This window comes from Ruditapes philippinarum, unplaced genomic scaffold (genome assembly GCF_026571515.1).
Source record: "Ruditapes philippinarum isolate M1 unplaced genomic scaffold, ASM2657151v2 ctg2724_1_1_1_1, whole genome shotgun sequence".
In the NCBI taxonomy this organism is placed as follows: domain Eukaryota; kingdom Metazoa; phylum Mollusca; class Bivalvia; order Venerida; family Veneridae; genus Ruditapes; species Ruditapes philippinarum.
This window is the reverse complement of record NW_026856906.1, coordinates 119,885-191,973: the sequence shown is the minus strand read 5'-3', so window position 1 is coordinate 191,973 and position 72,089 is coordinate 119,885. Positions and strand designations below refer to the sequence as shown.

The 72,089-nt window shown below is 31.2% G+C and overlaps 1 protein-coding gene across 2 annotated transcripts; it reads right to left on the bottom strand.

Annotated features, from left to right (window-relative positions):
• Positions 1-28,748: 28,748 nt before the first annotated feature.
• Positions 28,749-69,706, bottom strand: LOC132748104 (protein Wnt-5a-like). Of its 2 annotated transcripts, XM_060737655.1 has the most exons (5): positions 69,300-69,706; positions 66,241-66,610; positions 56,172-56,431; positions 48,352-48,644; positions 28,749-31,863 (listed from the first exon to the last, which is right to left on the bottom strand). In XM_060737655.1, exons 2-5 carry the CDS (start codon positions 66,333-66,335, stop codon positions 31,402-31,404), a joined length of 1,110 nt encoding a protein of 369 aa, XP_060593638.1. In that variant the 5' UTR covers positions 66,336-66,610; positions 69,300-69,706; the 3' UTR covers positions 28,749-31,401. The 2 variants fall into 2 exon arrangements, with proteins under 2 accessions (XP_060593638.1, XP_060593637.1); XM_060737654.1 differs by lacking the exon at positions 69,300-69,706 and having other exon boundaries at positions 66,241-66,925.
• Positions 69,707-72,089: the final 2,383 nt, after the last annotated feature.

Below are 72,089 nucleotides of genomic sequence, written 5' to 3'. Positions count from 1 at the left end.
TTCAAAATACTTAACCACTATGACTGAACTTACTCACAAAGAGCAACAGGCGCCAAATGTGATCCATGTGATTGGCCTATGAGTAGCCTTTTGAAAACTAAAACAGGACAAGAAAAGCAAAAAGTTTTCCACAAATAAAAAATAAAAACATTTCTTGGGCATAATGTGCCTTTAAAGGACATAAAATAAACAGACAAGCCACACAAACACCAACATTCAGTTATTAATTATTGCATACGTTTCGGCTATATGCCTTCATCAGTGCAAAACATAATAAAATTACCGGAAGCGACGTCATAACCCAAAAAGGACATAAGAAGATCCTGACTATAATCTGATTGGTTAAAAATATTGATGTTGTAAACAAATAAATGCTGTATTACATATATCTTATAAAAGTGTCTTATAATTGTTTCATTTTGTATATCTCCTCATTATAAGTTTACAGTATTATTTATAATTACATCATACACTGATTTACCCGGCAAATTTATATTACACAATTCTGGTTAGAATGACGGCATCCGATTTATCTTGTCAATATTTTTATATAACTATACTCTGTGTTGCCTCCAAACATTATAAATGCACTAAAGTACAAAAATCAGGCTTTACAAAACAGGCTACAAAAAAGTAAAATATCAAAATTAATCTTAATTTAACTTGTATAATGTTTGATAAGTGTGTATGAACCATACAGGATACGTACACTTACAGTATGCAGGTTATTTAGTCTAAATTTGTGTGTTCCCCTTTTATGTAGAATAGATCGACCTCAAGTAATCTAGCTTGCACAAAAACATGAAATTACCACATAATTTCTGGACAATGAACAACAATCGCCCGTTCACACTGAAAAACACTAAAAAATCAAACTGATTTCTGGGCTCATGTAAACACGAGTCCGACGTTTATTTCTTTGTTGCTGGGCTTACTTAAAAGGGAATATTCTTTTAGGCACAAACAGGGTCTAGCAAGAGATTTTAAAGACTTCTCGCGTACACAATTCAAATAGATAAGAACTACATACATTTAATTACCTTCTGTAATGATCACGTTTCCAGTACGTAACTGTGACGTAATTGGCACACATTCTTCACGAATTATTATCCTCACAGTTATAAATTAGGTTTTAATTACTGACCAGAAGCAATATGTTTCATTTTTATTTTCATTCACTACACGATTCTAGCCAGAAGATTTAAGAGTTTTTTGCCTTCGTTTATATTTATCTAAAGCGTGTTAGAAAATGCATTTTAGTTTGGAATAAGAGAACCAAATTGCATGCTGTAGGCCATAATCTAATAGTACAATGCGGATATTGAAAACTTTCATAGTAAACACACTGTACTGAATTAAGCCTGGAGCGCATTAGGTGTTTGTGTCTTAAAACAATGTTATGTCATTAATTTCTGTAATAAGAACTTTTTTTCTGTCTCAGATCATGAATGTATAAACCCGCTGTCTGTTATTTTTATGTCTGCTCCATCGCCTCGTTTTCTGATTTAAAACTGTAATAGTACCCGGATAGAGCATCTGTTATTGTAATTACCATTACGAAATACAGTTTGTTGTACCATTCTGACTGTTTCTATACTATTGATATTAATAAAATTGACTTAATATCTAACACTTTTTGTAAAATTCCAGCGATAAAAGAGTGAAAGTACTTGTCAAAATATCACATGAAGGTCTATATTGATTCATTACATCATAACATTATAACACTATATATAAATAATGAAATACAAATAATAATGTAAGATGTTTGCTTCATTACTTCCATTTTATTGGCCAATTTAGTTATTGCAAAATACATTTGATGAATTGTTTCCCAAAGAGTGATGACTAACACATGATGCACTTGTCTTACCTCATAAATTATCAAAATTAATAAACTTGTTCAATAGGTTCAAAGGCACATATTGCTTCAGAAAAGAATAAACTGTTCCTTATTTAGAAAGGTGAAACAGGAGTTTTAAAATGTTTAAATAATGGTTTTATAGCATATTAGATTCTTATTACCTGAAAAACGTAGAGCTGCATGTCCAATTAATTATCATAAAAGTAGCAAAATGTAAACAAAGTACAACATGTCGTATTTTGATTGCCATTCAAAATACTAAATCTCTATATAACTGAACTTACTCCCAGAGAGTAACAGGCGCCAAATATAGTCCATGTGATTGGCCAATGAGTAGCCTTTTGAAAACTAGAACAGGACACGAAAAGCAAAAAGCTTTTCAGAAATAAAAACAAAAGCATTTATTGGGCATAATGGGCCTTTAAAGGACATAAGAAGATCTGAATTATAATCTGACTGGTTTAAAATAATGATGTTGTAAACAAATAAATGCTATATAACATATAGCTTATAAAAGTGTCTTATAATTGTTTCATTTTGTATCTCCTCATTATAAGTTTACAGTATTATTTATAATTACATCATACACTGATTTACCCGGCATTTTATATTACAGATTTCTGGTTAGAGTGACGGCATCCGATTTATCTTGTCAATATTGTTATATAACCGTACACTGTGTTGCCTCCAACCATTATAAATACACTAAAGAACACAAATCATGCTTTACAAAACAGGCTTCAAAAAAGTAAAATAACAAAATTAATCTTAATTTAACTTGTATAATGATTGATAAGTGTGTAGGGTTCATACAGGATACGTACACTTACATTATGCAGGTTACTTGGTCTAAATTTGTGTGTTCCCCTTTTATGTAGAATAGGTCGACCTCAAGTAATCTAGCTTGCATAAAAACATGAAATTACCACATAATTTCTGGACAATAAACAACAATTGCCCGTTCACACTGAAAAACAAGTTGTGATTTCAAAAACCTTTAGTAATTTAGTCAGTAACATTGGAAATAAAGTGATCCAATTCTCTATAAACATTGATTTTGTCTTGTTTATCGTCATCTTAATTTTCATTCCTTACTTACAGATGAACACACCGTATAAGGTGACCATAGCAAACGCAATGGTCTTCTGTTTATAAAGCTAGTAGCTCACACACTTTTAAAGAATTGGTCACTCTCGGTAATCGCACCATCAATGAAAAGAGTGTTCTTTGTATGTGAATGGTAAGTTGTTTGTTAGTGAAGGGCAAATTGTTTGTCAGTTAAGTGCATTTTTTCAGTGAAGGGCAAATTGTTAGACAGTTAAGGGCAAATTGTTAGTAAAGGGCATTTTTTAATTGAGCGGCTTAAATTGTTCGACTCGAAGTCTTTAATGCACTGTTTTTATTTTCATCTAAAGTCAATTTTATTATTGTTACGTGTGCTGAATGTATGATATTTCTTTAATTGTTGTGCTCCATCTTGTTAAACATGTTACAATAATGTTTGGCCTGGATTTTTTTTCTAGATTTGGAGGTGCCAAGCTGTCAAGTGTCCTGATATCAGTAACACCGGTAGAGTTTTTGGCATAGCAACAAGCAAGTTAAGAATTTATATCATAGACTTGAACTTCATGTCCTCGTGCGTAAAACAATTTTACGACATAAACAAACAACAGTTTGCATTATAATCATTTGTCTTTGATGATGATATATAATGTTGTTTATTTTCAGTCATACAATTGTTTTGATGTTTAACAGTGGATTAAAAATATTTTCCTGGTGAACTCGTCATTACAGACAAATTGATAACAAATTCGTAGATAGGAAGATGTTTGGAGATAAATTGAATCAAAGGCAGTATATCTGACTGGTAGACTCGGTTTGAGGAAGCCTTGACAGACAATAAACACGGCATATGTCATCATAGCAATATCTTCAGCTTTATGCTCGTCAGGGTAGGGGTTGAGGCTGGAGGACGGTACAATACATTCACAGTCGATAAACTGAACCATGTCTAACAGGCATGAATATGTCTCATGTCTTACGGTAACAAGCACCTCCCACTTAGGATCACAAATCTATGTGTTATTTATTTAATTAACCCGCACAAATACTTACGGTTCTTCAACGGGACACTGTTTCAATAGCTTTTTATTTTTTCAGATTTTTACTGTAAAAAGTGCTACCTATGTAACAGTACATTTTTTGTCACATGATACACTTGAATTAACAGTAAAAATAACTCCCATTGGCTTGTAGAAAATGAACATTAAAAAAGTAAGAGGTAAAAACAAATTCGAACAGTGTTATAAATATTCAATAAATAGAAAGAATATTTGCAAATTCAAAGCAACTAATTTATTTCAATTACACGAATTATTTCTTCGGTAGAGAAAATGTCATATTGGCCAGTGAGTGCAACTATTTTCTGCGCGCCCAGGAGTATTTCTTCCATGCGAAAATTTGTGAAGTAAACCAAAATACGTGTACCAGTTTTCCTAATTCTGCAAATTTTCATTCAGATGGCTGTATCATTTGATATGGAGGGGATACTAGCTGCGGGTAATTTACTGTCATACGGACTTTGGAATGCATGGCTTAAGTCAATACGTCAAACGCCATTTATCCTGTAACTGACGATAAATGTGTTTTGTTTTGTTGTGTGTAGTTTTTTTTGTGTGAGAAAAAAATGCAGACAAAATCAGGTAAATCATCCCTAACAGTTAAACAATTTTTGTTTGGAAACTCCGTGTTTCGTTAACAACTAAACAATTTTTGTTTGGAAACTCCGTGTTTCTCTAACACCTAAACAATTTTTGTTTGGAATTAACTCCGTGTTTCGCTAACAACTAAACAATTTTTGTTTGGAAACTCCATGTTTCGCATACAGCGAAATAATTTTAGTTTGGAAACTCCGTCTTTCGCTAAACAGATTTTGTTTAGAAACTCCGTGTTGGTATCTTACTAACGTACTGTTACGGAAGAGTACATGAATAATTAAAGTGCTGCAGCACTGAATGCGACGGACATGCAACCGGAGAGACATTAAGGCTTCTTTTAAACAAAAACAAAACACAAAATATATAACAGAGAAAATTTGTTCCATACAAGTTCGAGATTTGTAGAGCAATATATTTTGTGTCCCAAACTAATATAATTCAGATTTTCTTCTTTCAAGGACTTAAATACAGAATGAAATTCATGCCTAAAAACTCTGGTCAAACTTGTAAATCAGTGTCCTTATCGATTTATTCTAAGAAATGATATGTAAATAGAAAAAAAACTGTCAACGAAATATTTCTAAAATAAATCCAGGCAAATAAACTTCAAACATAATACATTATACATTTGAGAATGCTATTTAGAATTGCTTCGTGTTATATCATAGTGGGCATATAGACAATAAAATATACGTCATTTGTATTTTTATTTCTCTTGGATAATGTCTCATTAAAAAAAATGGTTAAAATCATCAGCAATTAATAGTGTATTTTTTAGATTTTTTTTATTTACAAGGTAAAGATGTAGAGGCCAGAGCACATCCTTTTTATTTTAATTTAAATGTCACTTAAGCACTACAGTGTTTAGTTGTCCTTTTCAATTTTCACACTAAATTTCCATTTTCAACTTGTTTGCTTCTTACAATTGTATAGAATTTCTAAAAGTATTGCATGTAATCCGCTGGTTTATTAATTACATGTATAATGTGTACTCCCTAATCGCCTGTCCAAAAATCAGAACAGGTGAAGCAGAATCTATTTTAGAATAGCGAAGGTTAATTCATATCATGACCTAGAAAAAATATGTAAACAAACCACAAGAATCGGAAGTAGAACTGATATTATAAACTTCCTTACCATGAAAGACTACATGGCGGTAAAGTGTTGAAAAAAACTCTCTTCTTACATGCATTTTCAAAAATAGATATTTATACTAACTATTGTACTGAATCTAATATATTAATAACTGCTGAGTATTCAGCTAAACCCGCGGTATGAGTCACGAAAATAGTTCTTCTTTTATTAATGCGCGAGTTATCCTAGAGTCACGAAAAACTTTTGATTTGTTAATAATAATGTTTTGTATATGTAGAAAATATTTATTTCCTACTAATAATGTCTTGGAACTCAGAGGTTACACCTTTATGTAGTATAATTTGCTGTCCTACTTTTTCGACAGCGGTAAATCGTTTCAGCAGTAATTTGCATATGCGCAATAATATACGGGACTACAACGTTTTATCAATAATATACGTTCATATTTTAACTTGATCACTTAATTTGAAATTGAAAAGGCTGAATATGGAAGACATTAAGATATCCAGACAAAGTATGGGAGTTTTGAAGGATCAAATTCATGTACAATTTCTTGGGCTGTTAATCGGTTTAGGACACATTGCGCGAGTGTAGCCAACGAAATCCCATGTGTAGATGACTTAGCTCTGAACGCGCCTGAGGGCGCGTCCGTCGCAAAAATCAAACTGATTTCTGGTCTCATATGTTAACACCAGTCCGACTTTTTATTTCTTTGTTGCTGGGCTAACTTAAAAAGGAATATTCTTTTAGGGGCAAACAGGGTCTAGCAAGAGATTTTAAAGACTTTTCTTGCGTATGTGCGCCATTCAATTAAGTTGTAACTATAAATAGATAAGAACTACACACATTTAATTACCTTCTGTAATAATCACGTTTACAGTACGTGTCTGTGACGTAATTGGCACACATTCTTCACGAGTTATTATCCTCACAGTTATAAATCAGGTTTTAATTACTGACCAGAAGCAATATGTTTCATTTTTATTTCCATTCACTACACGATTCTAGCTAGAAGATTGAAGAGGTTCGTTTGATTTTTACAATTTCTTTTTGCCTACGTTTATATTTATCCAAAACGGTGTTAGAAAATGCATTTTTAGTTTGGAAAATATAAACTGAAAGCATGCAAAAAGAGAACCAAATGGGCATGCTGATAGGCCATGATCTAATAGTACAATGCGGGGATATTGAAAACTTTCATAGTAAACAACTGCACAGAATTAAGCCCGGAGCGCATTTAGGTGTTTGTGTCTTAAAACAATGTTATGTCATTAAATTTCTGTAATAAGAACTTTTTTTGTCTCAGATCAAGAATGTGTAAAACCCGCTGTCTGTTATTTTTATGTCTACTCCAGAGCCTCGTTTTTCTGATTTAAAACTGTAATAGTACCCGGATACAGCATCTGTTATGTGTAATTACCATAACGAAATACAGTTTGTTGTACCATTCTGACTGTTTCTATACTATTGATATTAATAAAAATGCCTTAATAAATAGCACTTTATAAAATTGCAGCGATAAAAGAGTGAATAGTACAAATTACTTGTCAAAATATCACATGTAGGTCTATATTGATTCATAACATTATAACATTATATATAATCAAAGCACAGAAGGCGCTGAATTTGTTTGGGTCTCAGAATGTAAGAAAGGTACAGGTTGTGAGATTATATGTCTAGTGCCACCAATGCTTTTCAGCGTTTTAATTGTAGTATATTGGCTTTAAGACTAATTGCAACACTGATATTCAATCCAATGTTTATTTGACTGAAACAATTTGAAAAAAAATGAGTTGCATTAACTGGGATTTGAACTCCAGACCTCTCGCTTCCTAAAAAGCGAGCGCCGTAAACCCCTCAGCCACGGTGAATTTATATGTGAACGGCCTGAAGAAAACCATAATATTCTAAATTAGGCTTGTAACGACTTAAACTGTTGTTTAACACAAATGTAAATAATCATGGAGCTTACTATAAGCATGTACTATCTATAAAGAATCAAAGGGCTGCAAACTCTGTGGTATTTTCTGATCTTTGCAATCTAAATCGTACTGTATATCTGTATGTATTCTTTCCTTGTATAAGTTTATTTTTATTTGTACATTATTCATCTCTTGCAAGGCACCAGAGTTTGATACATACGGAATTTTGCATAACTAGAGTTGCTTAGAAAAATCATTTATGTTCATTTTTTATGACAGCCACACTTTATCCTTGCATATCATGGCTACTTCCTTAACACAGATACTTAAAAAGAATTTAAAAAAAAAGTTTCCTCGAATGGGATTTGAACTCCAGACTTCTCACACGCTAAGCGAGCGCGTTACCCCTGCACCACGTAGAAGTTATACAATCTATGACTGAATAACATTAAGTCATTCTAAATTAAGAACTTCCATTGCATTTCGGGTTTGTATACCTTATTAATTTCGAGGTATTTTGTTCAGGATAAACCTGTTGTTTAAAACTGAAGTAAATAATTTAGCGAAAATCTTCTCGCCCAAACAGTCCGACGTGTAGAATCTATATATTCCACTACTCGGTTTGTGTAGTATTCGGTAATCGACATCGCTAAAAAATAGTATTTTCATTGATAAAATCATATTCATCCGCATAATTTGTGATTTGTGCATTTATTGACAATTCTATAAGCCAACGCTACCTTTTAAACTTTGAATGCGTTGTAATTTGTTGGATACTTGTAACAAAATAAAAATATTTCCTTCTTTTAAATCGCTAGTTTTAAGCCGTTTTGAGAACACTTGTCTGTTAGGTTTGTCGTGAAACTTCTGTGTCAGAGATTGAATGTCCGCTTTGTATTAACTTATCTTCGATCAGAAAATACAATAAAACAATATTAGAAATCTTCGACCATTCTGGAATTATTTTGCTTGAAAATTAATGCGCCTGTCTTTGACCATCTTTACGCAGTGATCTCCCCTGAATTTTTCGGCGTTAGTGTACATATAAAGGGAAGTAACCGCTTCAAAAAAGCGACTACTTTCGGCATTTGCAATTAACAGCAGTAGACTCTGAAATTTGGGCCAATTTAGTTATTGCAAAATACATTTGATGAATTGTTTCCAAATAGTGATGACTAATACATGTTGCACTTGTCTTACCTCATAAATTATCAAAATTGATAAACTTCAATATATAGGCTTAAAATACTGTCTAATTATTTCAAGTCTTCTCCTAAATAACATAAGACTATCTTCACTATAATCTTATTGGTTTAAAATAATGATGTTGTAAACAAATAAATGCTATATTACATATAGCTTATTAAAGTGTCTTATAAGTGTTTCATTTTGTATCTTCACATTATACGTTTACAGTATTATTTATAATTACATCATACACTGATTTACCCGGCAAATATATATTATAATTTTCTGGTTAGAATGAAGACATCAGCTTTGTTTTGTCAATATTGGTTTATAATCATACACTGGGTTGCCTCCAAACATTATAGATGTACTTCAGTACAACAATCAGACTTTACAAAACAGGCTTCATAAAAGTAAAATAACAAAATTAATCTTAATTTAACTTGTATAATGTTTGATAAGTGTGTAGGGTTCATACATGATGTGCAGAAAAGTTTAGAACGAAATGCTTTCACATTTACATTATGCATGTTATTTGGTCTAAATTTGTGTGTTCCCCTTTTTATGTAGATTGGCTCGACCTCTAGTAATCTTACAATCAAACATGAAAATTACACATAATTTTTAGCAATAAACAAACGCCCGTTCAAACTGAAAAACACAAGTTGTGATTTCGAAAACCTTCCAAAATATGTTCTTGTAATTTTATCAGTAACATTGGAAATAAAGTTATCTAATCATCTTTGAACATTTAATTTTGCCTTGTTAATCGCCAACTTTATTTTCATTTTTTACTTACAGATGAACACATCGCAAAAGGTGTCCAGAGCAAAGCCAATGGTCTCCTGTTTATAAAGCTAGTAGCTTAACCCATCTCAATAATCGGCAAATCCCACCATCAGTGAAGGTAATGTTGTTTTTCTGCGAATGGCAAATTGTTTGTTAGCAAAGGGTAAATATTTAGCCAGTAAAAGACAAACTATTTGTTATTGAATGTCAAATTGTTTGTCAATGAAGTCTAACTTGTTTGTTAGTGAATTGCAACTTGTTTATCAGCGAAGGGGAAATTGTTGTCTGAAAAGGAAAATTTCAGTAAAAGGCATTTTTTAAGTAAGCGGCTTAAATTGCTGGACACGAAGTCCTCAACGCAGTTTTCATTTTCATTCAACTTGGTTTAATTAATGTACGTGTGCTGAATGTACAATATGTACGTGTTATGTTGTGCTTTCAATCTTGTTAAACATGGTAACAATTATGTTTGGCCTGAATTTTTTTCTAGATATGGAGGTGCCAAGCTGTCAAGTGTTCCCTGCTTTATCAGTAACGCCAGCACAATTTTGGCATAGCAAACAAGCAAGTTAAGAATTTATATCATAGACTTTGAACTTCATGTCCTCGTGCGTAAAAAACAATTTTACGAGATAAATAAACTACAGCTTGCATTATTATCATTGTCTTTTGTATGATAATATATAATGTTGTTTATTTTTGTTATACAATTGTTTTGATGTTTAACAGTGGATTAGAAATATTTTCCTGGTGAACTCGTCATTACAGACAAATTGATAAATTCTTAGATCGGGAGATCTTGGAGAGAAATTGAATCAAAGACAGTATATCTGACTGGTAGATCCGGCTTGATGAAGCCTTGACAGACAAAACACCGCATATGTCACCATAGCAACGTCTTAAAACTACATGCTCGTCAGGGTGGGAATTGAGGCTGGTGGATGGTTCATACATTACAGTCAATAACGAACGATCACTGAACCATGTCTAGCAAGGTCTATACAATTTAATGTGTCCCATGTTTTGCGGACAAGCACCTCGCTACTTAGGATCACTGAACCTTTCTTGCGAGACAATGTATTTCGACTCGTACCTTTCTTCGAGAATAAGGAAGTAGACCTTTTTCACATGAACCGGCCAACATAGTCTTTAACATTTTCATTTTAACGTGTTAAGTGTCCATTTCATTTTAGTCTTATAACTTACCATGAAGTATAATTGAAAACAATTCTCCTTGATGGACTGTGCAAGAAAAATATAACAACAAACCAGTATTTTTTTAGCAGCAAGTGAGTTTGCTTCGAGCTAAACAATTTAAACAAATAAATGCAATTTTTTTTCAAACGGATTCCTGTCATTCCTATAGTTTTCTTTTTTTCTCTTTTTTTTTTTTTATAAATTTTGTCCTTTAACTTTGGCCAATATATAATACGTAAATTACGTACATGTATTAAACATTTATTATATACAAATGATTAGTTTAATTTAAATGAGCCATTATGTCTCAGAAATGAATAGATATTTACTTCTTTAAACAGGTAAAACACATGAATTTTATAAGAATTTAAAAAATGGTTTCAGAGCATGTAAGTGTTTTGTTAAATGAAGAAAATAGCGCTTAATGTAAAAAGAATATGTGATAAAAGTTAGCAAAAGCAAAACAAAAGTAGCATTTTTGACTTCCATACAAAATACTAAATCACTATTAATGTATTAATTGCCAAAAACAAAAAAACTAACAGAAGAAATAGAAAGTGAAGATAATTGACCAATTGGTAACTTGTTGGGTACTATTAAAAACGACTTTGAGAAATAAAAACGTAAGCATTTCTGTGACACAATGGACATTGAAGGTTATTTAAGACCTTTAATGAAAAGTTACTGTCCTCTGACAAACTCTGTTAAAATACTTTACCATTAAAACATGCTCCCGTATTATAACATTTATTATAGACAATTTCTTATCATCGTGTTACACATATGCTTCAACTGTAAATTCAAAATTTGATATTTAGGCGGATAAAGTATTAAGTAATTTTCAACAGTTTTGAATATAAAGAATTACATTTCTGATTGTTTGATAGTGTTTTCATGGCATGTACATACGATTCAGTTACAGGTATTTCCTTGAAGCTATTTTATTTTATTTCAATAACCCGTGTATAACGATTGATCAGATTTTTTTTCTTATAATATCTTGTGAAATATAGGAATCCGTAAAGAACGTTCAAAGCGACAAAGTTTAAAATGTTGCAGGCTCGGTTTGATTGAGCGTGTTTATGGGCGGTACAAGAAAGTGCAAGCTACCGCAGAATTCAACATTAGAGTATGAAATGGTGGAATTTGAAAATAACTTCATAATTAATAAAGAATCTTTTTACCTTTTCAAACTCAAAATAGGATGTCCCGCTCTTCACCAATGCTTTTATGTATCTCCGGATTTACCCCCGGGACTACATGCACGTATACATGAATATACCCTTTCCGAGCTGCGCGTGAGTTTACGTCATAGTTGCTTTGAACAGTATAAATCTCTATCCGACTTACAGTCTCCAAGACAGGAAATCATTCTGACATAAGGCTTGTAACAGATTAATTAAAGATTATCTAATTTTACAAATTATTCATACTACAGTACAGTAGTACAGTATTATCAGCTTAACTGTTTAACTATTTTCTCTAATTCTATTGACTTTCACGATTTAATTACAACAATCTTTGTAAATGTTATCATAGGGCAACAAATAAAAAAATAAATAAATGGAAAATGTAAGGGATAAGTAATGCCCATGCCCATTTTTAATCCTTTACCCGAACAAATCTTCATTGGGACACTTTTTCTTTAGTTATTTTTTTCATTACCTCGAAAAAATACTTACGGTACTTCTTTGACCACTGTTTCTATAGCTTTTTATTTTCAATTTTTGCTGTGTCTATGTTAAAGTACATTTTTTCAGTCACATGGTACAATTGAATTCACAGCAAAAATAACTCCCATTGGCCTGTAGGAAATAAACATTAAAAAAGTAAAGGGAAATAAAGAAATTCGAGCAGGGGTATAAATATTAGAAAGAATATATGCAAAGCCAAAGCAACTCATATATAACAATGACACGAATTATCAGGTCATATTGGCCAGTGAGTGCAAATATTCTCTGCGCGCCCAGTATTTCTTCCATGCGAAAATTTGTGAAGTAAAGCCAAATACGTGTTCCAGATTTCCTAACATACAGATGGCTGTATCAATTTGATATGGAGGAGACACTTGCTGCGGATATTTTACTGTTATACGGACTTTGTAATACTTGGCTTAAGTTAATACATCAAACGTCATTTATCCTGTAACTGATGCTAAATGTGCTTTGTTTTTTTTGTGTTTTTTTGTGAGAAAAAATGCAGACAAAATCAGGGAAGTCATCGCTAACAACTAAACAATTTTTCTTTGGAAATTCCATGTTTCGCATACAACCAAACAATTTTTGTTTAGAAACTCCGTGTTGGTACATAACTAACGTACTGTTACGGAAGAGTACATCAATAAAAAAATCAAACTGATTTCTGGTCTCATGTAAACACGAGTCCGACGTTCATTTCTTTGTTGCTGGGCTTACTTTAAAAGGAATATTCTTTTAGGGGCAAACAAGGTCTACAAAGAGATTTTGAAGACTTTTTTCGCGTAAAGTACACAATTCAATTAAGTTGTAACTATAAATAGATAAGAACTACATACATTTAATTATCTTTCTGTAATAATCACGTTACAGTATGTGTCTGTAACGTATTTGGCACACATTATTCACGAATTAATTATCCGGCACAGTTATAAATTAAGTTTTAATTACTGACCAGAAGCAATATGTTTTCATTTTATTTCCATTCACTACAACGATTCTAGCTAGAAGATTAAAGAGTTCGTCTAATATTTACAATTTCTTTTTGCCTTCGTTTATATTTATCCAAAACGTGTTAGAAAATGCATTTTAGTTTGGAATAATATTAACTAAAAGCATGCAAAAAGAGAACCAAATTGCATGCTGTAGGCCATGATCTAATAGTACAATGCGGATATTGAAAACGTTCATAGTAATCAAACTGCACTGAATTAAGCCCGGAGCGCATTAGGTGTTTGTGTCTAAAAACAATGTTATGTCATTAATTTCTGTAATAAGAACTTTTTTCTGTCTCAGATCAAGAATGTATAACCCCGCTGTCTGTTATGTTTATGTCTACTCCATAGCCTCGTTTTCTGATTTAAAACTGTAATAATACCCGGATAGAGCATCTGTTATTGTAATTACCATAACGAAATACAGTTTGTTGTACCATTCTGACTGTTTCTATACTATTGATATTAATAAAAATGCCTTAATATCTAGGACTTTTGCAAAATTGCAGCGACAAAAGAGTGAAAAGTACAAATTACTTGTCAAAATATCACATGAAGGTCTATATTGATTCATAACATAATAACATTATATATAAATAATGAAATACAAATAATAATGTAAGATGTTTGCTTCATTACTTCCATTTTATGGGCCAATTTAGTTATTGCAAAATACATTTGATGAATTGTTTCCCAAAGAGTGATGACTAATACATGATGCACTTGTCTTACCTCATAAATTATCAAAATTGATAAACTTGTTCGATGGGTTCAAAATACAGTCTGATCATTTAAAGTCTGATCCTAAATGACATAAGAAGATCTTTTCTATAATCTGATTGGTTTAAAATAATGATGTTGAAAACAAATAAATGCTATATTACATATAGCTTATTAAAGTGTCTTATAATTGTTTCATTTTGTATCTCCTCATTATAATGTTTACAGTATTATTTATAATTATATCATACACTGATTTACCCGGCAAATTTATATAACAAATTTCTGGTTAGAATGACGGCATCCGATTGATCTTGTCAATATTGTTATATAACCATACACTGGGTTGCCTCCAAACATTATAGATGCACTAAAGTACAAAAATCAAACTTTACAAAACAGGCTTCAAAAAAAGTAAAATAACAAAATTAATCTTAATTTAACTTGTATAATGTTTGATAAGTGTGTAGGGTTCATACAGGATACGTAGACAAGTTCAGGACGAAATATTTTCACACTTACATTATGCAGGTTATTTGGTCTAAATTTGCGTGTTCCCGTGCTTTTATGTAGAATAGATCGACTTCAAGTAATCTAGCTTGCATAAAAACATGAAATTACCTCATAATTTCTGGACAATAAACAATTGCCCGTTCGTACTGAAAAACACAAGTTGTGATTTTGAAAACCGTCCAAAATATGTTCCTTGTAATTTAGTGAGTAACATTAAAAACAAAGTGGTCATGTTATCTATGAACATTGATTTTGCATTGTTTGTAGACATCGTTATTTTCATTCCTTGCTTACAGATGAACACCTTGCATAAGGTGACCGGAGAAAGACCAATGGTCTTATGTTTATAAAGCTAGAAGCTTACACAAAATGTAAGAATTAGCCGCTCTTCAGTGATCACACCCACCATCTCAATAATCAGTATGGTAATTTTGTTTGTTTGTACATGGAAAGCTGTTTGTTAGTGAAGGGCAAAATGTAAGTCAGTATAGGGCAAATTGTTTGTCTGTGAAGGGCAAATGTTTGTCATTGAAGGGCAAATTGTCAGTTAAGGGCATTCTTAACTGAGCGGCTTAAATTATCCCGACACGAAGTTCTTCAATGCACTGCTTTCATTTTTTACTTCAAGATGATTTTGATTATTGTTACGTGTGCTGAATGTATGAATATTTACTCAATTGTTGTGCTTCATCTTAAAAACATGTTACAATTATGTTTGGCCTGGATATTTATTCTAGATTTCGAGGTGCCAAGCTGTCAAGGGACCTGCTATCAGTAACGCCAGAACAGTTTTGGCATAGCAAACAAGCAAGTTAAGAATTTATATCATAGACTTGAACTTCATGTCCTCGTGCGTAAAACAATTTTACGACATACATAAACTACAGCTTGCATTATTATCATTTGTCTTTGATGATTTATAATGTTGTTTATTTTCAGTCATACAATTGTTTTTGATGTTTAACAGTGGATTAGAAACATTTTCCTGGTGAACTCGTCATTACAGACAAATTGATAAATTCTTAGATCGGGAGATCTTTGGAGAGAAACTGTATCAAAGACAGTAATATCTGACTGGTAGATCCGGCCTTGATGAAGCCTTGACAGACAATAAACACGGCATATGTCACCATAGCAATATCTTCAGCTACATGCAACAGCTCATAGATAAATATTTTTGGAAAACAAAACAAATATGAAAATTTTATTGAATTGTTAGCATCTCGAAATGAAAATATTATAAGAAAATTATCAATGTTGATCTTAAAAGTGTTGAATCTAAAATCTATTTCAAGTTATAAATATCTTTCTTGAGAAATCAGGAAGTAACCTCTTTAACATGAACCGGCCTGCAACTTTTTCATTTTAACCGTGTTAAGAGTTCATTTTGTTTAAATCTCACTAATTCAACATGAAGATATAGTGAAACAATTCTCCAGGTGGACTGTGATCAGATTTTTTTCTTTCCTTCTGCAACATTTGGTTGCACATGCTCCCTGCAACTGTTAATACATCCCCGTCGGTTTAAGTTCATTTGGTGCATTGATATTTGATGTTGATGAAGATTGGAGCCTGTTGTCACAGGATGGGAACTGTCTGATACCTATATTGTTTAATCATAATGCTCTGTACACTTAATGTTTTTAAAACAACAACAATGATGATTTGTCTTTATTTTCTTTGGTTCTTTAAGATTTCAGACAAAAGGACCTTTTACAAAGGCGTTCATCCAGTGCTATGCTGTTTAGGCTATTTGGAATGTGTCTGTAAGGGCGTTTTGTGTTTGTATTACGAAAGAAACATTGAATAACAACATGATATTACAAAGCTATTCATGTTGTTTCCTAAAACATCATTTCAAGTTTATATTTTGAAGCTGTTAGTGTTAAAACACTTTGAGCAAACAGCACACAGCAACATTTAAAACATTCTTTTTTGTCTAAGATCCAGTGCTAGATCCCTAGAGAATGTTACCTGAACGCTAGAAATCAGAATATCATGGTTTTAATGCTTATAATATCTTGTACTTAGAAAATATAGGAATCTCTAAAGAACGTTCAAAGCGACAAAGTTTAAAATGTTGCAGGCTCGGTTTGATTGAGCGTGTTTATGGGCGGTGCAAGAATGTGCAAGCTACCGCACACGCCCGCTAGCATCGACTAAAGCAGAGTATGAAATGGTGGAATTTGAATATGAATTCACAACTGATATTTTTTTATCAAACTGAAAGGAATTTTGCCGGAACTGCATGTACACATACATGAAGATACCCTTTCCGAGCTGCGCGTGAGTTTACGACATAGTTGCTTTAAACAGTATACTCTATCCGACGTACAGTCTATCAAGATTGTCTTCAAGACAGGAAATCATTCCGACATAAAGGCTTGTAACAGATTAATTAAAGATTTCTAATTTTACAAATTATTCATACTACAGTACATTATTATCAGCTACGTCTGAACTAATTGTTTCATGTCTTATTAACTATTTTCTCTAATTATATTGACTTCCACCATTCTTAGTTAAATATTATCATAAGGCAACAAAAATAAAATATAATAAATGGGAAAAAGTAAAGTGACTACATGTCCATGAACATAGCCATATTACCCCGAACAAATACTTCATTGGGACACTGCTTCTATAGTTATTTGTTTTATTACATCGAACAAATACTTACTGTACTTCGTTGGCACACTGTTTCTATAACTGTTTTATTTTCAGATTTTTGCTGTGCCAATGTAACAGTAAAAAAAATTCAGTCACATATGGTACACTTGAATTAACAGCAAAAATAACTCTCATTGGCCTGTAGGAAATTAACATTAAAAAGGAAGGAGTAATTAAAAATTCGAACAGTGCGTATAAATATTTAAAAATTAGAAAGAATATATATGCAAAGCCAAAGCATACTCATATATTACAATGACACGAATTATCAGGTCATATTGGCCAGTGAGTGCAACTATTCTCTGCGCACCCAATATTTCTTCCATGCGAAAATTTGTGAAGTAAAGCCAAATACGTGTTCCAGATTTCCTAATTCTGCAAATTTTCATTCAGATGGCTGTATCATTTTGATATGGAGGGGATACTAGCTGCGGGTATTTTACTGTCGTACGGATTTTGGAATACATGGCTTAAGTTAATACATCAAACTCCATTTATCCTGTAAATGATGCTAAATGTGTTTTGTTTTGTTGATGTTTTTTTGTGAGAAAAAATGTAGACAAAATCAGGTAAGTCATCGCTAACAACTAAACAATTTTTGTTTGGAAACTCCGTGTTTCGCTAACAAATAAACAATTTTTGTTTGGAAACTCCGTGTTTCGCTAACAACTAAACAATTTTTGTTTGGAAACTTCGTGTTTCGCTTACAACTAAACAATTTATGTTTGGAAACTTCATGTTTCGCTAACAACCAAACAATTTTGGTTTGGAAACTCCGTGTTTGCTAACAAGTAAATATTTTTAGTTTGGAAACTTCGTGTTTCGCTAACAACTAAATAATTTTAGTTTGGAAACTTCGTGTTCTGCTAACAACTAAACAATTTTGGTTTGGAAACTCCGTCTTTCGCTAACAACTAAACAGTTTTTGTTTAGAAACTCCGTGTTGGTATATAACTAACTTACTGTCGGGAAAAGTACAAAAATAAAAAATCAAACTAATTTCTGGTCTCATGTAAACACGAGCCCGACTTTTCATTTCTTTGTTGCTGGACTAACTTAAAAAAAGAATATTCTTTTTTAGGGGCAAACTGGGTCTAGCAAGAGATTTTTTTTGCGTAAAGTACACAATTCAATTAAAGTTTGCAACTATAAATAGATAAGAACTATATACATTTAATTATCTTCTGTAATAATCACGTTTCCAGTACGTGACTGTGACGTATTTGGCACACATTCTTCATGAGTTATTATCATCACAGTTATATAAATTAGGTTTTTTAATTACTGACCAGAAGCAATATGTTTCATTTTTATTTCCATTCACTACACGATTCTAGGCTAGAAGATTGAAGAGTTCGTTTGATATTTACAATTTCTTTTTACCTATACGTTTATATTTATTCAAAACGTGTTAGAAAATGCATTTTAGTTTGGAATAATATTAACTAAAAGCATGCAAAAAGAGAACCAAATTGCATGCTGTAGGCCATGATCTAATAGTACAATGCGGATATTGAAAACGTTCATAGTAAACAAACTGCACAGAATTAAGCCCGGAGCGCATTAGGTGTTTGTGTCTTAAAACAATGTTATGTCATTAATTTCTGTAATAAGAACTTTTTTCTGTCTCAGATCAAGAATGTATAAACCCGCTGTCTGTTATTTTTATGTCTACTCCAGAGCCTCGTTTTCTGATTTAAAACTGTAATAGTACCCGGATACAGCATCTGTGATTGTAATTAGCATTACGAAATACAGTTTGTTGTACCATTCTGACTGTTTCTATACTATTGATATTAATAAAATTGACTTAATATCTAACACTTTTTGTAAAATTCTAGCGATAAAAGAGTGAAAGTACTTGTCAAAATATCATATGAAGGTCTATATTGATTCATAACATTATAACACTATATACAAATAATGAAATACAAATAATAATAATGTAAGATGCTTGCTTCATTACTTCCATTTTATGGGCCAATTTAGTTATTGCAAAATAACATTTGATGAATTGTTTCCCAAACAGTGATGACTAATACAGGTTGCACTTGTCTTATCTCATAAAATTATCAAAATTTATAAACTTTTTCATAGGTTTAAAATACCAGTCTAATATTTCAAGTCTAGCTCCTAAATAACATAAAAGATCTTTTCTACAATCTGATTGGTTTAAAATAATGATGTTGTAAACAAATAAATGCTATATTACTTACAGCTTATAAAAGTATCTCATAATTGTTTCATTTTGTATCTCCTCATTATAATAATGTTTACAGTATTATTTATAATTATGTCATACACTGATTTACCCGGCATCTTATATTACAAATTTCTGGTTAGAATGACGACACCCGATTTACCTTGTCAATATTGTTATATAACCATACACTGGGTTGCCTCAAAACAGTATAGATGCACTAAAGTACAAAAATTAGACTTTACAAAACAGACTTCAAAAAAGTAAAATAACAAAATTAATCTTAATTTAACTTGTATAATGTTTGATAAGTGTGTAGGGTTCATACAGGATGTGCAGAAATGTTCAGGACGAAATGTTTTCACACTTACATTATGCAGATTATTTGGTCTAAATTTGCATGTTCACCTTTTATGTAGAATAGATCGACTTCAAGTAATCTAGCTTGCATAAAAACATGAAATTACCTAATAATTTCTGGACAATAAACAATTGCCCGTTCATACTGAAAAACATAAGTTGTGATTTCGAAAACCTTCCAAAATATGTTCTTGTAATTTAGTCAGTTACACTGAAAACAAAGTGGTCCAGTTATCTATGCCTTGTTTGTAAACATCGTTATTTTCAATCCCTACTTACAGATTAACACCCTGCAAAAGGTGATCAGAGCAAAACCAACGGTCTTATGTTTATAAAGCTAGAAGCTTACACAAAATGTAAGAATTAACCGCTCACAGTAATCACACCACCATCTCAATAATCAGTTATGGTAATTTTGTTTGTTTATAAATGGAAAGCTGTTTGTTAGTGAAGGGCAAAATGTAAGTCAGTATAAAGCAAATTGTTTGTAAGTGAAGGGCAAATGTTTGTCAGTGAAGGGCAAATTGTTAGTCAGTAAAGGGTAAATTGTTTGTCAGTAAAGGGCAATTTGTTTGTCAGTGAAGGGAAAATTGTTTGTTAGTAAAGGGCAAATTGTTTGTCAGTGAAGGGAAAATTGTTTGTTAGTAAAGGGCAAACTGTTTGTCAGTGAAGGGAAAATTGTTTGTCAGTAAAGGGAAAATTGTTTGTTAGTAAAGGGCAAATTGTTTGTCAGTGAAGGGAAAATTGTTTGTTAGTAAAGGGCAAATTGTTTGTCAGTGAAGGGAAAATTGTTTGTTAGTAAAGGGCAAACTGTTTGTCAGTGAAGGGAAAATTGTTTGTCAGTAAAGGGAAAATTGTTTGTCAGTAAAGGGCATTTTAAACTGAGCGGCTTCAATTATTCGACACGAAGTCTTTAATGCACTGTTTTCATTTTCATTTAAAGTTAATTTTATTATTGTTACGCGTGCTGATTTTACAAAAAATTTTACTAAAACGGGTTTGTTTCATCTTTTTAAAACCCATTTTTAACCAAAGTAATGTTTGGCCCTGGATTTTTATTCTAGATTTGGAGGTGCCACGCTGTCAAAGAGACCTGCTATCAGTAAACGCCAGAACAGTTTTGGCATAGCAACAAGCAAGTTAAGAATTTATATATCATTAGTCTTGAAACTTCATGTTCCTCGTGCGTAAAAACAATTTTTACGACATAAATCAACTACAGCGTGCATTATTATCATTTGTCTTTTGATGATAAATATATATAATGTTTGTTTATTTTCTGTTATACAATTGTGTTGATGTTTAACAGTGGATTAAGAAATATTTTCTTGGTGAAATCGTCATTACAGACAAATTGAATAAATTCTTAGATCGGGAGATCTTTTGGAGAGAAGTTGAATTCAAAAGGCTGTATATCTGAACTGGTAGACTCGGTTTGATGAAGCCTTGACAGACAATAAACACCGCATATGTCATCATAGCAACGTCTTAAACTACATGATCGTCAGGGTGCGGGTTGAGATTGGTGGACGGTACCATACATTCACTATCGATAAACGAAATCACTGAACCATGTCTAACAGGCACGGATATGTCTCATGTCTTGCGGTTACAAGCATCTCCTACTAAGGATCACAAATCTATGTGTCATTTATCTAATTAACCCGAACAAATACTTACGGTTCTTCACCGGGACACTGTTTCAATAGCTTTTTATTTTTTCAGATTTTTATTGTTAAAACATTTTTTGTCACATGATACACTTGAATTAACAGCAAAAATAACTCCCATTGGCCTGTAGGAAATTCACATAAAAAAGTAAGGGTAATAAAAATTAATTTCGAACAGGGGTATAAATATTCAAAAAATTAGATAGAATCTATGCAAAGCCAAAGCAACTCATTTTTAACAATGACTATCAGGTCATATTGGCCAGTAATTGCAACTATTTGTCTGAGCACCCAGAGTATTTTTCTTCCATGCGAAAATTTGTGAAGTAAAGCAAAATGCATTGACCAGTTTTCCTAATTCTGCAAATTTTCATTCAGATGGCTGCAACAATTTGATATGGAGGGGACACTAGCTGCGGGTATTTAACTGTCATACGTTCTTTGAAATACATGTACTTGGCTTATGTCAATACACCAAACAGATGATAAATGTGTTTTGTTTTGTTGTGCTTTTTTGTGAGACAAAATCAGATAAGTCGTCCCTAACAACTTAACAACTTGTGTTTGGAAACTCCGTGTTTCGCTTACAACTACACAATTTTTGTTTGGAAACTCCATGTTTCGCATACAACCAAACAATTTTTGTTTAAAAATTCCGTGTTGGTATATAACTAACGTACTGTTACGGAAAAGTACATGAATAAAAATCAAACTGATTTCTGGTCTCATGTTAACACCAGTCCGACTTTTTATTTCTTTGTTGCTAGGCTAACTTAAAAAGGAATATTCTTTTAGAGGCAAACAGGGTCTAGCAAGAGATTTTAAAGACTTTTCTTGCGTATGTGCGCCATTCAATTAAGTTGCAACTATAAATAGATAAGAACTACACACATTTAATTAACTTCTGTAATAATCACGTTTACAGTACGTAATTGGCACACATTCTTCACGAGTTATTATCCTCACTGTTATAAATTAGGTTTTAATTACTGACCAGAAGCAATATGTTTCATTTTTATTTCCATTAACTACACGATTCTAGCTAGAAGATTGAAGAGTTCGTTTGATATTTACAATTTCTTTTTGCCTACGTTTATATTTATCCAAAACGTATTAGAAAATGCATTTTAGAGAACCAAATTGCATGCTGTAGTTATCTTATAGTACAATGCGGATATTAAAAACTTTCATAGTGAACAAACTGCATGTAATTAAGCTGAATTAAAACAATGTTATGTCATTTATTTCTGTAATAAGAACTTTTTTCCTGTCTCAGATCATGAATGTATAAACCCACTTTCTGTTATTTTTATGTCTACTCCATAGTCTCGTTTTCTGATTTAAAACTGTAATAGTACCCGGATACAGCATCTGTGATTGTAATTACCATTACGAAATACAGTTTGTTGTACCATTCTGACTGTTTCCATACTATTGATATTAATAACAATGCCTTAATATCTATCACTTTGTAAAATTCCAGCGATAAAAAAAGTGAAAAGTACAAATTACTTGTCAAAATATCACATTGATTCATAACGTAATAACATTATATATAAATAATGAAATAGAAATAATAATAATGTAAGATGTTTGCTTCATTACTTCCATTTTATGGGCCAATTTAGTTATTGCAAAATACATTTGATGAATTGTTTACCAAAGAGTGATGACTAATATATGATGCACTTGTCTTATCTCATAAATTATCAAAATTTATAAACTTCTTCAATAGGTTCAAAGTCTTATTATGCTTCAGAAACGAATAAACTGTTCCTTACTTAGGAAGGTGAAACAGTAGTTTTAAAATGTTTAAATAATGGTTTTAAAGCATATTAGATACTTATTACCTCTAGATGTGAAATTAAAAACGTAGAGCTAAATGTCAAATCATTTATCATAAAAGTAGCAAAATGTAAACAAACTACAACATGTAATATTTTGACTACCATTCAAAATACTAAATCACTATATAACTGAACTTACTCCCATTCAGAAAGCAACAGGTGTCAAATTTGATCCATGTGATTGGCCAGTGAGTAGCCTTTTGAAAACTAGAACAGGAAACGAAAAGCAAAAAGCTTTCCAGAAATAAAAATAAAAGCATTTCTTTGGCATAATGGGTCTTTTAAGGACACAAAAAGATCTGAACTATAATCTGATTAGTTTGAAATATTGAAATAAATGCTATATTACATATAGTTTATTTATAAAAGTGTCTTATAATTGTTTCATTTTGTATCTTCACACTGTATGTTTACAGTATTATTTATAATTACATCATACACTGATTTACCCGGCATTTTATATTACAAATTTCTGGTTAGAATGACGGCATCCGATTGATCTTGTCAATATTGTTATATAACCATACACTGGGTTGCCTCAAAACAGTATAGATGCACTAAAGTACAAAAATCAGACTTTACAAAACAGGCTTCAAAAAAAGTAAAATAACAAATTAATCTTAATTTAACTTGAATAATGTTTGATAAGTGTGTAGGGTTCATACAGGATACGTAGACAAGTTCAGGACGAAATGCTTTCACACTTACATTATGCAGGTTATTTGGTCTAAATTTGTGTGTTCCCCTTTTATGTAGAATAGGTCGACCTCAAGTAATCTAGCCTGCATTAAAACATGAAATTACCACATAATTTCTGGACAATAAACAATTGCCCGTTCATACCGAAAAAACACAAGTTGTGATTTCGAAAACCTTCCAAAATATGTTCTTGTAATTTAGTCAGTAACATTGAAAACAAAGTGGTCCAGTTATCTATGCCTTGTTTTGTAAACTCCCTACTTACAGATGAACACCCAGCAAAAGGTGACCAGAGCAAGACCAACGGTCTTATGTTTATAAAGCTAGAAGCTTACACAAAATGTAAGAATTAGCCGCTCTCCAGTAATCACACCACCATCTCAATAATCAGTGATGGTAATTTTGTTTGTTTGTAAATAGAAAATGTTTGTTAGTGAAGGGCAAAATGTAAGTCAGTAAGTCAGTATAGGGCAAAATTTTTGTCTGTGAAGGGCAAATTTTTTGTCAGTGAAGGGCAATTTGTTAGTTAAGAACAAATTATTTGTCGTGTAAGGAAAATTGTCAGTAAAGGGCATTTTTTAATTGAGCGGCTTAAATTATTCGACACGAAGTCTTTAATGCACTGTTTTTATTTTCATCTAAAGTCAATTTTATTATTGTTACGTGTGCTGAATGTGTGATATTTACTCAATTGTTGTGCTACATCTTGTTAAACATGTTACAAGTATGTTTGGTCTGGATTTTTATTCTAGATTTGGAGGTGCCAAGCTGTCAAGTGTCCTGATATCAGTAACACCGGTAGAGTTTTTGGCATAGCAACAAGCAAGTTAAGAATTTATATCATAGACTTGAACTTCATGTCCTCGTGCGTAAAACAATTTTACGACATAAATAAACTACATCTTGCATTATTATCATTTGTCTTTGATGATGATATATAATGTTGTTTATTTTCTGTCATACAATTGTTTTGATGTTTAACAGTGGATTAGAAATATTTTCCTGGTGAACCCGTCATTACAGACAAATTGATAAATTCTTAGATCGGGAGATCTTTTGAGAGAAATTGTATCAAAGGCAGTATATCTGACTTGTAGACTCGGCTTGATGAAGCCTTGACAGACAATAAACACGGCATATGTCATCATAGCAACGTCTTAAACTACATGCTCGTCAGGGTGCGGATTGAAGCCAGTGGACGGTACTATACATCCACAGTCAATAAACCAATTCACTGAACCATGTGTAGCAGGTCTATAGAATGTAATGTGTCCCATGTCTTACGGTTACAAGCACCTCCTAATTAGGATCACTTTACCTTTCTTGGGAGCCTATGTATTTCAACTTGTGCCTTTCTTGAGAAATAAGGAAATAGACTTTTTTCACATGAACATGCCAACAGAGCCTTCACATTTTCATTTTTACCGTGTTAAGTATCCATTTCATTTTAGTCTTACTAACTTACCATGAAGATATAGTTGAAACAATTCTCCTGATGGACTGTGTCAGAAAAATATAGCAACAAAGCAGTATTTTTGGCCGCAAGTGAGTTTGCTTCGAGCTAAACAATTTAAACAATTAAATGCCAATTCTTTCAAACGGATTCCTGTCATTCCTATAGTTTTCTTTTTTTCTCTCTTTTTTTTTTTTTTTTATAAATTTTGTCCTTTAACTTGGCCAATATAATACGTACTTACGTACATGTATTAAACATGTTATTTATATACAAAATGATTTCATAATTTAAAGGCGCATTATGTCTCAGAAATGAATAGATATTTACTTCTTTAAACAGGTAAAACATGAATTTTATAACGTTTAAATAATGGTTTCAGAGCATATAAGATGTTTGTTACCTGAAGAAAATAGCGCTTAATGTAAAGGAATATGTGATAAAAGTAGCAAAATGCAAAACAAAGTAGCATTTTGACTTCCATACAAAATACTAAATCACTATTAATGTATTAATTGCCAAAAACAAAAAAACTAACAGAAGAAATAGATAGTGAAGTTAATTGACCAATTGGTAACTTGTTGGAAACTATTAAAAAACGATTTTAAGAAATAAAAAAGAAATGGAAGCCTTTCTGTGACACAATGGACATTGAAGGTTATTAAAGACCTTTAATGAAAAGTTACTGTCCTCTAACACACTCCGCTAAAATACTATACCATTAAAACATGCTCTTCTATTATAACATTTATTATAGACATTTTCTAATCATCGTGTTACACATTATGCTTCAACTGTAAGTTCAAAATTTGATATTTAGGCGGATAAAGTATTAAGTAATTTTCAACAGTTTTGAATATAAAGATTAACATTTCTGATTGTTTGATAGTGTTTTCCTGGCATGTACGTAAGATTCTGTTAAAGGTATTTCCTCGAAGCTATTTTATTTTATTTCTATAACCCGTCTATAACGATCGAATCCTGATTAAACACCTTGTTCTTTAAGCATTTTGTGGTGAGTCACTGGAATATTTAGTTACTTGTATACACGAACATACTCGTATAGTATTTTCTTTTTTTAATTGTTTGCCTATACACGTTACCACGTACACGTGAACACGTGACATACCTGTCTGTCTGGATATCACGCGACACTTAAAACTATATAAACAGTATGATATGTTTTGACCGCAAGTAAAATTTGTAATAGCAAGAATGACCTTAGGTTGAGCACGCTATAATAGAATCAATGCCACTCATCGGTGTGTGACCAAACCTTTTAAAGAATTTTTTGCATCTTTCATATTCTTCTAAGGTATAGCTTTTGGAAAGTCATGAGTCCATTCCATCGGTGACCGCTTGCTTTGAAGAGGCACTTGTGGTCTTTCTCCACAAGTAAAACTGGAAAGCCGCCATATCTATTTAACATTTCGATGATGTGCCTAAAAAGCCAATTAATAAAGTCCAACTAGACACAAGTGCCAGCGCCACACGTGCGGTACAGTGTGTGTAACAAATATTGCGGCATCTTTTAAAGGTTTATTTAGTACAACAATATAAGATACTATCTACCATAATTATTTCAATTATATATTTTAAATTGTATTACATTTTTATTGTTATTTTATATAACTGTGCACGTTTTATTCCGCCTCATGAGTTGAATTATAATATATTCCGAAATGTAACCAAAGTAATTCCAATCTTTGGTTTTAGTACTGGAACTCGATGTTTCAGATATATGAAAACAAGATCTAAGGATAAGTGTTTTGAAATTGAATTGTTATTACCGTTAAGTACGTCACAAAAACTAGCGAAAACAATAAAAATAATAGTCTATGGTTAACTAGAAGTTATCAACTATATTTTCACATTTAACATTCAATTAATTTAACATGGAAAAAAAACTGTATATTGTATGTACTGAAGTAAGCGCTCTTACGTGCACATTGTACGTTTAACTAAATTGATAGATGTATTATAGTATGAGTCAATGGATAATTAAAACAGAAACTATTAGTGACTACTTAATGTTTTCGGTAATTCAGGTCCATCGATATATTATTATATCTTAACATAACAGTGTTTATTGTTTATAACATAACTATTAATATAACAGATGTCATTAATAAGTTATGTCTTATATGTCATGTCTTAAAACAACGCAATTTGACATAATGTCTTAATTAAAATAGTAGTGCCCATTAATACACTATGTCTTGATATAACATTGATATACCTTTGAATAACAGTGTCTATTGTTATAGCATATATACGTACATTACAGTTTCCATTTATATACCATGTCTTAAAAAATAGTTTGTATTTGCATACCATGTCTTGAAATACCAACGTTCATTGATATATGTTCCTTACTACATCAATAAACCATGACTTATAATAATTTAGAGTCCATTATTGTAACTTATGTCTTATTATAACGGAGTCCATTGATAAACCATGGCTTATAATAACAGTATTAATTGATATACCAGGACTTCAGGTAAGTGTAATAAAATCATTTTCATCTTCAGTATCATTTCTGGGTTTTCTTATTGCCATCATTAGAAACGGTGTTAAGCTACAACATATCATGAATGTGACACATGCGAACTTCCATAAAGTTATGGTCAACCATCTTGGATGGGAACCATCATAGGAAAGAGAAATCGGATAAGGTATTGTGCGGCATTGTACGTCTCAGTCGGAACGGTACGACATGGCACTGTATTTAGTGATGATTTGATGTTTCTTCTGAGTTATATTTGAAATACAGGGCTGAGTTTCATAGAATGTTCTCACTTATGACTCCTATGTTTATGATTCTTTTAATTTATGTATAGCAATGCTGATGGGCATTTACACATTGCGAATAAAAGGGTATGTCATTGTATTTCTTAAATTTTCTTACGATACTGAATTCATTTATAATCTACAGTATTTGATTGAAGATAAAACAGTTTATTGAATCGGTCTTAAGTTAGTCCTAAAGTGGGTTTTATGTCCTAGGACTTAGGATACACCTAGGACTTTCTATTAAACGCAGTCCATGATTATACCATGACTTTAATTAAAGCTGTGATTACACAGATAAAACAAAACCTTCCCGAAACGACAAATAGCTATGTCTGTCTGAAAATATAACAAAAACAATATACATGTTATTTTTTTTATTTTTTATTGAAGTGCAATGTAAGTATTTATGGGCCAATTATTTTTTTTATAAACAAAATTAGAAATAGAAATAAATTTATCACCAAAACAAAAATAACAAACATTTGACGCTGTAACAAATGATAAAAATGATATGTGAATTCTATAAATGTTGAACTTCTTTTTAACAAGTTGATTTTTGTTATCAAAAAAATAAAGGCTTATTTAAATAAGTGAACTTAGAGACCGGGTACGGTTTTACTAAATTTCTTGTTTTCATCTTGAATCATATTTTAAAGCCAAAAAATAGTTATCGTTTATTTCTTAATTCAACCACATCGTTCTACAAAGCAACAGTTTTCGTTTTCAAAAGAAAAAAAATGTAATAAATAACCCATGATTTTTTCTAGTTGATGAAAAGTTGATGAATATTGATGGAGGACGCAATAAATATTAAATACAAAATGTAATTACAAAACTAATAGCTATAACATCGAAAATAAAAGAAAAGAATTCGAAATATGTTTATACACTCACAAATATTTTCATGCTGTTTTCTTTATTAATTTTTACCAAAATCTTGATTGGTCAACAATTTTATCAAGATATTATTTTTCTTATATCTTTTTTTTATTCTCTGTATGTTATTTTTTTCCTTTACAAAACTTTCGTTGTGTGAAATTTTTATATCTATATTTAGAGAACTAATGTGTTGATGTAATTAAGTTTAGTTTTTTTTTCAAATATTCATGAGAAAAAAATGTAATTGAAATTACAAAAATGATATGGCAGATAAAATTACAGAAAAGAAATGTTCGTGGTCTTTTTTTCTAAATGAGATACGAAAGTTTTTGAGACATATAATCAAAAACATGATTACACGTAAGTATTTTCATTTTATTCATTCATATCAAAATCAATTAATATAAATGGTGTTTTAAAAAAAACGTGTTGTTCTTTTTAAGCAAAATTGTTTGTTTCACTAACCTTGTCAAGATAATTTTTTCAGCATGATCTTATGGTGTTTTTTTTTCCGGAAATGATGATAATAGAAGAGATGCATGTACCGCGCATGACGTAATCACGCTAAAGATGACGTCACTATAGCTATATCTACAACAATACTTATCATCTAGTTTGTCAGAATAAGGTGCTTTCACATAGAAAAAAATCTATTGGACAGACCCTGTCTGAATACATTAAATTGTGAGGTATATGCCAAAGTAAGTCGTATAAACAAAAACAAAACAAAACAAAATCGAGATTGATGACGTTTCTCTTCTTTGTTTCCATGGTAACATTGTAAAAATACCATTCACTTCCATATTGGTATACATACATATTTACCAGTTGATGTTTTAGATATACCTAATTTCTGTTATTTTTTTGTTACTTCAAAAATCTATTTATTTTTATCAGCGAAGATTTTTTTGCGAAATTTGGTTTGGAATGAAAAAAAAAATGAATTAATAATAATAAAACAACATTTATTCGTTCAGCGAAATTTGAGAAAATGAAACGATCATATCTGACCCTCACACCTAGATGATCAGTATCATAACACGTTTTCTAAGTATTTGACCCTGTTTTATAATATGATTTTTAGTTTGAACACGAAACATTTTAATATATACTGATATAACAACGATAAAAAATTGTAAAACTCTTCACAGTATATATATATACACTTTTTACATCACTATTTACAATTCTTTTCAGATATAAAAACAAAATTTCTGAGACATAAATATCATAATCTAATATAAAAATTACAGTATAAGAATAAAAGATCTGTTGCTTTTTATAATCACACTTAGTGCAACCAGATCTTTGGTGTTTTAACTGTTTTTGTAAAACACATACAATTTCATATACATATTCAGTTCAGGGGTAGGCAATGTCTACCCGTCATCTTTGTATAAAGGGGACTAACTCTCTTCTGCTGTAACGCGGATAACGTGCCTTTCCTTTTCATGTCGAAATTATAAAAAAGAAGGAACGACTCTCGCCTGTACATATTCCTAAGGGAACAGTTCCGAAACTACGAGATAATGTCAACATTTCTTGGATTGTGTTTCCATAGAAACGTTCTCTGTTTAAAATCTTCATTCCACTCGATGAGAATCCGTGAACAAATGTTCGAGTTCACGTGCACTAACAAACTGTTCCTTATTTCAGAGCGTTGTCTTTAATCAGAGAAAAGGATCTCCTACAGTACAACCGGAACAGTCCTAGGAGCTGGAAGATACACTTCCGCTACACATATCGACATATTGCACAAATGTGAAATAAAAAAAAACTGGCCATACAGTAAGGTCTCATGTTTTATAATGTTTACATGGAAATCACATTACAAACAAATCGCGCTGTCAGACGTTGCATATAATATAATCACATTGCATATAAATATAAAAGACAAATCTCACTCAACCCTCCGTTCCTGAATGATCCAAGATTAGTGCGGGTAAATCAAGACCTGCACACTACACGTCTATTGTCTATGAGGTGTCCATGTGTTTTGGTTATTATCTCATTCTAAAATGGTTTTCTCCATGTCATTTCTAAGGTTTCAAAAGCTTTCTGTTGTTAAATAACATTCATTCTGAACATGATGTGTTTTCAATACGCTCGATAGATCCTGTTTTATTAGATGGATCACTTACACACGTGAATATCTTGAACACTTTCACAAGTTTTACACTTCACATGACAACACCAGACAAATTTACAGTTACACCGTTCAACAAGTGTCTTTTTAAATGTATTATAGCCACGCCCACAACACATTAAATTACAACCGTCCATACCGTCCGACCCTTTGTTACATTCACGTCCTTTAGTTCCTAGTGAACCAGTGTCTTTGTTTGCCTGACAATAGTCGGGCGATTGTTGTAAATATATCAAATCTTCTTTTGATGGTTTATTATATTTCTTATGTTTTCTTTTCAGTTTCGTTCCTCGCTTGTTAAATTTTACCTCTACACCGCCATCATAGCGTTCCTTGAGACGCTCACCGATCTCTCTGAATGTTGGAAGCTGTTGCCAACACGTCTTTAAACTGCATGAGCCTGACACGCCGTGACATTTACAAGCTACCTTTGCATAATTGTAAACAGCCTGAAAGTAGAAAAATGTGCATCAACAATTAGAATATAATCTTTTATTATGTAATATAATTTAACTGTTTCTTTGAAGGATCGTAGTCTTTTCTTAATTGAAACCTCTACAAAACAAATGATACTGTAGCGTTTTCAATCAATGCAAATAAAATGATTGGAGAAGGCGACTAGAATACAGATAAATGTGTCACGTACATGAACATATCAACTAATTTGCAATACCACAAAAATCAATTACGTAACTGTCATAGAGACGTAATGTTACAAAACTGGTTTCTACTGACACCATCCTGTAATGATTGAATTCTTTAACACAAAAGACATAAAATCTGTTGACCATTTAAATGGACTTTTGTCAAAGGGGCATAACTGTTCAGTCACCCTGATTATATGTCGGAGTGTTATACTCTCTCCTTTAGTTGAACTAATACTGTGGTTTGTGGGAATTATATATCACACGAAGCCTCTCTTAATTGCTTAACGGATTACGACGAATGCCCAAAGAAGTTTTGGTAATTCATTCGTTAATTCATTCCTTAAGATAATATACATTAAGCCGATTTACTGATTTGTATAAAAGATATTTACAAGTGAATAGTATTGTATATGAATAAATTAGTTTGATTAAATCCTAAAATGTTTATAAATGTAACCGCAACCGTTCCAACCAGTTTGCCAAAGTGTTACATGCACTAAGAAACCTGATTCAGATTATTTTACCGTGACTTTTATCATGCAAATGACGGGACAGAAGTTTCTTTTGTAATTGATGTGAACGAAAACTTGTAACAGAATATTCTGATTAGGAAAGTGAAAATTCCTTATAATTACTTTGATTCTGTTTGAGATAGATGTCTCCAAAGGCGACAGGCGTGTATACGAACGTTGAAATCAACTTATCAAAAATGATTTCAGTATAATTACCAACAATTGGACACTTTTCAACTGTGAACGTTTAAGATATAGATCTATAAATGTGTTGTAAGCAAACGGATACCAAAAATTGATCAATTTGTAACTTATTTGTCAATCTGAATTACTTAAATACAGCAGTAATAGTATGGGAACATTGTTGTTTTGTTCGTTATCTTGGAGAAGATCTTTTCATAGAAATTAAATTATAAATGGTGCAAAATTTTGAAGTAAATACAAGGCGTAAATTACCCTAACCGCCAGACAATGTACGTCATCGAACTGGCTTATATAATTAAATTATTACAATGAACAACCGGTGTACATTAATTGTCCTCACCTACGATATTTCGTCTATAAATAAAACAATAAACTATCCGCCGGTTATTCTTTGAAAATATTATTAAGTTAGCATTTAACATATTAGAGTAATCAGAAACAGGCATAGCAACATAAAAATTGTTATTAAAACTTCTTCAGATTTTTACAAGGCCTTGCGTCTGCAGGTAGCGCATCATAGCACGCGAATTAATGCGCTAAAACAAAATGCAAGATCTGTTATGGTTATTTAACGAGGAGTTAATTTCTCTGACCCTTTCTATAATGAGAATACGTACCGATTTGGCAAACACTGTGCATATTGCATTTACAATGCATTTTAAAACGTATTTAGGCCATGTGTTTTTAATGATTCTTTCCTGTAATAACGAGAGAGAAAAAAAAACTGTGGCAATTTTAAACAAGTTGACTTTTAGATGTGCAAATCTGCAACTTTTTTTTAATTCAAAATTTCGCCAAAACATATTCTGATTAAGCCGGTGCTAGGTAGCGTGAACGGTACCGAGCACAAAACAATATTTGTCCATGGGCAGGTTCAATCAAACCGAGTTACCAACATTTTTAATTTTGCCGTTTATGGCGTTCTTTTGCAATTTCATTTGCCTCTTTTACATCCACTTTCTTTCAAATGAATTTGCTTGGACAATGTTCTATACTAATTTAAGGTTCGATTGTTTAAATATTAAATGAAAATTGTAAATCTTATCTAAAGAAGATAATCTTTAATGTTAGTCCTTATATAGTTTATCTAGTACCTTACTTTATTAAAGGTAAAGTATATTTATTGAACCTTCTCACGGATACCTTTCATAAAACAGGTGTTTCAATAAACATATAAACTTCAAACGAAAGCTATCAATGTCAACCAGTCATTTAAACAGATTTTTTTAAAAAGCATAATCTTTGATCGAGTCCTTTTATTTCTTAAAACGGCAGTGTTTAGATAAACGATAATTATCTTGAATACATAAAATGATAATAATACTGAAATTATAGGAATAATTCAAACCCATTTAATTCAATACTATCAGAAACACGCGTTCAAATGCTAGTGTCAGTAAAATATATGCTAAAACCGTTAATTTAACGTGAAAAAATATCACAAATACCTTTTGATTTTTATGCTGGATTAATACAACATTTGTGAAACACATTCTTTTGAAGTGTAAAAACTAAGTTATTATTGATATTTTTAAAAGTGCCCATTAAACCAGTTTATAGCATTAATACACTCACATGAACGTTTATATCATTGTTTTATATATTTTCTTCCTTTGAGTTTTAAGTTTATTTTTGTTGTATAAAGTATATGACCGTGAAACAACTGTTAGAAAGAAGAATAGAACATTGTTCTATCGATGCTGATTTTGCTTTTTATAAAATTGAAGTTTGACTCCCACTTAATCAGCGACTGGTTTTATGTCGGAATTTGTTCATAAAATGCCGAATAAAATAGTTTTTTTATGTTAGAAAGGTTAATATTCTTCTCTATTAGAGGTAGATGTACAAGAAAAAGAGTCCAATATTTTTCATAACATGCTAAAGCAGATCACATATGAAATATTTTATTGTGTGGTTTCGAAATGTTTTGTAATAGGTGTCTCAAATGTGTTATATTATAAAAATGTGACGGTACGGGTGAAAGGACCCGAGCTGGTCGTAAAATATTGTCATAGATATTATTCAGATTATTCTGACGTAGTTTTACCATTTCTAATACACAATGTATAACTGTTGACATCTTTAAGAATCGTCGCACTACTGACGTTTTTTACGTTTTGAACGTTTTTACGTTACAGAAAATGACGCCATAAATTTGTCCGGCGCGGTATTGGTACATATATAACTGCACACATACATTGTAATACAAAATATCTGCCGGCTCAAGAGTGCGAATGATTACAGCTAAATATTCATAAATTAGTACATTCCCATACTCAAAACAATCCTAGAAATATTTTAAATTAGGAATCAAGTTGATTTCATATCAAATAATTGCTACATCGCGTGTATAACAAAAACAATACGATGCCATGGGTAAGAAGCCTGGGGTTCTATACTTCCCTAATGATAATTTAATACCCCTAGATGATTTAGATGGTTTGATAACTGCATCACAACGACATGTTTCACCCTCATGGCGTGTAGATATCACATGATATGCTAATTTCTGTAATTTGTAAAGCCAGTAATTTTAGTTTCGCATTTTTGTTAATGTTTTAGCTCATTACACACTTTTATCTGCTAATTTCGGAGTCTTATGAAGTGAAAATGAAATGATATTTAAGTATTTACTCATTTTGTTCGCGGTTAATAATATCCACGTAATACAGTGAATGATTGAAGTTTCTATTTTGTACATACATTGTAATTTATCTTGTAATATGGTAGAGAGTGTGTACCTTTATTTGATCTTGTTTAAATATTAATAGCTTGGTGTTCATAGGCGGTGCCCACCTGGGTTCTTTTTGTACTGATGAATAACAATTAATTAAGAAACTGAAAATGAACATATCGGTATATTTCAATAAGATGTATATTTGTATATTTTACACTTAAAAGTATAAACAGTTCTACATTCTTTCAAAAGAAAATATTTTTTTACATAGTTACTGTTTAATCTTTAGTTGTCATCAATAAATTAGAAATAATATCTATATAATCAGCAATTGAACGTGCGAAACAGCAAATGTGTCAAATACTTAGGAAATATTTCGTTCTGTTTGCCTGCAGGCAGGGGGAGATAACTCTGTCATGTCTGGCGAGATTTTATCACCAACAAAATGTACAAAAACGCTACAAAAATTTGTTGCTGCTCTTGTTCATAAATTTTGTCTTTTAAATCAATTACAACAATGGTATCTCACATCTTGATGATGATTGATAATTATTTCATTTATCACTTTGAAATATGTCACCGTTTATTTATTATACTTTGCTTATTCAATATATCATTTTACGGTTAAATCACCAAAATGTCCGAAGCCAGTACTAATAAATCATCATGTGTATAGTTACATATTCAAATATTGACACTATGGTTATTTTAAAACAATAGAGACCTGTCTGTTCATTGTCTACTCTTCACAAATATAATATATAAGTTTATAACTGACCCATATAATATATTAGGTATAATTTATATTTTGTCACCATAATAAATGGCAATATCAGTTAGTACTAATTACAGAACACGTCACCCTCACGGTAGATCACAATTGACTGATCACCTCTACATAAATCAACATATAACTATATTATAACATCATTGTCTATTACATGTCCCAATTAACGTTTTATATATAAGCTTTAAAATTAACAATATTTTTATAAATTGACTATACGAGGGTTGTCGAAGAAGAAAAGAGATAACTGTTTAATTTAGAAATAATTAGTAAATTCAAAAATTAAAAATACATGGCTAAAGTATCATATTTTACAATATTATACCAAAATTTTCGTAGAAATCCATGGACTATTAAAAAATCTCGTACGTTATTGACTATTATTGTTGTTATTGTTGCCGTTGTTGCTGTTTTTTTTAAAGAACTATAAGTTAAACTTAGAAGGAAAATTAACTTAGTAATATGTACGTTCCCCCAATAAAAGGGAACATACTTATTTTACATACTTATTTTAGGGCAAAATGAAAAATAACCTGGTTTATATTTCATTTCTTTTTTCTTTTTTTTTTTTGCTTTTATCTTGTAATGTTTGTATAAAAAGCGTTCGTCTCATTGTACAATTTTATGTCATATTCTTGTTCTAATGGTTTTATTGAAATAAATTTACACGAAATGACATGAGATAGTTATTCTAAACTGACAAAAAAGCCTCTTTTATTTGAATGGTTTGCTCTTGAGAATGCATCACGAGGAGAAGGTTTTGCTGGGCCTGTTTTGTATGAATGTATGGTTGGTTTTGCCACACTAATTAAGAATTTGTTAGATACCAAGGTGGGAGGTACTATACCATTTCGTGTACAGATTCATTAAAATAACATTAACTTATATATTACTTATATTTTTATGTATAGGATATCAGTCACTTTCAATAGGTGTTATTGTAAATAGAATTTGACATCATCATTAGAGGGTAAAAAGATTCACACATGGAATGCAAACACGATGAGAAGTTTAGAATAGCTAATATCAATGAATGTATGTCGATATCAAATAAATCCCCCTACAATACTATTAATAAAAACTAGGGATGAATATTTAAATCAGATTAATTCTGTTTGATAGCATTGAACAAACATATGTTATTGAAATTCATTTCAATATAAAACATTTCGGTCTAAAGTTCTTGAATTTGTAAAAGGGAAAGCTAAATTCATCGATAAATAAGCTTTTTTAAAAATTTAGAATAAATTAACGCGAACATGAAAGCATTTGAGACTGTTGTGTATTTTGTTTTCGGTCTTACCTTTCCTACAGTTAAATTAAAATTTAAACGTTTATAATGAAATATAACATGTTTTGAAATTTAGAAATTTATTTTTAAAAGTTAAAGAAGTAATGTGTAACAGTGTTTTCGTCAATACCGTGTGCAGTTGTAACAAATTCACATAAAAAGCCTGCGAGTCCATTAATTTATTTGTAAAAATCAAATAACCTTTTTCGCATTTGTCCATTTTATTTTTAACTTCGAACTTGCTTTATTTTTAAAACGGACTTGTGTTTGTTTTTTTTTGTTTTTGGACCAGTCCTTTCAAAGTTTTAGCAAATTCAAGAAATGGAGCTGCCACCAGTGAGTATAGTCTGCCTGCATGGATGTTAAGGCTGACTTAGCTCTTCACTGGTGGCAAAGGCCAATTACTTCCGGTTTCTGCAAAGTAAAGGTCAGGAATAGATTTCTTTACACTCAAAGGAAACTTGTGGTATTTTAAACAGGGTAATTATTTCAAAACTTGTAACTTTAACCCTATTGTAAACAAGTTCTATTTACGCAGTTTTGCAGATCTGTTCAATTTTCTACAATTATGAAATTTAATATAATTTTTCTGTCGTTATATATCATGGTGGTTTTAAGGCTATGAATCATCATCTATTACCAATTTACCATTTTTTATATTCATGAATGGAAAACAGCAGCTGTTGAATTTTGTTTACAAAAGTAGCCCCCATTATCTACTGAATTTAGATAGATTTTACTATATTAGGAAGGCTTTTTTCTTATTATATGTTAATTGAAATTGAGCTACAATTATTATGCATTATTAGTTTCGCGTAAAGATTACAAGTAATTTATTTTGAAATGCTATGAGGTTAAACATGCTCAAAAGACTGCAATAAATCACGCACGTGATTATTGTAATAGCCTGGTAATTGCATCTTATTCGACGTGTTTCTATTTTTGGATTTGTTGAGATCTTGGATTTCAAATTATTGTAATTATTGAACAGAAATATCAACAGACGTACTCGGGCAATATGTCCATAGAATTGTCCAACAAAAAATGTTCACGCATGCGTAAACAAATTAACTTGATTAGAAACAATTTAAGCGTCTGAGACATTCAGTTCTGACGATGAATATCTATTTATAGAAACAACGGAGAGACCACGTGATTTAATTTATGGATAGTGTTATTATATAGTTAGAGAGACAAAAATGAGCTAAAGAATGAAGGAGAAGTATGCCACGAGACAGAAACTCAATAGAGACAGACTATTTTATACATTCTTGATATGGCGAACGTGTATTTGCATTTTATCCCTGTCCTGTATATGTGGCCAATGTTCCACAGTCAATTTAACATTGTAACACTATATAACGCACAAATACCGAAAATTACCGCCCTATTTCATAATATAATGATGACACGAAAAGATAACAGAACCATATATATTATATACAGCTTTATGAATAAATTTATTTTCTAAAATGTCACGGTTACATTTTTTTTTCAAGAATGACAATTTACAACCTTTCCTTATTCTAATTATTTTCTATATAAGTTAAAAAAATGATGCGATAACCGTTAATGCATACTTACAAATTCTAAAAAAGCTATTTTTTTGTAAAAAAAAAAATATTACCTATTTTGAAATTTATTTAAATGTGTCAATCATGTAAATTGATGTTTTGGAATGTTAGTTAATTTTTACAACTAATAGAGAAAGTTCTTTTGCTCTTTAGCTCATCAATCATCTAGTAATTAGATATAGGGGAACGAAATGATTTGAGACCTGTTTGTGATTTATGATAAAAACCCATCGACTCTACAACTAATAGCTGTAAAAGCGACACGAGCTATTTCAACGGAAAGAAGTAAAAATCAACCTAATGAATATCAAATAGCAAAAAGATTAATTTGTTAAATACGCATAATGTGAATGAGAACGACATGGAGGGACAGTAAGGTATTGTTGTTACAGCTAACTACTACTACAATATCTGTTTAAGGTTTTTGTTAGGAATCTGATATAGTAACATTTTAAGTGTAATTATGTAACAAAAAAATTGTTGATGGATAGATAGGGTACACGGCATGTCAACATAAAAAACTGTTTACGACATAAATGATATGAAAATTGACACTGTGCCTTTCACATCATGATCTGACATAGACATATTTGATGGCTTTAAAAAAAACAAGTGTAGAAAACTTAAATAGCAAGTATTTCATTATTGACGAATAATAGTTCAAATTGAATCTGATGATACAATTGTTGTATAAAGAAGGCATAGTTTGAAACGTTCGATATGACATGATTACCCATGGTTATCCCAGACAGTATGGTACACGAATTAAATCGTACCACTGTGTACAGTTTTAATTAATCAGGCTCAAGTACCTGTAAATCATGGCATTGCGGAGCGGAACAATCGACGCCAAGCGCTCACTATTATTATAGAATTATTGTGCATGAAGTTTATTATTATTATTTTATTGTTTTTCATCGATTGATTGAAAGTTGCATGGATTCCTGTCAAGACTAGGGCGTGTCATTATTTAATCTGACGCTATTGATGTTCTACATGATATATGATGTAATCCAAGAGAAATTTTAAAAAATAATATTTTTATCATTTCAGAATCACTTTTTCAGAATTGTTTACCTCTTAATACAATCGTCTTAATTGTAAAGATGGCTTTATCCAGTTCTTATTAAAGATCTTATTACACCTGCTGAATGCAAATTACGTTGTTTCTCAATAAGACAGAAAAGAAATTCCATTTTCTGTAAACTCGCTTGTGAAACATTCATATCCGTTACAGAATATAAAAAATATCGCATTAACATTAAGGTATACTTTAAATGATCGGGTATAAAAGAAATATGCGCTTAGTACATATTTGATCTAAAAATTGGACTATGAAAGAATTATAAGTTTGCCTATGAAGTTTAGGATCATCAATTATGCTCGCGAGAAACGACGCCAAGCTTGCGTTCAAAAAGTCGTCTGCTACTGATGCTTCAGGGCGAATTGTGAATGAAGTAGCAGCGGCGTTCATTTATTAACAGGTGCGCTATCAGCCGACAGAAACTGCATATTGCTTTATAACACCGTAATATACTCAACAAATAGTTCTATAGAATCGACGGCATATATTGCCAATAACGATAAAAATCTAGAAATACAAATATTTAAACACTGTATGGTTATATAACAGCTGATTATGCAAGTCATGGGTAGAAAAGGCGTTTTTTCCCTGTATTGATTTCTAATTTATTAATCTTTGTGTTTCTATCAATTTCTAACGCAAAAAAATGAACACTCCAGGTAAAAATCGGAATAAATTCAATTAATACAGTATTATAATATTTTCTTCAAAGTAAAATTTAATCTTTCATGTATTTTGTTTTATTATATTTTTTAAAATAATAATTATTAGATGACTTTAAAATTGTAATGTATCAGGTTAAAATTCTGATAACAATCGGAAAGGAATATAAGCCTAGTAAAAAAACATTTCGTGCTAATATCTCGCGTACAATTACTTTGATTCAGAGACCATAAAAGTCATTAAATATTAATAAAATTGTGAGCAGTAGTAACACTTCAATACGTATATCTTCAAGCTGCAGATACTAAAAATAGATAACATAGAGCACGTGACAAAAACCAGTAGCAGCAGACGACCAGCAGACGAAAGTTTGACGAGATAAAGAGAGTGTCATTACAACGCTGGGGGTCCTCTATAATACAGCAAAACACAAACAGCCTAATAAAACCTCAAATATAAGAGCATTTATGACATTTTCATAGACAAAATGCATTTACAGTAAATAGATAATATTCAGATGCAGCTGCGATATGGTGGCGATCTAATACATTGTATGAATTATCCGGAAACGCAATGCATTATTGTTAAGATTCTTTCGCCTGAAGAGCATAAAAATGGCTGACAAAGCTTCTCACTTGAGATAGGTGTTTCACAAGATATAGAATGTGGTATATACAGATTAAATCAAGCCCCCAAAAAGTCGTTAAGCTGTTAGGATGGTTTTCCACATCAAACAGTAATGTATGAAAACATTTTTAAATATTAATAAATATTCAATAAAACTGAATGTAGAAATTAAACTATTGTGGTTACGATGCCCCACCTCTCGCATAATAAACCCCTTAACATCTTTAGATACCCTTACTTCCACTTGAAATTAACACAGGGGGTGTTACTTTAACCATTATGTCAATGATATACTCTCAGTAAAAAAAAACGTTTGAAATCTGAAGATTTTTATGATATGTGTGATTTGCAATCAACGGAACAGCAAATTTTATGCGGCCCAAAAAATGATCTTAATGCACATGTTTACAAATTGTACTTTGTCATGTTTGTTTGAAAATACAATTTGTATTTACACTTCTCTTACAACATTTATTAGATATCGAACTGACAAATTCATGAAAACCTTTATTTTTATTTCTGCAATTAATGTAAACTCAAATTCATGATGCGTTTTGGATTGGTAAGAATAAAAAATCTAGTGCAAATGAACTGTTTATAGTTTTTACTTTTTTTTTCTTTAAAATGAGATTCATTTTTATGTCAATACTTTCAAAATTGCAACGTTTCTGGACTAGTTTTCATTTTGAATAACGACAATCAAACCATATTGACAATTCATACTTTGATAAAATAATAGTTCTTTCTTACATGATGAAATGTAAGTGCAAGATTTATTCCCATTTTATACTTAACAAATATGACATATTAATTTGATTTAGGGACAAAATATTATTTTATTTTCAGGACTGTATGTTTTGCAGGTGTTAAACCTTCTATCACCAATAACGTTCATTCAGCCGTTTTAATTTTATTTTCACACGTGTTATCAATATCTAGGAATGATCTACAGATAAAATATTAAATACATATTTTAGATTATCATCTTATAATTTAATGATTTTAATGTTGCTATCATTTGTCGACTTTGTGACATTAAAACCCTCCAAATCTTTGTATGACCCCGGTGTTAAAATCTTAATCTAACATCTGACAAATATTCCGTATTATACCACAGTGACAATCTAGTACTAAAACCGCAAGTAAATATTTGAGATTTCCATTAAGTTTAAAGTAAACAATTAAATACAGAGTAACTCAATAACGAAACGAATATTTTTGCAATGACTTTATAACCTTCACATAACGATTTGATAGGTGTTAATGATTAAACATTAATGGAAGCGACGTGAATGCATTGCAGGTGCATCTAATGCACAAAACCAAAAAATTAAAAAGTCAAAAAGTCACCCTCCTAGATAGCTTACAAACAATCCTATCTGATAGCACGGGGTCAATTAAAACTTTAATATCCAAACAGATTTAACTTAATGTAATTTGCGTGCACGTTTTTCATGTTTCTTGCACTACGCGTTTGGTTTACCCCCTAGATGGGTTTACCACTTATAAACCAACGTGTGGATAAACTCATTAGAAAGATCAGCAAATTCAACTATGTTACTTGTAAACACTACCAAATCAAGATTTATGTCCATATCATTTTCACCGGCAGTCATTCAATATTGGCGTAATAGAAGGCCGAAAAATTAAAACAATAAACTGAGAGTTAAACACCTGTTAGTAAGGTGTGCATTACAGACAAGACTATGTCTATCATGTGACACATTCCTATTTAGCACTTTCGACAATTTTTATTGTTAAATGATCTATGTAATCATTTCAATATTGGACCATAGATTGTACACATTTGATACCTCTGTACTGGGTTTTTGGGATTTCATTAGCGGTGTTTTACATACAGCTGTGGTCGTGTGCAATGACACGTGTGTCTATGATTGTGATCTATAGCAGACAAAACCTGTGTCTGTACTGACAGAAAACACGGGTAGAATTTATAGGATAGCAAAAATAACTAAAATCCATGTCTGTAAATCATTCAATAAATATATCAACGAAATAACACCGGTACAACTATTCAATTTATGAATATCACATTACTTTACAACATACAGTGTTTTCAAAATAAGTTTCGCTTGTAACGAACTCACTGCAGTGTCTGCAATAAGTTTCGCTTGTAACGAAGTTAAAAGGTGCTTACAAAAGTTTCGCTTGTAACGAACTGTTAACAGTGTCTGCAATAAGTTCCGTTTGTAACGAACTTGTTACAGTGACTGCAATAAGTTCCGTTTGTAAAGAACTTAATACGGTGTTTGAAATAAGTTTTGCTTGAAACGAATTTAATACGGTGTTTGCAATAAGGTCCGCTTATGACAAACTTGTAACATATACGTATATCTGCAATAAGTTCCGTTTGTAACGAACTTGTTACAGTGTCTGCAATAAGTTCCGTTTGTAAAGAATTTAATACGGTGACTGCAATAAGTTCCGTTTGTAAAGAACTTAATACGGTGTTTGAAATAAGTTTTGCTTGAAACGAATTTAATACGGTGTTTGCAATAAGGTCCGCTTATGACAAACTTGTAACATTTACGTATATCTGCAATAAGTTCCGTTTGTAAAGAACTTAATACGGTGTCTGCAATAAGTTCCGTTTGTAACGAACTTGTAAGTGTCTGCAATAAGTTCCGCATATAACGAACTTGTAACATTCACGGGTGTCTGGTTTGTTTTTACATCATCGGAGACTGTAAAAAACGGTTTTCAGGAATGCGAGTATAATTATTTATTCATGAACTGGGGTCGTCGTTTCTTGTCACCGCGGCATCGTCTGGGGACTACACATGACACAAGTATGTGCTCAAAGTCTTTGTAGTGAATATGTAAGCATACATAAATGTTACAGAATAAAGAGAAGATTATAGTCTCTTACATAGATTAGACAGATAAAGTAACATGTAGATTCTATCAGAAACTATATACGCCATTTACAATATAACTAATACTTCTACAGCTTTGTTCATCAAAAGTTTCAACAGAAGATAGGATTATAAAAAGAAGTCCGATGCTTAGACAGAAAAGAAGCTATATTTAAAAATAGTTCGTGTTGTTTTAATCAAACAATCTGTAACGGATACTGGCTTCATGTTAGCTTATGTTCGTATATCATACTTCAATAATCCAAAACACCATAGGTTTTATTATTGAGTAATTCTTAATCATAGGGAATTAGATATTCTAATTCGGAAGTTTTTGATTATCTTTAAGCATGTTTAGCACCCTTAAAATACCCTTGATCAGCTTTGAAGAGCTGTTGAACGGATTATAAGATTAAAGGAGATTATTACGATAATTGTGTCGCCTTATTGGCGAACTTTTTTGTTTAAATGAGACATAAGTCGTTTCTTAAGGTGGCCAACTTCAGACACCATTAACACTGAAAAAAAAAAAGAATTAAGATTTCCTTTTAACACTTTCTGTTTTAAGCAGGGCGTGTAAATGAACAATCGTATAAAGATATTTGAATATTTGCGGTCAAACAGACTTAGAATGTTCTCTTTGATTACAGTACAGTAGTCGGTTTATGTAAGTCACTATAAAGGATAGATATTTTCTTTTAACTTTCTTTACATTTGCTCAATGGTTTTTGTTTTTTTGTTTGTTTACACTTTGTTAGATGTGCTTTGTTTTTGTTCAAAAATAAATCTTTGCTTATCCGGCAGTTTAAGATAAAACTACGTTGTACCTAAAGACCTGTTGTAACTAAATTTTATAACTTTTCCTTAAGTGCAACAATGACCTAACTGTTTTATTCTTAGATATTTTGTAGATTTAAAAATATGAAAGAGAGAAAAATGATTACGTACTTGCTAATTATTTTGTGTACTTACATTACAAACTAATTTATCTATAAGTAATAGTAAATAAGTTAATCTTTCAACGTTCATTATACCGAAGACATGTTAATAGATCAAATATCTTTTTTGCTGTTGATTTATTGAACGAAGAAAAAAGGACACTGTCACGTCGAATTCATTTTAAGAAAACCTGGCGGAAGTAATGGAGGTATGTATGAAAAGTAGAAGTATTCCATTCAAGTTATTCCGTTCCCCACCCATATAATTAATTTCTAATATACAATTATCTGCGAACGAGATTGTTAAAAACGTATTTATGACCAAATATTACTTATTTTAACCTGTCATTTACTGCGGGTAATTATAGTTAAATTATAACCCATTGTCCGCTTGAATATTTGTAAATGACAGGGTAATACAACCAATACGTTCTAAAATACAAAGATTTAAAAACAGGGTATTTGCTGCTTCGTGGAGTAAGCAGAAGTGCGTGTGTAATGCAAGTCGGGCTCTCTCATGAAGTGTAATCAAGTAAAATATTTGCAAGAAATTTGCTTTCAGGGTTTTGCCTGACAATATAAAATCAAAAACAATTTTTCCTGTGATCTTGCTTTAGGTAATTTTTATACGGTAAAAGAGCCTGTATGGCTTGCGAGATAAGGCGTGCAAGTCACAAAAAGAAGCATACTATTTGAATGTATAAAATGGTTACATTATGATGGTCAAACAAGCCAGAACAATGAATTCATTAAGTCTCACCTCAATGTATAAATACGCTTTATTTAGGAAACTTTTTTTATATAAAAGATGAGAAATCTAGAAAATGACGCCTCTAATATCGAGAAATGTGTAATTTATGAACATATCTCAATTTTTTTATATCGTATCCTGCTATAATTTGATAAGAGTAATACACAATCTTGTTTCCCTTGAGGGGTTTTAATCACTTTTACTTTTTATCAAGACATTCCAGCACTTGTACGGAGTCTGAGACATGCATTTGAAATCAGCCGAGCAAATTGACAGCTGTATATTGTATTTGGAATGCCAGAATCCATGTTTCGAACTGTTGTGTATCCCAAAACACCTAAATTGTACTGATTTCACCACTAACTTTCCGCTCGGATGCTGTTATGTTTTTACAATAATCATCTAAACTATGGTAAGATACGGTGCCAAACGGATTCTCCAGGCTCCACGAGCTAAATAAATCATTTTAACAGGCCTTATTATTCACTTGATATATTCTACTTTACTTACTGTACGCATGTAGTGTAATTATCACATTAATTAATTACAATTCGTTGTTTTTCAAATACTTTTATAATAATTTATTTATTCTCAACTAGATTATTGTTATACATGCTTTCTGCATTGAACACTCATGCCTTATGCATTAAACTTTTGAATTGTATTTTATAACTATTTCGGGGTTTTTATTTATCGCATCTGTTTAAATATTACCTACACACTTGCATATCTACAGTAGACAATTCCTTGTAATGTTTATAACCTTGATTTTCATTAAACTAAACCTTATTATTTTCAATCAAAACTCTTGCAGTTTCTTTTCGTTTGCGTAAATTAATCAATTTTCATTTATTTTAGCCAATGGTATAAATATTCAAATGTGGCATTTCACAGATTTTCGTATGGTTTAATTCGCCGCTGTTTCTCTGAAGTTATATTCAAATATTCATTGCCCAATTAAGTGGTTAATGTTAAATGTGTCTTTACAAAAATTAGGTTTGAACATCTTATATTCTCATTAGCTAGCAAGCCTCTCTAAATTCCGGTGCACGTTTATTAACATCTCCGGTATAACAGTATTAATGATACTCCAAAGTGTTCCGAGAAATACTCGAACTCAAGTAGGAAAGAAACATTAATATTAAATATATTATCAAAGAATGCTTGAGGTGTTAAACTTTTAACTGATGCAGCGATAATTTTACATGTTTTCAGCAAAATATCAGTTGATTTCTTCTATGTGTGTGCGATTGTTCTAAGGTAACAATTTAGGAAAAAAATTCCTTCGGTGTAGATAAATGTAAAAACATGATTGTTAATGAGAATAAAATTGAATGAATAACCGCTAACAGTGTTTAAATGTTTTTTAATCCTATAAAATAAATGATTGATATTAAGTAAACGCATTACCGTACCCTTGAAAAAAAATGTTATTTGAGTTCAAGGAAATTAATTATGTATTTTGGAATGTGCAGCATTGAAATAAAACATCCGACTCTTTGACTGTTATTGACAGTAAATTATACAAAGGTAAAGTTCTCCGTATCGACACTGTCTACGTTTATACTTTACAACCATTTTGGCATTTTTATTGAACGGATTTCATTTTTAGCAGATAATAGTTAATGTTGCAAATTCCTTCTTTTTTATTTTGTTGTGCAGTCGATCACATAGGTGTACCGTGTTTTATTCAAGTAAAACAAGAAGAAGTAAAAGAAGAAGAAGAAGAAGAAGAAGAAGAAGGAAAAGAAGAAGAAGAAGAAGGAAGAGAAGAAGCAAAAGAAGAATAAAGAGAAGAAGAAGTAGAAGATGATGATGATGATGAAGAAGAAGAAGAAGAAGAAGAAGGAAAAAAAGAAGAAGAATCCAATCTGATTATTAAAAGATGTTGCAAAAACCGCTCAAGCCGGTGCTAGGGGGCGTGAAGCATGTTGCACTTGTTCATTATCCCTCATTACAAACTCAGTCAAACCGAGTCTGCCATTTTCATGTTATTTTGTTGTGATTAATGCTTCCGAGGGATCACATTGTTTCCAGATTTGTAAATGACTAATTTATAATTATGATATTACAATATTTGTTAACTTTGCAAGATGTCGTTTTCTCTTTCAAACATGTCTGGTGTAATCCTTCAACAATGTTTAAATAGATTCAGCTTTAACTTATGTTTAAATGCAATTAAACTTGTCAAGGAAAACAGATGAATAAGACCTTTTTGAACTTGTAAATGAGTTACATATCTTAGCTTGTTTTGTTTTAAATATTAGCATAATATTTCTTATAAGAATGAAGAAAAATAAACTTACTCTTCTTCCCGCTTCGTTATTATGTAAATTCATCAACATGCGTGATAAAGCGTCTGAATGCCTTGGATGATTCTTTTCCCGCTCTCTGACGTCAACAAACGCTTTAGCAAATCTATACCCGTATTCTATATTGTCTCCGCAGCCTCCCCATATAAAGTCTCTATTTAAATCTTTCGGCCTCATGGCCCTACTACACCCACAGCTGCCCAGCTCCCCCTCGCGGCACGACCGGCTGATAGCATGGACTACCCCGGCCGCCGATATAGCGTGAGTAAAAGCTGCCTCCCGGCTCGCTGTAAAGACAAAAAACAGGAACATAATTAAATGAAATAGATAAATAAAACTGTAAAACATGAAAATCCCCCATTAACTGTAACCGTTCTTAGACTTTCTACGTTAAATGGAGATTATTTCATACACAGGACCTATTCTGGAGTATATATATCTTCTGTGACAATGTATCTACATTTCTCTATTTGTTGGCCTAGTTATAAGAGAATTGCACTTTCACTTACAGGACAATTGTTATGTTAAATTTAGTGACGTAATAGCTTTTTGCATGTTTTCATTCTTCTACCTCGTTGTCATTCTTTAATACATTCATATTGCTATAAAATAGAATAATTGAGAATTTCCATTTATAGATATAATTTAGGATATTCACACGTCATTAAGAATCATATTAGATTTATGCTTCAAGTCCTTACACCAGAAAAATGTATTAAACATTCTCGAAAAGTTTGACATCCATAAAGACCGAAATTAAAATTGTTAATTTTCACTTTTGGCTATGGCAGAGACATTTTGAAAATATTTATGAAAATTCCGCCGTCATAAATTATAAAGAAATTAAATCAAACAGAGACAGTTGAGTTTTAGTAAAAAAAATACCATTTTGAAATATTTAAGTACAAATTTGACAGTTAAGGAGCAATGTTATTACAAACAGGGTGAAGTGATGTAAGATGATGATAATATTAATGTCCCATTTGCCTACATCTTTGATTTCTATTTCTTTCAGCAATGATTTTTCATGACCGAACTTCTGAGACATTGATTGATTCGTTCTCTGTGAAACTGGATAAAATATTTAACAAGATTATGCGCGTGACTTTCGTGCTCTAAATAACGAGCTCGTGGAACGAGCATTACACCTTACCGATAATGACAACGCGTTAGTTTTTCGCTACTTTTTTATTAAATGAAATAAAACGTATGTTACTTTCGTGTCAATGTTTAACTGCTGCCAAAAATGCAAATTTATTTATTGTGTTCTTAAATATTGAAGGTAATAAAGATGTATGAAGATAGATAACTAATAAAGAAGAGTTTAATTGCTATAAACTCTATAAATTTATGATATGTTTTTTTTTTGCTTCAATATGTACTTTTATATAAAGAAAGAAAAAGAAAGTGGAGTTTGAAGTACATTGTGTGAAGCATAAACAAGAATTCAGAGAGAGAAAAAATCGGACTCTCTGACTAATTCTTCACAATCCTGACAAATTACGCCTCCTTCTTAACTGTGACACACATATGTAGCTTTCTGCGTCAAAATGTTTTTCTTTTCTTTTTGTGTCAATTAGACAGTCTTGTATGCTGTACGTCGATCCACTAAATGAATTAAGAAGAAAAGGGTCGATAGTAAACTATTTCTATATTAAATTGTACAGGCACCTCATTCTTAGTATTTCATAAAGAAATCAAATCATCTTTATATTATACGATGTCACAACGAGTTGTGGCAAAAAAAGTAAATAAAAAATACCAAGGGTCGTTTTGGAGTGTGTGTGTTATTTCCTCTCTCTCTCTTTACTTATTTAAAGAATAAGTATAAAATTGTTGTTTTTTTTCTGCTCTATATAGCATCTAACGAAACATCAACATCGGGTAGGTAGAGGTACAAAATAAAACATATTTATTGAGAAATTTTATAAAGAAGCGACCTAACATACTAAGACCGTCCGTATATCAGTAGATAATTGCTGTATAATTCCATCATTTGCTTGCTTATAAATATATAATCACATGACTGGGATTTTTTTTTAAATAAAAGAGCAATGTTAGAAGCTGTTTACAAGGAATGAATGTCGCTGTATACGGTGAAAACAGAGAAAACGATAAAAGCTATAATCTGAAGATGATAATAACAAGGCTGTCTTTGAAAATAGTACAGTTGATATAACAGATGATATTATAGTTGGAATATTTTTCGATGTTCTGTCGGATTTCCTAAAAACGCTATTGATCAAATATATTGTGGGGTGTTTTTTTTTCAACGTTGTAAAATTTTTAGCTGATTTACTCACTATTTTACATTATCGGTATGGCTTCTTTAAAAAAAATTAAATGTAGCGTTTAATAAGAATTTCGTGAGAGAGAAATGGTTCCTTATATCACATTTGTTAGTTATTCTTCCTGGTCTAAATTCTGCATGAAAATCACCTGTCATCAATTTCAACTCGTCAGTACTTAGATATATATTATTCACTGGTATACTTTAAAGATAAAAAATAACATTTTTCTTACTCACTCATTAATATACATCTTAACTATGCAAAAAAAGGAAGGCGACATAAGTGATTTTATTATAATAAGTAAAGACTTTATTGATGTCACTGTAGGTGTCAGTTATAGTGTCTAGTTGACAACCCTGGCATGTGTCGACCTTAGCCTGCCCCACCACGTTCATCTCATCAAGGCGGAAACAGACATTTTAATCATCACTGTCACACATTTTAATGTAATACTTATGTTTGTACAGCTTTTTTTCCCTCCCTCTATATCATATATATATATATCTATATTGTAAGGTGTAAACAAGTGATTGTATGGTACCGTGTTACATTCAGATTAAACATTAAAGTTATCATGATTATACTGATTTTACCGATGTACCTTCCAACCGATACAGATTTATTCGAAAATACGCCCAAGAAAATTCAATCTTTTTTTTTTTAATAAAATGAAAATCAAAACATGCTGGATGCTGTCATCAACGATAATATCTTCAGCAATAAAAATATGAAAATATCAAATTGTTATCACCTAGTCTCGATAATTTCAGGGCAGATGTTTTACTTTTCTAAATTCCAAAACAAGAATAATTTTGTAGATCTAAACACATTGTATCAACACCTTCATTGCGGCACGATTCATCTTTCACAGTATTCTAACCTTGCCAATATGTTATTACTCAAATCTTGAGAAGAATTTTTAACAAAACAAATTAGAAAATTCAAAAGATGAGAGATAATTTGAAATGTTAAATGTTAAAACTGTAGGTAAGCGTTATGATACAAATGTTTGATGTGACGAATTCAGCATTAGAGTTAATATTACCAAGGTTACAGTATTCCAGGTATTCAAACGCAAAAATTGTATTAAGACTTTTAAGTTTATTGAAGAAAAAAGTGTTTTTAAAAACTGGACATGGGTACCATTTCTTTATGGTAAAAAATATTTTTAACCATATCAATTTTACAGACATACATGTACAAATGTGTAACCTGACTTATTTATATTTAATTAATCAAAGTAATCAATAAAGAGTATTGCAAAGGTTTTGTGAGGTTGCGAGTGGTAAACAAATGTGTTTGTGATTTCAGAGAAAACGTTTTAGAATTTTTCATCTAACCACCCAGAAGAAGTAAAACAGAGCCTTAAACCCCGTGATACTGAAAAATAAAACTCAGACTTTCATATGACTGTTTTATATAGAATCGCCATTGAGAACTCTAAGAGAAATTTCTTTATAAACAGTCTTAAAATAATTCTTGCAATGTGGTTTAAATCATTACAAGTTTTTATTTTATGAAGTTAGGGATCAGATTCATTTTTTAGTACCTGACATTTAATGGAGGAATTTCATTGTAGTCACTGAAAAAGAAGTAAAGTTTAGGTAAGGCTGCTGGCCCAGACATGTCGTAAAAATATTTTCTTGACTTCTTAACAACCACAAATAGCTTAATTAAGACCCATGCTTAATTGTTATATAAATTCATGTAAGCTTCAAGATGTTTTAGATCATGTAATATTTATTAAAATAGAACTAAAGATACTTAACTGCCCGAAGATTGAGCAGGTACTTTTAGACTATGCCACACATTGCTGATGCTTTAAATGTGATAATATAATCATCTTTAAATATGTTCCCCACATCCGTTTTTCACTTTCAAATAATAAGATAGTTAACTTCTGTGTAGAAATATCTTCTTTTTTTTCTTCACCAATAATCGTACCGTAAATCTGTCTTACAATATTTTTTGAGATGTCTAATTCTGTAGTAATCAGTCTTCGACAAGAGTTAAGCTGCCAAATCAGTCTAGCAGAACGACTAGACTTGCAGCACGCTTATCTGCCTGTTTGCAGCCTTATTTCACTATAGTGAAGCCGTGCAGTGTTATCATAGTATGTAATCAACATCACCGTTTTCTTCTTGCAATCATAAGGGTATACATCTTAAAGAAATATTAATACCAGAAATACCAAGAGTATATTTGCAGAGCCTTAAGTTGTTACACTGATAGGGTTATCGTTCTCATCTTCAATGCTTCGGCTATAAAATTCCTGGGAGTTGAATAAATCTCCAAACTTCTCGAGCCGACAACGGGATGACGCGAGATTGGCAGGGAACGGTTTTCGGCACAAGTCGTCAAATCTACACGCCGTGATAAAGTAAACTACGGAGAACTATAAAATTCAGTTTAAATCAGCGTAAGACATTAACGGTGGATAATGAAAGTATTTATCTCGATTGAGTATTATTGCGCAGAGCATCAAGTATTTTAGATAAACCTAGACACCTGAACTATTTTTTCATGTTATACCTATCTGGTTTTTGTCGTTTGGTATTTTTTGTGGTGCCGTAATGTATGGTGAATATTTCTCTTGATTTTCAATGTTAAAATGTCAATTAATACACACTTGAACCTGCTCGCTCATTTCATTCTTAATAACTACATAAAATTTTGAGTGGTGTCAGTGGTCCAAATTTCATTAGTTGGACGTGAAACATGCTCACGTACCTTGCTCGAGGCGCCACTTTTACGACTTTACCCCTTTTCACCACTTACACAGTCGAGATTTATTGCATATAGGGCGTAAATCATTAGATATCACTTTCGTTTGAAAACGTTTTGATTCTTAATTAAGCATTCACTTCCGATAAAAAATATAAAAAAATGTAATTAAATGACGTCATTTTTTCCTCTTTTTTTAAACAAAACTTGTAAATTGCAAGCGTTTATGAGCATCTTATATAAAATAGCAAGCGTATTTGTGTTCACTGGAAGGAAATTTTCAAAGAATAAATGCAAGTCATAGCTTGAAAGAACAATTACTTTAAGAATACATTACAATTATTTTATCATCATACTCTCTTGTTCATACTCCAGTACTTAAAAACTAATATTAGCAAGCCGAGAACTGTTCAAAGGGCAAATAATTGCACAATGTTTGAAATGAGAGATGAAAATGTTAATAGCAACATTTGCATGCATTCTTTTGCAAGTAATGATGAAAATTTCTAGAATTGCAAACAGTTAAGTACACATGTTTGTCTTTTACAGGGAGTTGTATCTAGTGATTGTATGTAATTAATGTAATATCAGGTAGGCATATAAAATTGCAATAAAACTTACAAGAGGCAAAAATAAACGTTTTGATATTAGGGTGAAACGGGTTCCTTCTGTATTATCCCATATGTTTCTTGTTATATTCGGAGGAATTGAGCGACGATAAAAGAGAAGGAGAGTCGTTACTTTGTGAAGATTTCCAAGCATTTGTTTCTTCCTCAAGTCATTTAACAAACGTTTCAGAGCCAAAAGCTAATTGTCTGTGCTCAAGTGTTATTGCTTGAATGTGCTGGTCTTAACAATGCGTATTGTCTTAATTTTTAAGGTGAGGTATAAAAAAGGTGGGGATTATTTTAAAGAAAACAAACACTCATTCTGATAATGATTCAATAAAAGAAAAAAAGGAATAACATTTCCTGAAAGTCGTTGTGAGTCATAACAATAAATAACTTCTCATATCAGTGACGTCCGTGAGATAATATTTTTTTTTTATTTTGGAAATAGATAGTGTCAAAACCCGATGTTAAATACCCGCAGAGAGAAGAAACGATCAACTAAAGGAACACCAGTTAATAGTTAACCTGTTGAAGTTATGTAATAAATCTTTCCTGCTTCTGAATTTTGAACAATTTCATTCAAACTTTAATAAATTTTCCGATCATTAAAAAAAAATGAGCTATTGACATAACAGAGTTTGGTCGGACTGCTCGGACCTACTGGCTAGCCTAGCACTACACTGATGACAAAGGCCAATCACTTCCGGTCTCAGGAAGTAATGGGTTTATGTTCGGCTGGATGAACTGTACATAAATACAAGAACAATGACAAACATGGGTTCCCATTACAGGCCAACTTCTATTCAGGAATCGACGAAAGTCACCATGCGATTCAATTGTTAAAATTCATTAAATGTTTGTCATAACAATAATTATTATATAAAGTCTTATTATTTATCTTAATGATTATATTTTTTTGTAATTGTTAAAAGAAATGTCATTAAAAGGTTTTTCGTTGTTTTTTTTCAATCAGTATTTACTACAAAGTGTCAAATTATAATCAATCATTTATAATAATAACATATAGCGGTTGGTGTATGTCTAATCGAAACTCACCAAATATTGCAACAAGTGCATGTTGAACTCTATGATATGCCATTTCAACTTCGGTAACATTTTTTTGTGTGGAAAAATTTGATACTAAAGTTGCATCCAAAGTACAATTCTAATGGATTCTTTCACGTTATTTTAGGTATTCGGTCGCAAGATTAATTATTAAAGGCAAATATACTGCTCTAATTCACCATGCCATGTAATAGATTTTTAATGACTTTTAAATTAACTGTGCTTTTGAGAACAAATCTGCCAAAATGTTGTAACGTGGTCTTATCGACAGGGGGATTTGAAAGTCATACAGTAAAAAGATAGGGGGAGATATATATCTGACAGTTTTACAAATCGTCGTGTAAATGAGCTACCATCTCTATAAAACAGGTTATATCAGTCACTCAACTGTTCACTTGTTGCTATCATATGTAACTCTACCTTAAAATAAGACAGGACTGCCGAATTTCACATGTTGTAAATTTGTTAAAACTGCAGTTTGCTGTTTTTATATACAATCACGGAATTAATGTGCATAGAAATATGCATCATATATACAAACACGTGTGTTTACTGGCAAGCTTTGAAGTCTAAACTTTTCACTGGTTTTAAAAATGCAATTGTTTACATAACGTTGTATTATGATCAGAATAAAACGTAAAGTTTGAAACAAACGTAATGAAACAGTTAAAGCAATGATATATATCTATAGTTAAGATAAATTGCTAGAACGCTATATGTGAAGATAACAGAAACAAGATGATTTCCCTTGCTATAATAATGTAACAAATAACAAATTGATTGTCTACAAAACAATTAACATTTCTGGAAAAAAATCATTTTTGAAAAATTATCTTGCCTTAATAAAGAATCATAAATTGCGAGCAATTCTAAACAAAAAGCAACATGTGCCAGATGGCGGCAGGTGCTTATAATCTTGAAAAGGGAAAGGGAAATCCCTCATGATCAATAAAGGTGAAAATTGCAGACTCGATTTGATTGAATCTGTTCATGAGAAAATTATGGAAGAGGCAACATCCCTTACGCCCCCTCCCCGGCACCGCTTAAGCGGTATTTAGCCTAAACTCATATTATAATTAGTTTCATATCAATTCAGAGCAAAAACTAGAAGATGAATACAAACCTATTTGTAAAACTGGACCAAAAACGGATGAATCTCCTTTTATAGTAGTACAATTCCACCGCCGGAATCTGAACTGGTACTGACACTCTCTGATGCCCATTTGGGCTCCGCCCCCGATACTGGGCATATGGTCACTATATATACCACATAGTTTCTGTTGTCCAAGTGACAATCCTTTAAGTTGAATACACATAGTTTTGGTTCCCACTATATATAAATTTGGATTTTGTAAAGCGTCTAGTCCCGACATCCCTAAATTCCTGCAAACAAAGAAATCTCATATTAATATAAGTAATACAATTAATTAATCAAACAAAACTGGAAACATAGGAAATCTTTTACATAGCAATCGTAAATACCAGTTTGATGTATTTTTTCTTAGCTCCTTGCCACCATTTGTTTCACTTAGTTTTGACATTGGGGGATTAGGGAGGGCTACAGGTTTTCCATATAAAAGAAAAAATTAAATTCAGATTACGCATAATTTCTTGTTTACATTTTACAGAAAACTGTATTAAATATTTAAGCAAGAGCTGTTATAACTTGTGTGTATGTAAATACTAATACTTTAGTGATCTGGAATATCACGATTCCTGGTTCCTATGGTTGAATAATTGAAAAAGAAGCAAAACCAACACCGCCAAGTAATATAAGTAATTTATATTTCCCCACATGTCTTCAATACATTATTATGATAAACGTATTTTACATTCTTCGACAGTGTCAGTCTACGAAACTTTCCCTCCAACCACCTGTGAAATAATTAATAAGACATTTGACATGATGAATTTTGGAACAGTTCTCCTGTCTAACCGAACAAAATGCAGTAAATCCAATCAAGTAGACCTCGCGGAACAATGATGCCGTGCTCAATCCGGCGTTTATGTGCTTTTCATAGACATATATTGCCATTGCTGTGTGTCTGGATTTATAAATACTTTCTGGCAAACTTGCTGGTGGGTATCGTATACATTTACAGAAACTAAACTAACTTCGTCTATTCTAATCAAGTTTACTCTCAGACTTCATCTGTTCTTGAGTCTGCATATAGGTCTGTAGATGGGATTTTACATTCCACAGAATGGTATTTTCTAGTTGGCCGCCAACATGCAATATTTCATCAACTTCATCTGATTTGTCTTTATGTATTTTGTGTATTTGTAATGATGATAATTATACTTGTATTTTCAATTTTTGGAATGTCACATGTTCTTTATATGAGAATACCTTATAATTCACTTGAGCAGACTAAATTATATATAAAACTAACTATTGTGTGATGTACTAAACTTTTTGTCACTGTTGTCCTTCAATATTGTTATAAAACCCTCTGTTAGGATACGCAAGTTTTTGTCTTGAATATCCTTTATTTGTTACTTAGAGATAATATTGACATTATTTTGATGATCTGTATTTAGGGGAGTCGCTTAAATCATTTCCGGGTGACAATGTCTTGTATCTATTTTATCATGTATGTCTTTGTAATATTTGACTGTGTCTGTATCAGCTTTAACTATCACTGTTTGAAATTTTGTTAATTTCTCCTTACATTTTGCGAAACATGCACAAAATATTAAAGAGATAATGCAAACAACTTCTAGAAGACCAAGTCAACCAAGTGGATATATTGTTATTCGGTAAAGGATGGAGACCCAGTACACAGCAAGTAAAATACAACTTTGTGGGACCTAAGCCATTAACTTGTAGGAACTGAAAGTGATTTGCCTTTGTCAACAGTTTAGAACCAGGCTTGTATATACATCCGTGTAATATGACTAGGATTTACACAGTTGGTAGCTCAACTTTTGTATTTAGATAAATATGCATTGTGCAGAATACAATGCAGGACAATGCAGGACAAATCCATTTTACAAACTGAGCAAAGGTTAAAATATGGACAAAGGAACGTCCATCGAGAGCAAAGTGTGAAATTTATTCTATTTATTCTTTTAATTTATATCTTCCGATTATTCTTATTGTCGTAATGTGTAGGATTTTCTTTCCTATTAGGTGTAACTTTAATATATCACATGTAAATCTTATAAAACCTACTTTTGTTAAACCCTTTTGGGCTTCATTCAAGTTGAAATCTGTAAACAGGAGTTGAAACTGGTGAAAACTGACAGGAATTTTTAATTCACTAAAATCAACCAAGTCATTGTGAATTATTATATTTTTTATGAACTTAAAAACCGAAACGTTTCGTTTAAAACAGACAATTTTGAACTGAAAAACATACATGTACAAGTGTTAATACATTTTTCGAGGCTCATAAAACTCGCGATGCGACAAACCTGATAAATACAAAAGGATAGATACAGCGTTAATGTACCCATAATAAACCTTTATTACACAATTTATTTGAAAACTTTGGAATGTGAAAATCACATGTTTGGTGCACGAATTATCTTACAAAATGACAATTCTACTGAAAATTTATGTAACGTTAAACATTTCTTTTTATGTGTGTTTACATCTTGTAATGAGCAAGATTGCTGACATATAAATATTGTAGAACATGATACATGTACATCGTTTTATATTTTTACTTTACAGAATCCGTAAAGAAAGTCCAACACTGAAAAATTGAAAATATTGCAGGCTCGGTTTTATTGAGCCTGTTCATGGACAGTAGTGGTAATTGCAAGCTACCGTCCACACCCCTTGCACCGGCAGCCTTTATATTATATTCACGTTCAAAGAAAACGGAACAGATCCGGGAACATGTATAAATGCCATAGAACACTTAGATATTTCTTAGTTAAAAAGTCGATTTTGTTTTCTTTTCATGAGGAAATTAGCACATAAAATTGTAAGATTTTGTTTCCCGATTATATGCGAGTATTTTAGTATAAATGTGTTATGTTACTTTAAAGTGAATGCGTGAACAGGTTTATTTCAATTATAAGGGCAACATCCTTATTTCATCAAATATTTTTTGATAGTTTATCTGATTAAATTGATAGATTTTGGTCTGTCTAATGTTAAGCGTACAATAAATATATATAAAAAAATGATCAAATATTTTAACACTGTCTGCCGATTATCTGTAGAACAGACCTTGTATCGATATCGTAAATACCCTAATCTAGTGGAAGATCAGGGCAAATCAGCTTTTTTCATAGTTTTTGTCATATTTCAAATTTAGCGGATTTTAACCATCGTCAACTTTTCAACTTTTACGTAGTTGAATTAAAAATCAATACATGACTGGCATGACATCTTGAAGATTTGAAATGTCACAAGAACACAGTGACACACATTTTTACGAATTATTTATTTAATCAGAGGAATTTTTGCCGGTGTATTTCTACTATCTAAATGTCCAGGATACTAGGTATGTTCGAGAGGGCTTTCATTATAATACCCGAAAATCCCATTAATCCGACACTGACATTTTGAAAGTCATCTTTTAACGATTTAAGAAATACCAATATTTGCCCTGTGCATTATGGGGCTAGGATATTTAATTGTGACTAAATTGTTTGTTTACTCTGTAATGTGCACCTTCAATACGGTACCTGTGTCAATCGTATACATAATTATTTACCACGTAGTTGTTGTATATATTACAAACTATACTTCATTTTCTCTTTTGACCCCATGCAGTGATATCTAACTAACCTTTACTCTAATTGGATTTTTTTATATATAATATATTCTGGGGTTGATAATAAATTAGTTTTTAGATTTATAAAAGATATAGGCAACACAATGATATCTCTATTTAAAAACCTGATACCATTTAGCACTTGAACTCATAAAAATTCGAGTTTAGATTGGGGATAGAGATATTTCTCTCGTGTCTTGAACCCTCTGATTGATTTATTTAGACACTTTATGAATGGTTCGTGTTTCTAATGCCTCTTATTAGCTTGCTTTTGTCGAATGTTTTCAAATTTTGGCATTTTTGTATGAATTAATTTAATGGAATGCAGGACAGTTTGTATGATATTTACACGCAGTTTACACTAGACAGGTCCTCCCTATCACCATGTAAAGAGTCTACTTATGTCTTGGTCTAAAAATCTATACATGTTTAAATATTTTATACACTAAAATTGAAAGAAAAATCGACACATCTTTTAAAAAAATGTAAGAAAATTTTAGAAAAAATTAAAGATAAAATATACTTGACTCAGATTATTGCACTACTACTTGCTATGGTTAGATTTTGATATATTTTTTCAACTTTTATTTATCTGGCAGAGGTCTAGAATGAATACATAAATGTGTGATTAAAAATTGTACTTTATTAACAGTTTAACTGAAAATCTTGTCATGTATTTTATTAATTACATCATCTTCTTCATACTTGCTTAAAATTGAAAGTTAAAAAAAGTCATTGCTGATTTATTTTAAAAGGGCCACTGCTAACTTTATACATGTATTCTGAATTTCCATATGTATATAGAAAGTATCAACTTCTCTTTCCATTTCAATAATTACCCAAACACTTACTTTTCTTTCTTATATTCTAGAGGAATTCAAACATTGTTAAGTGGGAAACAAAAAAACGAAAATTAGCTCGAGAGAGAAATTATTGAAAGTTTTATTGAAACTGTCTGAGAGTTTTAACCCAGTTCCTAAACAGAAACATTGTGCTCCACTGTTCTAGTACCATCATATCCTTCTAATACAATGATTAAACCATCAAACTATCTAATCGCAAACAAAATATCGAGGCCAAACCTTCTCCAAGTTGATTCTGTCAGATATTCTTTACCACGGTTGTAAACGCAGACGCAGTGTTTACAAATGATTCTAAAGACAAACAAAACTTTGTAAAATTGTTTATATTTACCTTTTTTTAAAGCAAATGCAAAGAATACATTTGAAGATGCTTTTACTTCCTGAGAAAAATTTGCATAATGAAGTTGTCTTTGCTTTTGAATCATGTGTTAAATGTTTGTACTTTGTTTGAAAAAAAAATACCATGTCGATTGGTGAGAGAATCGTTTTATTAAGTTGTGTTTAAATAAATTAATCAAAGCTAATTTGACGAACCTTTGTCTTCTATTTTAAAGACATAAACCCAGGCTCTATTGACATATATACGACATAAGCCTCTAAGAAAGTCGACTGTAATACATTGTTGTAGAAACTATGTAGCAATTTCCAATATTTATTTGTCTCTGCTATTTATATATTGTTCTAGAGGGCTATTCATTACATTCATTGTTTATGTCCCCACTTTTGTAATTACAAATACTCAAGACTTCTTTGAATGGTAATTGAATAATCCTTTGACCATTTGAACCAATGAACCAATGATTTTGCTTGAGCTAGTGGTAGGATCTTGAACGGTAGCACACCAGTAAAGTCTGTAAAAAAAGGTTCAATTAAAACCTAGCGTCAGACTTTTTTCCATTTATTTTAACGATTATTATTTCCTTACAACGCCCGTACTATGACTAGTTTCGGACTCTCTTTCCATCACTTCATACTTAATAAAATGGTTTGCTTCTCAGCAGTACAAATTCTCGAATTTTTACGAACGAACATTGAATTTCAACAAAAAAGAAAGAAATACTGCATGTGTTCAAAAAAAGTTTTCGTCAACTTTCTAGCGTTATTTTCTAAATCTGTAGATGGCAAAACAAATTGCAATAATGTTTCTTTTCATTCAATACAAAAGGACAAGTAGAGTTATGCATTTATCATTTACATTTATATCACAAGGAATATCTGTCAGCCGAGTTTCAATTAGACGGAGTTGTTCAAATATGCCTAGCTGATTCGCTTAATGATTTAACTGATCATGTATTTGGTAAGGTCAGAAGGCAAAATATATTGCAAATACGCTGACAGATAGTTGTCAATGCCCGGGTGTTTAACAGCGAGGTTTATATTGCGAGATAGCTCCGCTTACAGTTACAAACATGGCAATAGTTGAAACATGAGCGTATTGATGTTAGGGGACAAGTGTAATGAAGTGTGAGCTAGAATATAAGAGCAGACCATGAAAATAAAACATATCGTTTGAAATAGATAGTTTGATTATAAACGTCAAGCTAGTTCATCGACTCTCTGATATAGATTTCTTATTTTCATTCAAGTGTTTGTTTTTCAGTTCGTGGGAGAAAAAATACACAAAAAATGATACTTTTTATATATTTATAAAAACGTGTACTTAAATGAGATATCAATTTTGTCTATTTGTATTTATGATTTGTATGAAATGTAAACAGACTTTAAGACAGATTTAATCAAAAGAAGGTTTGATGTGGATATAATGTTACAAGTTATATAAATAAGCGTGAATTTTTAATGACTTGTGTTAATTTACTTAGGGTAGTATACTGATGTATAATATACACATTAATATTTACATTATACATACATAGTGAAAAGTAACTCTTAAATGATATATTTTCAGAAACATTTACTTTTGTCACATTTGGAATGAATTTGTTATTTTTAATGAAAAAAATATTAATATCGGTAGAATTTGATTTGGCTAGCTTACGCTGATATAATATATGATTTAAAACCCATCGTTAAAGATTATTTTTATGGATTACAGAAACCGTTACATGTTTACTGGGAGTTTCTAAAATATGTCAAATATTTTTTATGAAAACCTTTCTTTATTGAGCAGAATTGTTGGATTTTTGCTGCCTAAATCAACTAAGTGACCACACACATACAAGCTTACTGTCTGCGCGTGTCCGTGTATGGTATATAAGGAAATATTTTTATATGGTATATTAGACAAAACTATTTGACGATGATAATAACACAGCAGGCATCTTACACCATCTCGTGTCTTCTAGGTCATTATGATGCGAATTTTGTCAGGTCGGAAACATATGACCAAAAGCGTTTTTATTTTATACCGGTCAAACAAAGAATTAACACTGGTTATTTCAGAGATAGAAAACATACTTACTAAAATTTATTTATACATATTTGAAGGTTTATTACGGCCAAGTATGAAAGCACAAGACAGTTATATAAGAAAAGGACGCACTTATAAATATGTTGATTGTGAAAGTATCGGTGTAACAATCATAGTGACTGGGACGCTTGATTGTTGTAATAATATGTTGACAGGAATGTCAGCCCTATCTCGTCTTATTAACATTTTTATTGTGTCATGTAAATCTGAATAAATTTAAATTATCTAGTGTATCATAGTTAAATCACAACCTTTGTTTTCATTCATCCTTCATGAGTAACTCTATGACCATTTTGCTTGTTCATCTTAAACTATCACCCCCTTGGTATTTTTTGAGTGGTTTATATTTTCTTTAAAAAGTGTTGATGTAATTGTGGACTCTCATTGTTTTCTAAACATAAAAGGTATGAAGTACATAAAACTGACTAAGTTTTTAGTGAGAATACAGATAACATATCAATCATGACGCCTGGTATAGGGCATATAGTGCAAACACCTCTATATTTTTTATATTATAAGTATTACTTTCAAATCAATTTATTTGGTTGTTGAAATACAACTCTGACATAAAGTGTGCTTCTGTACAAGTATAAAGGTTAAAAAATTGCTTTATATGTAAATGTTTGGTAGAAATTAAAAAGTACATTTTAACATTTCTAAAACATGCGAAAAAGAAATTTGGTAGCAATTATGAAATCAATATTCATATCTAAGTTTGAAGTTTATATCAGGATGATTTGGGACATAAAACTGTAAAAAGAAATTTACATGCGTATTATTATTAAATACAAAGGCAACATCAAAATTAAATACAGTCTAAAAGCATACTAAACCTTGACATCAATATTTCATGACTAACTTCAGAACTCTAATTAAATCGAGTAAGTTTTTTTTTCTAAGACGAGATTATGAAAACAAAGAATATGCATGTTTTGCAGTGTTAGAAATATTTCTAGTGACGTGATGTCAGCTGTAAGGTTTAGAATAACGAGATGTGAGTTTCAGCAGTTCCAGTATTTCATGTTCCAATAGAAACTGACGCGTCCCTGGTGATTAGAAAGTGATATACCCCGGGTGTTGTGTTAATAATGACAAAACCTGACATAAAAATTATATTTCAGATTAGAAAAAAAATCAGCCTCATTATTTCACGTTGTACCCCCTACCTTCTTTATACGGAACATGATCAAGACATTTCCGTAAATAACGAGAGAACAGTTTTTAGCGCTGCAGAAACGCGCACGCGCCACTGATTCTTGGAAATTGTATAATGTGGCAAGTGAGCCTTGCTAGAAGTCTAGGGCCGATTGGATGATAAATAAGCATCAATATTTAATTAAATGGAACTAAAAGAAGAACTTGCGGACTATGTAACAGAGTTACAGTGAAAATTGATACTAACAAAATATTGATTGATGTAATAGGCTATAATAACGAGGCTATCTGATATACGGGGTATGGTACACACTCGTAAATTGTCTTTTCTCCGTTGTTTTAATGCAGGGGCTAGAATGGAAGATGGTATGTTTTGAGCAGGGAAGCAGAAATACTTCATATCAGTTAATAATTTGAACGTCAGAAAAACCTGAACATGTTTGGCATTGTTTTATCAACGCATTTTTCAAAGGGAGTATGTTTTAAAATTTCAGATATAAAATACAGGCAGAGAAAACAACGAGAGAGATGAGTTGGTGGTTAAAGAGGGCACTTGTTTTCAAAGTGTTTGTGTAGATATTTAAAGTGTTTGTAATTGATGTTTAAGAGTTGAAGTGTTTACTATAGTTGTTTAAGGATGCCACTTGCATTTATCATATATCACTCGATTTAATTGAAAATTGTTGTTATGGATTAATTAAAATGGTCCTTTTGTTTCTTAATGTCAAACTCTAGATTATTTTATGTTTACATTATTTTAGAAAAGTACACTAAATCAAATGTTGAGAAAAATCAACATTATTTAAAAGTGGTGAAAAAATGAACAAGCTATTGTACCTAATTGATATAAGGTTCAAAACTCACTTATTTATAGTTCTAAATATTCTATGAATAAAAAAAGGTACATCTATAACAATATAACATCAGTTAATAAATTCAGTAACATACACTTTTCTGTTTTCTGTTAAGTTTAACATAAAAACATTTCATATTGTGTGACTTTAATTTAAAATCACTGATAATACTATTGCAATGTGTGATCTCTAACCATACATGTTACCAGACATTAGGCATCTACAATGTTCTTCCAGAAAAAATGCTTTAAAGTTTGTTACAATTATGCTGCTTTTAAATGCATTCATCTTTCTCAATTATTGCGATGGCTTCATCGCATTTGTTATCATCATTTATTATAAATAGGAGCAATTAACAAATATCTTTTAACAGTAAATGTCAACTATTATTACCACTAAAACTTCATTGTTTAAGAGTATATTTCAACATAAACTCTCACCTGCTAATTCTTATATAACTTGTAAACTATACATATTAAATATCTAGTTTCACTGATTTACCTGCATTGTTTTTTTTTCCAGAAAGTTTAATATGTCCCCCATGTGATGTGTGAGTTCTAATGAAAACGGTCATACTGGCATATGAATTGGTTAAGGGTAAAGTACTAGAGCCAGCAATGTTTGTATAAATAACTGTTTTCATAACAGATTGTTTTGTAATTTTCTCTCTTAAAGAATGCAAAAAATGGTTCTGCTACAATGCAAGGTACACTTGAGATAAATATTGTATCCAAATTAAATTAACTTAATGACAGTCATATTAATGATAACTTTTGTGTATAAATAAATAATCGGCTTTTCTATCCGTACTAGGTACATTGTCAAACATTAAAATGATCGTTCAAACATGACCCGCTGTTTCAATCATTGACCAGTATACAGGAATATTTAATAAAAATTCTCGTAAACAATAGGTGTCAAAAAATCAAAACCATGTTTAAATGTTTAAAAAATCGGGAATGTTAAAATCATAGAATAATATGTCGTGTATTGTTAAATAGAATAATTATTGAAAACGTGTTCATACTAAATGAAAGAGGTACTTTTACAAAAGCAAAAATATTGACATTCTTTCTGTAAAGCAGTACTTAAGCTATAGATAAGTGTTTTACATAAAATCTGATGATTCAATTTATCTATCTATTGTTAATCTACTTACCACCATATTTCATTGAACGCACCGACAGTTCGAGCATGTATCCAAAATATAGTCAATTTTGTAAATAAATTCCACCAATAATTCACTCTCGCCATTATAGCATATCACTTTTAAATCCACAAAGATTCACTTTTCACTTTTTTTTTTATTTTAACTTTATTTTGAGATCCCCTCTTATCTCGTTCTATTTAAACACAGTCAGTATATTAAGCGTTTTGCGACCAAAAAAATCGCAAAAAAAAAATCCCGTAGTGTCTACAGTGTATTTTCTGTTGAAGTTTCGTTTGTATGAACTCTTTTTTCTTATTCGCAGCAACAACTCAATCCAAATTATTTCACTTTCACTAAGCACTCTTCACAAATAATGATTCTGAAAATAAAAATATTTAGAAATCATTTTCAACCGTATTATACAGTAGAACCCGAATAACCGCAAATGTAACGAAACATGTGTTTATTAGATTGAAGCATATTCTCTCTTCTTATTTTTTTTTTTACTTTATAAGCCTTATTCACTTAATTGACACAACGCCTGTTAGCAATATTTAGAGTCCAACGTAGATTCCGTTTTCTGGTATGTTGCAAAATGATTTTTACAGAAAACTATATTAACTTAACAGAATCTTTACTAAAACTTTCACTCTATCCCTGCACAATGTTAGGAGTACTGTGATTGATTGAATTTCTCTCGCGCGAACAGCATATCGAAGCGTGATGAAAGCTTGAATCTGATTGGTTGTGACAAGTAGCGGTTACAATTGATCATAATTTTCTTTCATATATTTTATCCTACTGTTCGCAGAACGGAGATACAAGATTATTCTATGTTCCACAGATATAAACCGAAAAATGTCACGCTGAGTGAGGTAAATTTTCACGTCAAATATATTTACAACTCGTATGTGTTAATAATGTAAAAGTGTTAGATAGGTAAAAATTGAAATCATTCAGCCTGTCAACGAATACATTTAGATTTACATATAGTATATGTTTTATGAACGGTTCATTTTATATGATTATTATACGAGCAAAAACAATCTTGAACGGTTAAGAGAAATATAATTCATTCAGTTTAAATCTTACCTATAACATCTGAATACACCATTTAAGAAAATATTAGAGAATCATGAGTGGGTATATATCGTGAAATGAAAGATAAAACTGAATTAGTTCGATATTGTCAAAGAAATACTTGGTCTAAACAGGCCAGACAACAATAAATCAACATAACTGGGGTCATGAAATAACTTTTTTCTTTTGAAGTAGCGTGCAATTTATGAATGAAAACCACCGATTATTGAAAACCAGGGACGGAATTTAAATCGTGTTTGTTAACAAGGCGCTTTGATATATAATAGACGTTATCTGTCGATCCGTCTTTATAAAATAATCCCATTGTTACAGGAATTTAGAATGAATACGTATTAATTAGCTTGTACATAGTTTTGTCAATCCCTTAAACAAAATTAGTATGTATTGATTTAAATGGTTGATAATTTTTGTCTTTAACATTAATGTTTTGTTGTATATCTACAAATGATCGGATAACCTTTGCCTCTCGGGGTTTGGCAAAGGTACCAAGGGTCTTCAAAGGTTAGTTTAGTTGACGGATCATGATGTGAATCTACGGGGAAGCAAGACAGGGACGTCTCCAGACAGGTTAACGAGACAATATATACACGCCTTAAAATACCGGCTGAAATCTTCTTAATAATTAAACAATCTAATTTTTTTAATTATTAAAAATAACATCATACTTTGGTCTTAGATCTAGAAAGAAAATAATTATAGCCTCAAAAAGTTCATTATTTTACATTTATGTTTCTATTCGGTCTGAAGTCCCTGGTAAAACTTCACGTAAACTGTATGCATCGTGAAATATTGAAGTTGAACTAATCTATAACTGAAAAAAAAAAGATTCACATTAGTTACAAACCTGTTATATATCCTTTTTTCATCTTTAATAATTCAACCTGTCGGTATGTCAACATTTTTTAATATTTCCATAATGTCCTTTACTTTTTAATAATAAAAATGTGATATTAAAATACAGAGATCACATTTAAAGAGCATCGACATGTACATTAGGTTACCCCAGGAGAGCGTCTCTCGAATATTAAAATAATTTTATGGTGTCGATGGTGTTAACGCGAGGTCAGTCCCATTGAAAACGGTTTTAGCAATCACCCGCGGTGAGTGCGCGACAATATCTTATCGCACCATCACTATTTCGTACCCTACAAAATATGTGTTAACGAGCAACAGAATATGATTATAAAATGTACAGATAAAAATGCTGATAAGAAAGATTCAATTACAATTTTCTATTCACGGGAACTTGAAAATGACAACACTTTGTAATTACGCTATTATAATAGAATGACTGCAGATTTAAGCCAGATCAAATAGAACCGGGTTTAACAATGACATAAATACAGGTAAATGAAAAAAATCGTTTATGCCAGGTTATCAATTTATTTTTGTATGCGATTAATTTCATTTTAATGATAAAAGTAGAAATTTACTGAAATAAAATTCCAAACGTTTTACGCTATTTCATTTCACGAGATTATATTAAAAAAAAATTTGTTATTTGTAATTGTGGATTATTTTGGTTTATATTTTGTTTTCGAATTAAATTAATTTTGTGTGATAATTATTTAACTATATGTACATTACTTATGTTATCTTACTGGTGTTCTATAACATCGTCAGTGTCAGAATATATATTTATTGGTAATTAATCAAATAGATAACTTATATTTAAACAAATTATCAGCCGATGAAAAGTCAATTTCCTTTCTGCAAAGATGATCATTATTTAGCGAAAAAAGTCATTTTTTTTTCTCCCAAAAAAAGAAAAGAAAAAAAAAGAAAAAAAAGATATAAATTACAGCTTAAGGTACAAAAAAAGTTTATTTTTCTCAAAAACTAACCTCTTTCGACATTTGGAAAATTTGAATTGCAAAGTAAATTTATACAACTTGTGAATGTCTCGATATAACCGATTTATAGCAGACGAGAGGAAAAGGTAAAAAAGTTAAACATGTCAATTTTACCTAAACAATGAATCAGCATACCAATATAACTCTCACGTCGTGAAGTCTCCTCTATCTTCACATATAACATGTATTGTGTCCCCTTTGTTGTTGTTATTGTTGTTGTCGTTAAATCCCACTGTCTCTGATGTTAGAAGAAAATCAAAACAATAAGTAACGCACTTGAAGAAACACTGTTATAAATACAGATATAAATTATTCATTTGTACCGAGAAGTAAACACATTTACAGTCATTAATGAAAATAGTTTTTGCTAAATCACTCAATTTTTCTGCGATAAGTCATATATTTGTTTTCACCCCAAACTATGCGCTGTCTACACCGTAAGCTAATTATTCCATCATTTTATAACAGCGGTTATAAATGTCTGTTACTCACATTGTGGGAGTTTTAACTTCAATCATTTGCGCGTTTTATCTCACCGCAATTGTATTATTACCTATTAAAGCGGTATCAATGCGATGTTCATTTTCTTTTTTCAATTTTCTATTAACATATAACCACTAGTATTCGATGTAAGAGAGGCAAGTATGAAAAAGAAGAGAGAAAAAAAAACACACGCATATTACGATTTTAAAACGGATTTCCACCCCTTTCTTATTCATAAAATTTAATGTAAATAAGAAAATTGATTGAATAATTATAACTAGACATTTAACAGCTTTATGTAGTCTTTATATATCCCGAGTTTAAAGTTAAAAAACTTTAACACTGAAAAGAAAAAAAAACAGAATGGAAAAAATCTAAAAATATCAAAACTTAAACCTGGATGTGCACAAATTAAACCTATTCATTGGCAAAAAAGAAGTTCTTTTGGCTGGTCACACCTCGAATGGTTTGGTATCAAACCTTTAACAAAATCTTAATCCATTATTATTTCGCTCTGATGGAGCCGAAAACACGATTTTCTAGCTCCAAATAGTCACTGAATGAACGGTGTGAATTTCTAATCAAGTGGAAATTGGACGGGCTTAAATCTCAATCACTGCATTCTCTACATTATAATATTCCATATTACATGTTCACCGAAACGAAATATGTTAATTTCCTCAAATATTTCCATGTTGACTGATACGCTATCTCCTTATAATTAAAAAATAAGAAAATAGAATGGTAATAAGTACAGTCCGCGTATAAACAATCGGGAGAACGGTTTCACGTGGAGTATGGTGACAAATTCGCCACTTATTTCGTCAATTGATTATGCAGGCACACTTGAAATGCATTTTTCAGTCACCACTTACACTTTGTGGTTTATCGCGAAGAAAGTTCATCTATTGCACAGTCATCGGAAGTAATCTAAGGTTATGTTTTGTTTCTAATTAAGTCTGGCGATCATAGTGAAAATAAACGTTTTCAGCAATAATATTTTAGTATCACGTGATTTTTGCATCAATGTTCGGATCAGCATGCTTTCGATTAAATAGAAAATCAAAGTCAAAAACTATAATTATGTACGGTGAAGAAAAGGTTTTAATGCGGACACGTTACATCATAGTTTAAGCTGGCGGACCGGAAGTCATGCTGTAATTTGAAATGTATAGAACTCGGATTTAAAAACAGCACGATTATTTCGTACGTTCTGGTATTGCAGTAAAGTCAATATGTACATAAGTTATATATGCTCATAAGAGGAAAGTAGGAGCCGAAAAAACATATCTAATACAAGAACACCAGACTATTTTCAAATGAAGTAGAAATAGTTTGAATACATCAGGACTTTCTTGTATGGTAAAATTTGGTTAAAAGCAAGCTGTCCTATTTTTCCTATGTTAATTATCTGTTTCAAAAATAACATTTATTATACTGATATATAATTGCAGTAGACATGTTGGAGTCAAACCTTGCTTCTGTCAAGTACATTCGAACTAAATACTATTTCAACTGGGTCGGATGATACTACATATAAAGTCACGTATTCTTCTTCATGTAACTTTTAAAATTGAATTCTGTAATTAACTTTCTAATGCAATTAACGTCTGTATAAAATTGAAAGGGAAAAAAGGAAAGAAAAAACGTCTTCAGAACAATATATGGATTTTTGAATGTTTCTAATAGAACATCAAATTTCAACAGACGGAAAAACTTTTTAAATGTACAAAATATGTAATAAAATCGTGGTAGGTACCGTAAATTAAGGGATTGTTTTAGATCATGTAATCTGGGATAGTCAAAATTATTTAAAAATAGATGTAAGTAAGGCAGAAAAAATAGGGGATAGTTGGGATAGTTAAGAGGGATAGTTCTAAAATGTACGTGAAGGATAGTTTCAAATGGTATATAAGTGGGAGATGATTTTATCAACTGATGATATAAGCAAAAATATCAAAATGGAAATAAAATTATTAAAATGGATTGGAATCTTGTCAGTGAAAGTTTATGTCAAATCTGAGCTGTAGCGCTACAAAATTTTACTATCAAGTTATAAAATATCACATTTAGCCTTTAATTACATTAAATGACGGTTAACTACTACTTAATTGATAATTTTAATAAAATCTAATTTCGACAGACGACGGATATTGACGCTGTCATAACAATTGATGATAAAATCACGTGCGCACGAGACTGATCAATATCTTTATATTAGATAATTAAAATAACTATGACAAAAACATGTGCTCTTAAAATTCACTAGAGATGAGAGACATAAATGCAACATTAAAAAAACGAAAACATTAAAATTTATACGATAAAGTTTGTCAAATGGCCATAGTTATTTTTTGCCATGGATTATATAAATGTATAATTGGTAGAAACTTTTGAGTTATTCCATGGAATGGTCGCTCT

Excerpts from the sequence above, each read along its gene's own strand:
- LOC132748104 (XM_060737655.1), bottom strand. The coding sequence starts at position 66,335 with ATGGCGAGAGTGAATTATTGGTGGAATTTATTTACAAAATTGACTATA. Across the intron at positions 48,645-56,171 it reads TGGTCCAGTTTTACAAATAG|CGAGCCGGGAGGCAGCTTTT; the intron begins GTTTGTATTCAT and ends TTGTCTTTACAG. Across the intron at positions 31,864-48,351 it reads ATAACGAAGCGGGAAGAAGA|GCTGTTTACAATTATGCAAA; the intron begins GTAAGTTTATTT and ends TTCTACTTTCAG.